The following is a 72,089-nucleotide window of genomic DNA, read 5'->3' on the forward strand; positions in this document are numbered from 1 at the left end:
AAATTTTTATACTTCCGATGAAATAAGCCGTGTCATGCCAGGGCAAAAGGATTGCCTTTCAGTTCAACAAGAAGACGGGAAAAAAATGAAGTTAAAAAAACGTCTTATTTTATGGAATTTGAAAGAAGCATATGTAGCATTTAAATCTTTATATCCAGAAATAAAAGTCGGTTTTAGTAAATTTGCTTCCTTGCGACCAAAGCAATGTGTACTTGCTGATAGTAATGGAACACACACAGTTTGTGTGTGTAAAATACATCAGAATTTTAAATTAATGTTAAACGGTTTAAAAAGTATTTTTGAAGATATATCTGTAACTACTTATGAAGAAATAATAGAATGCATGATTTGTAGTAAGCCTAAAAATGAATGTTATATGAAATAATGTGATCTTTGCCCTGGCTTTCATGAAATTGCTACTGAAATAGAAGAAGCTCTCAAAAAGAGAAATATTATTAATATAACTTATCAACTGTGGACTAACACCGATCGTTCTTCTCTAGAAACAATTACGGAGGAGGCGAAAATATTCCTCAAAAAAAAATGAGCAAAGAAGCTGATATCCTTTTACGGCATAATTTTGTAGCTAAAGAACAAAGTAACTTTTTAAAAAATCTAAAAACAAATTTGAAAGAAGGGGAATTAATTGTAATTAGGGATTTTTCTGAAAATTTTACATTTTTAATACAAAATGCAATACAGAGTCATCATTGGAATAACAGCCAAATAACTATTCATCCTTTTGTGATTTATCGACCTGAGCGAGATCATAATAATAGTTTGAAATTTGAAAGTTTTGTTTTAATTTCAGAAAGTACTGAGCATAGTACGGAAGCCGTTTATCTTTTTCAATCAAGATTAATTTCTTTTATTAAAGAGAATTATGGATCAGTCAAAATAAAAAAAATTTATTATTTCTCCGATGGTGCAGCATCACAGTATAAAAACAGAAAAAATTTTATCAATTTAGTCTATCATTTTCAAGATTTTAATATAGAAGCAGAATGGCACTTTTTTACAACGTCTCATGGAAAAAATGCTTGTGATGGAATTGGTGGTACAATAAAAAGGTACGTTAGGCGAGAAAGTCTACGAAGACCTGATACTGTACCAATAGCAACTCCTGGAGCATTTTTTAACATAGTTAAAAACAAATTTGATTCAATTACATTTGACTTTTGTTCCAATGAAGCTCTTGAAGATATAAAAAAGTTCTTAAGTAAACGATTTTTAACATGCAAAACAATCAGTGGCACACGTGGTTTTCATTCTTTTATTCCAGTTGAAAATGAAAAAATTAAATGTATTGTAAAAAAATTTCTAACTTCAATGATAGTTTATCTTCCGTATTTAATATTTCATAATAATTCTTATCAATTCTAAAATTCTAAATAGAACACAAAAAATTTGTTTGATTATATTGAAAAAATGTTTACAACTTATGTTATGTATTATTCTATTTTATAATATAGGGAAAGGGAATGGTGGATTAGGCCTACTGGGGATACCACCTTTTTTTTACATTTTTTTTTAAAACGCACTTGACGTACTGTACCTCCAGGGTGGTGTGGAAAACGGTATTTATTTAATAAAAAATGTTAATTTAGTAAGTTGGAATAATATTAAAAAAAAATATGATGTAAAACTGTGTTCTTTATACTGTATTGGTAAAGAATAAAGCATGCTGCGGGAGCTGCCGCGCGCGGCTACTAGGCCGAGCCATGCAGTGTAAAATTCAAAAATTAATTTCTCGAGAACAAAAAAAATCCCATCTCTATAATTTGTAGTGTATTTTAAGAAGGGTTCAAACTTTGATAAAAATTTTTTTTTATAAAATTCCACAGTGTACTTCGAGTAAAAAACCAACAATAAAAAATTATTGTTTAAACAAATTAGTTAAAAATTATTTTTTTTATTTTTTAAAAAATATATTATGAAAATTCAACTTTTTCCCTATAATTTTTATAAACAACTTTTTTTTGTATCACTAATATATTTCAAGATAAAAATTATCGAAAAAAATTTAGCATAAAAATTCAATAAACAATAACTTGCAAAATAATTGAAATTTTGCAAAACCCTTTGGCATGCTTCCAAAGAGTCACAAACACAACAAAATTCCAAAGTATAAAGAAAATGACCAACTGGTACTACTTTCATGGAACGCCCCATATACTTAAAGAGGCTAATATAGACGAAACTAAAGTCGCAAATACATCCGACTATCTTATAGTAAGAGAACAAGACCTCACACCCAACTCCATAGGTTCGTATATGCAATCAGTTCACTCCGCAAAGCAGAACTATCCTGATAATTATACTCACAACATAGTACTAAAGAGTTTCAATCAGTTTTTAGAAATTAAAAACAAATTTGATACCTTGTAATACACAAAAACTACATTTAACGAAAATAAGAAATCAAATATACTTCGCCGTCTATAATTACTTCGCCACTAGGTTTAGACGTGGAAGATAGTTAAAGACTTACTTGTCTTTGCAAAATATACAATATAAAAATTTATTTTTATGAATTTAATTTTAGTGTAGTTCTTAACACTATGTTAATACTGGACTGACTGCCAATATATTTGGCAGTCGTATTTATATTTATATATACCTCATCTTACTGTTTTAGGTACACGACTTGTTTATTAGTTTCTTTGTTTGCTGTTTAAGAAAAACATGTTTATCTCTTGGGTAAGAGTGGGGTTAAGGTAGTAGCATACGCCGATGACTTGATCCCGATGATATAGGGACCGTTTCCCTCAGTCATGACTGAGATTTTGGAAAGGTCACTGGCTAAACTCAGTCGCTGGGCTACCACTTGTGGCCTCCGTGTCACCTCTGACAAAACGGAGCTGGTGCTATTTACCAGAAAATATAAACCTCCACCTTTTCGTCTTCCCAAATTAAACAACCACGTTCTCCTGGGAGGGTGCAAAGGACTGCACTCATTGGCATCACCATAGCATGTAAAACTTGCCCCAGTGCTGCCCTGAATGTCCTTTTGCACTTACTTCCCATCGACTTTTCCGTCATTTCGATCGCAGCTCAAAATGCAATCATGTTAAAGGAGGTTGCCCTCTGGAGACAAACTCTCAAAGGACATGGTAGCATTTTCGGGCAGTTAATGTCGTATTTCTCCGAACTTCTAACAGATCTCTCTATCCGCAAACTAGATTTGAGGGTCGTGCTAGAGCAATCTTTCCAAATAGGCAGGATTGGATAGAGGGGAAATCTGCACCGAAGCTTGCACCTCTGTCTTTATTGACGGTTCCAAGATGGAATCGGGAGTCGGAGCAGGGGTTTTCTGTAAATCAGCCAATTTATTTATCTCCTTTAAACTGCCGAGCAGAAGTCTTTGCGATCTTGCAGGCATGCAAAATGCTTAAGGAACGCGGGAGCGAGGGAGATATTAATATTTTCTCCGATAGTCAAGCCGCGATTGAGGCTCTGACGACGCCATGGTGCAGAACGAAATTAGTAAACTCCTGTAAAGAAGAGACCAAATCTCTTGGGTGTGCAGGTAGGATTTCTCTGATCTGGGTTCCAGGACATAGGAACATATAGGGAAATGAAATTGATGATGAGCTTGCCAGGAAGGGGACTGATTTGGCCCCAGAGACCTCCTACCCAGTCATCGGGATCCCCTTGATAGTTGTTAAAGGGGAACTGCACATTTTATTTTGCAGAAAAGATTGAGCTCCATTTCTTCATGTGCTATTTCGAAAATCCTTTGGCCCCAATATCTTGGAGGTCTCATAATGGTATCACCACGGTGCGCTAGTGCTACTTTAGGAGTGCCAAGTGCACTTCAACCATTTCACCTACCTATCAACCTTAATAATACGTTGAATAACACTTATTTTCCTCAAAAATGGGAAAAAGACAAAAACTTCGTTATACCCGAAAGAGACAAAGATCATACTGTATGATAACTTACGCCCCATAAGCCTTCTCCATAATGTCAACAAGGTATATGAAACTCTTATAAATAATAATATAAACAAATTTTGTGTAGAAAATAAACTTGTAAGCGAAAAACAGTTTGGTAATAAATACCAACATTCTACCACTCAAGCAATTCACTGTCTCGTCTCATACATAAACTGAACTGGCATAAAAACGCACAGGTGTATGTTTGATTGATTTAGAAGCTGCCTTTTACGGACTTTGGATAAAAAGTCTAATATTTAAACTATCATATTTAAATGCAAATTCCCTCTGTGTCTGTTGATGTTGACTTACAATATGATCTGCAATAAAGAATTTATAGTCTCTAATGGTAAAGCTGAAAGCTCTCGAAACTTCATAATGGAAAACGGTTTACAGTAAGGAACAGTCAACTCACCAATATTTTTTAATATATTATATTTATTCTGGACCTTATAGATAATTTCGAAAGTATCATCTCATATGCTGCCGATCTCGTCATCTATCACGCAGACCATAAACTCAAATCTCCAACAAATGTTCTATCAGGTCGAAAAATATACAAAAAATTGGCACATAAAATATATAATCGTGATATACGAAAAAGTTTGGGATAAAATCAAACATAAATGAGTCAAGTATTTCGGTGCGGAGCATAGTGAAATATTTAGGAATAAACCCGGACAAGTTTTTATACTTCAATCATCATGTAAATCAACAAAGTGATTACACAAAATACTATTCTAACAGTCACCTCTATAAAATATCTAAAGTTCACCGAATATATAATTAAATGATTAATCTCATAATGAAGCACATACAAAGATGCGTACAGATGAGCTCAACTTGGGACATTGTATGTATATTAAATTTTTGTTTAAATTTATTAATCTTGTTCGTTTGTTATCTATAATATCTATATTAGATATGTTTCTGTACGGAATTTTTACAAATAAACATAATTAAAACAACACAAAAACGTTTAAATGGTTGCCATCTGCAACAATGACGGGAAAGAAACTCAAACATCCGTATCTCAATCATTTTAAGATAACTGGTGCGTATGATTGGCTTACAAACCAGCCACATACATTCATATATAATTGATGATATTTTGATACAGTTTGAACCCGAATCGATTTCGAAAGGATGATGGAAAATGTTATAGAAAAATCTGACTTTACCAAATTGCATCTTAAAGCCAAACGGTGAGTAAAGCTCTTAATGCAACCAAATGCTGGACATATGTACTAATGAATGTCTATTTTCCCGGGCACTTAGAGGACTTGGAGTATCTCTAACAAGTCATAAAAAGTTTAATGGGGCAATTAAGTCTTCGTGACCGTACAAATCTCGAGAATTAGATAGTATCCTTCCCGCTGTATTACAAGCGGTCTTTGACCTTCTAAGCCGCCTTTATACGAATATCTACAAGGCTAGTCTGAACCTTTGCCATATAACGAGTGGTCTTCATGCCTAGCATGTGAAACCAAAGGATTTAAGCCAATACGCTTCAACATTTAATTACCTAGCATCATCTAGATTATTTTCCATTGACGCTGTTAGAGTGTGGAACTCATTACCCGACACTGTGAGGGCTGGACAGATTTAACTACAGGGCACAAATGTATGATTACTTTAAAAGTGTTTGATTGCATTGAATTAGGGCATTACATGCTTCTCTGTATTCTCTAATAACTACGTAAATCTAACGGGGACTGGACTGATAGTTGTGAAGAATCGCTACAAGATCTAGTCAGTACGCATTTTCCAGGATGCATAGACTACTTAGGTCAGGAGCCTGTAAGAAATAACGTAGTAAACATCCCGAAAGTCATTATTAAAACGCAAAACATAGAGTGGGCAATTAGCACTTTTGACCCATTTACATCACCGGGCTTAGACGGAATTTTTCTAGCCAGGTTCCAAAGGATGGGCAATCTGTTGGTACCATGGCTAAAAGCGATATGCACAGGATACCTGAGGTTTAACTATGTGCCAGTACTATGGAGAGCAGCAAGGGTGGTGTTTATACCGAAAGCAGGTAAAAGCAACCCCATACTCTCGAAGGAATGTAAGCCAATCAGTTTGACCTCATTCGTACTGAAAACACTTGAGAAAATCCTCGATACCCACATTAGAGAAAATAGGATGTCAGACTTTATGCTAAGGCGCAACACGCATATACTAAAGGCAGATCCACAGAGACTGCGTTACACTCACTAGTGTTACTTATAGAGAAAGCTCTAGAGCTACAAGGTGGCGTTCTATCGTCACTTCTCTGGTTACTAGCTGCGAGCTATCAACGAAATTTGAAGGCACGGCATCTAAATTAATAGCATATTCAGACGACATAGCCGTAGTATTAACAGGCAAATATCTAGATACCGTGAGCGACATAATGAATAATACACTCACAACAGTGCATCAATGACACGATACTTTTCACTAGAAGGTACAAGATCCTGAATTGGCACACCCCGGAGGTAAACGGCGTAGAACTGACTCTTAACGGCCTCGCAAAGTACCTTGGAGTAATTTGGGGTAGCAAACTATCACGAAAGCACAATATACATATACCTATAACGCACTATATGGATGTAAAAGAATGCTGGAGTTACATGGGATCTATCTCCTTCAATAATGTATTGGTGCTACTCAGCTGTAGTAAAGCCAATATTACTCTAGTGTGGTGAACTGCTTTGAGAATAACAATATAATAACAATAATATAAAACACCTATGGAAAGTATTCAACGTTTTGGTGCACTCTGCACGACAGGGCCAAATAAAACTACTCCTACGGCAGCACTTGAAAGAATACTAAACCTACCACCAATTGACATTGCGGCAGAAGGTCTAGCAGCTACGATATGTTTGCCGCAAGACCTAACGCAACGGGTGAATTTACCTGTAAAATAATCGGACATAGCTCAATAGGTATGAGTTATCGGACCAATACGGACTATATGACTTCGAAATAGAATTGGGTGAAGAGATTCCGAACAACAATAGAAGAAGAGGGGTGGAAAGAGATGTGAAACCTAGCCCCAATACGCTAAATATATTTACTGACGGCTCGAAAATGATGAACGGAGTAGGTGAAGGAATTAATTGCGCAGAGCGGCCAAATAAGCTCCCTGACCATTGCAGTAATTTTCAAGCACAAGTCTTTGGGGTAGGAAAGGCTGTAGAAAAAGCATTAGCAAGGACATAGAGCAATTCCAACATAAATATATACGTTGACAGTCAAGCGGCAACAAAGGCAATAAACTCATATGAAATTTCATTTAAAAACTTTCTTAGGACCAGGAAAGCCTCCAAGGAGGCATCAGCAAATGCCATGCTGGAGAATAACTACTCCCCTGATTCGAAGAGGATGGCAGGGGTCAAAGATTTCTGTGAAGAGTCCGAAAAGGTAGACTCCAATGAGGATAAGGGCAATATTACGATGGTGGATATGGAGACTGCACAGTCTGATGGGCATTATATGTTTGCAGATTAATCTCCATCATTCTAAATCGGGCTTTGATGGTTTATTGATCCGCGGAGATGATGTTATTCTCATCCAAAAGCCTTGTGTTCGTGCCAATAGGGTTCGCGGACTGAGTACGCCTCGGATATAAGCTGTTGGTGTCTATTTCTGACGGTATTCCTAGAGCCTGTGTTTTACCAAAAGCTACTCAAAAAGCTAAACTAATAATCTGAAAGTTGGGCTGATTGTGGGGTGCGATGCTAACGTTCACCACTCCCTGTAGGGAAGTACTGATATGAACAAAAGGGATGAATTACTTGCAGAATTTATCCTAGGCACTAGGTAGCTCATTTATATAGAGGTGAGGAATGACTTTTATCGCTAAAGAAAGGAACGAGATTTTAGATATCACATTGGCCTCAGATGTTATTTTCACCTTCATATGTATGTTGCTGGAGTGTTAGTATGGAGACCTGGTTCTCAGATGGTGGGTATATTGAGATTAATCTTTTAGACTCCCCACCTGTTCCGATATTTCGCAGGAATATGAGGAAGGCTAATTAGGTATTGTACAGAATTACCTTTGAAATCACTTGACTAGACGCCTATGCAAAGCCCTACCCTCAACCAGGCCTTTGAAAAACTCACAAGTAGCTACGACAAGGCGCTTGGTGCGGCCTGCCACTTAATCAAAAGCAGAGGTAAACCAGAATCACCTTGGTGGTCGCAAGAACTAAACACGTTTAGTAAAGACTGTACCAGATTGTTCCACCGGTCTAAAGCCACTCGCCTGGTAGACGATTGAGAACGGAATTAAGATAGCCTCAGAAGCTATAAAAGGGCTCTTAAAAGAGGTAAGCGTAATTCGTGGCGAAATTTTTGTAGCTCAGTTGATTGATGCATAGAAACTTCTACCCTCAAGTATTGGCCATGACATCCACGTCCCCTGGCTTTGTAAAATGGCCGGACGGTTCGTGGACTAATTTCTGACTTTCCTGGCAGTTCAAGCATGCATAATGGATTTGCCCCCCGTTAGTAGTTTCAGGCCTTATTAACGACCTGGTGCGGACGGTATCGAAAGAAAAAACAAGAGGCCAAAATAAGTATGTGCGGAACAACGCCCTCAAATTCTACCTGGAAGTTCGGCGGCTTACAGAATGTTTTAAGACCGGGGCGTTTTCCTGTAAGAACAAAGACGGCGAACTGGTGACTGACGTACAGAGCAATCTTAAATTATGGAGGGAACACTTCTCGAATCTGTTAAACAGTGACAGCTGCGCATGTCACAGAGAATGTGAAGATCCCGATACCCCAATCGCCGACGACGGAATTGACGTTCCGCTACCCGACCATGACGAGGTGAGAATAGCGACAACGCGGCTAAAGAACAACAAAGCCGCAGGCGCCGACGGACTGCCGGCTGAGCTATTCAAACATGGCGGCGAGGAGCTGGTAAGGTGCATGCATCAGCTTCTATGCAAAATATGGTCGGATGAAAGCATGCCTGCCGATTGGAATTTAAGTGTGCTCTGCCCAATCCATAAGAAGGGTGATCCTGCAATCTGTGCCAATTACCGCGGGATTAGTCATCTAAATATCGCCTATAAGGTTCTAGCGAGCGTATTGTGTGAAAGGCTGAAGCCCACCGTCAACCAACTGATTGGACCTTATCAGTGTGGCTTCAAACCTGGAAAGTCTACCATCGACGAAATATTTACAATACGCCAAATTAAGGAAAAGACCCATGAAAGGAGAATCGATACCCACTATCTTTTCGTCGACATCAAAGCTGCATTCGACAGTACGAAAACTAGTTTTCTATATAGCGCAATGTCTGAATTTGGTATCCCCACAAAACTAATACGGGTATGTAAGATGACGTTGCTCAACACCAGCGGCGCCGTCAGATTTGTGAAGGATCTTTCCAAGCCGTTTCATACCAAACGAGGTTTCAAACAGGTTGACTCGCTGTCGTGTGACTTCTTTAACCTGATGTTGGAGAGCATCGTATGAGCCGCAGAACTTAATCGATCAGACACAATATTTTATAAGAGCGTACAATTGTTGGTGTATGCCGATGAAATTGACATCGTCGGCCTTAACAACCGCACTGCTAGTTCTGCCTTTTCCAAACTGGATAAAGAGGCAAAACGAATGGGTCTGGTGGAGAACGAGGACAAAACGAAATACCTCGCGTATCAGCACTCACGTCACTGTTGACAGTTATGATTTCGAGGTTGTAAAAGACTTCGTTTATTTAGGAACCAGCATTAACACCGATAGCAATGTCAGCCTTGAAATCCAAAGTAGAGTGTCTCTTGCCAACAAGTGCTACTAAAGTCCTCCCTCAACGAATAAAATTAACACTCTGCAAGGCTCCCATCATGCCCGTCCTAACGTATTGCGCAGAAGCGTCTACTATGACAACATCTGGTGAAGCGACGCTTGAAGTATTTTAGAGAAAGAATGAAGATTTTTGGACCTTTGCACGTTGGCGGCTGCGAATATCACAGGCGATGGAACGATGAGCTGTATGAGCTTTACGACGACATGGACACAGTGCAGCGAATAAATATCCAGCGGCTACGTTGAGTCATGTCGTCCGAATGGATATAAACGCTACGGCTCTGAAAGTATTTGATGCGGTACCAGCTGGTGGTAGCAGAGGAAGAGGAAGGCCTCCTTTGCGTTGGAAAGATCAGATGGAGAAGTACTTGGCTTCACATGGTGTGTCCAATTGGCGCCTGTTAGCCCGAGAAAGAAACGACTGGCGCGCTTTGTTAAGCTCGGCCAAAATCGCGTAAGCGGTTATCGCGCCAATTAAGAAGAAGAAGAGAAGTTGGTCTTGTATGGGGTCACCATCTTGTCGCTACAGTAGTTCGTTTATGTACACCCCGTATAAAAAGGGAAGATGCGTAACTTTCTCCACATAAGCGGGACCGATGCGGGCCTCACAATTTCTGCGTTTTGCCCGCAATTTCAAAAATAGTAGCCAGATTCGTACTGAACCGGCTTAAAGATCACCTCGGAACAATTATTAGCTCTTGTTAATCAGGCTTTCGTAGCGTCTTTTCAAGCGCTGACCAAATTAACACGCTGCGCATCATCATTGAGCAATCAGTGGAATTTAAGCCTTTGCATCGGCGTGAATGCATATGGGCAGCTTAGCCAGAGCGCGAATCCTTGGTGCTCCACAAAGGTGCGTTTTCAGAGCCTTTTTGAGTTCAGAGGGATGAGTGCCTCAAGGGTGTATCCTATCTCCTATTCTTTTTCTTCTGGTTATCGGAGATATTATGACCTCTATGTTTTCTGCTGAAGGTCGGGGTAGCATTAAATGGAAGCGTGACAACACCATACTGAGATACCTGATCCATGCCCTTAGCAACCGCTGCCTCTGGCGCATACTACGGGTGGGCCATATAGCGTTTGCTTTTTGAACCACCTATTTTTTTTAAGAATGGTAACACAAATGACATGTCAAATGGGTTCATAATTTACTTAAAGGTTTGACATTTACGAAATGGGACACTATACGCTTGAACAAAGTTTGGAAATATTGAAAACCTATTTCCAAAGTGGTGAGTTTTCTTCTTTTGCCGTTAAGGACAAATACTATGTGAACCATCCAGAGACGATTGATGCTTTAAAACACGAAATCGAAGTTGGCATTCATGAAATTGGAGCCCAAACAATCGAAAATGTGCTTAAAAAATTGGGTTGATCGAATGGCCTACTGTAAAGCCAGTCGTGGCAGTCATTTGAACGATATTATTTTTCATTCATAAATGACAATGTTCAATCTTCAAAATAAAAAAAAAGTTTGAAAAAATATTGATTAGTTTTTTTTATAGCCGATTCAAAAAGCAAATTTTACATGGCCCGCCCTATACGAATATATGTGCCCGAAAAATAGTCAACTCAGAGTTACCTAGGGCTACAAATCAGGTCCAGATTGCCTATGAAGTGCGAAAAAGGAAATGGTAATGGATTGGTCGCACATTTAGAAGGGTTGACGACAATTTGACTAAATATACCTTGCGGTAGAACCCGTTCCATCAAGTAAGGAGTGCAGTTAGAAGACCTCGTGTAACCTGGTGAAGATCATCATTTCATCCCCATTTATTAAATAGTATCTATCATCCAATAACATTCAGTATTATATATGATATTACACTTAAAAAAAATCTCGCCGAAGATTATTGTAATACATTAAATTAAAATATATTGTATGTCAGTCCTCAACTGTCATTCAATCCGAGCGGTTATCTTTTGATCTTATTCTGTGTTCTCTCAACATTCTTACCCACGTGTTTTAACAACGTGATTTCATAAGTGGTTAACTAAGTTATTTCCAAGTGGAACAAGTTACAAACGTAATTCAATTGTGTGAATTACTGTGCAACAATGGACCCTGGTAATGGAACATGAATGGATTTTATAAGAACTATCATAAGCTTCAGTTCTTGGTGCAGTCCCTTTCCCCTTCAATAATCTTACTAAATGAAACCCATTTAGTGAGTAACACAACCGCATTCCACTTCAAAGCCTATGTCAGCATATTTCACAACCTTCCAAACATAATTTCAAGTAAGCAAGGTTTCGCTATTCTGATCAAGAAAAGCTTACCTTTTAAAACGATCTCCATACAATCCAATATATCAGCTATTGGTATTGAAGTCAATGTAATTTAAAGTTGAATATAATATGCGCCTACATACCACCCTTACAAAACTTCTCAAGTACTGATATTTTACATTTGCTCCAACAAATCCTTGGAGGTGATCTTAACGCTTGGAGCCAAATCTGGGACTCTCTTTATTCAAATAACAGAGGCATACATGTTGAAGACGCATTGCTATCTTCAGATCTAATATGTCGTAACAATCGTAGTGCAACACTTTTTTCTACCTACCGTTCATTTTCTCCTCTAGACCTCACTTTCTGTTCAGCAAAACTGCTTCCTCGTTGCACATGGAGTATATTAGAAGACTTACATGGAAGTAAGCACTACCCAATAATGTGCAATTATTATTGTAATTACACATATGCCGAAAGAAAAGTCCGTGCGATATACCTATAAATATTGGTAATTACAATATTCAAAAAAAGGAAACCCTAAAACTGCTAGGATTAATAATAGATTCTAAGTATTCCTTTAAGTCATACTGTAACTATATTAGAAGTAACTTAGCAACTAGGTTAAACATAATTAAATACCTATCTAGCAAACATAGTTATATACACCCAACTACACTAGTTAATGTTGTCAGAGCACTTCTGTTATCAAAAATTGACTACGCCTTACCAATCTACGGACACTGTGGAACATCTTCAATACGCAAAATCGCAGTTCCTTATCATGCCGCATTTTGTCGGAGCATTAGAGTTTTCCCTACCTCTCGAATAAAGTGCTTATTAGCAGAAACCGGCTTACCGAGCATCTCTGACGGAGTTATTGATTCAACATCACGTATTTTGGCAAAATATTTCGATACCTCCAACACAACCCTGGTTAAAGCCTTCTACAATGTAATCTCACGAAAACACAGCCAAGGATACCCTCAGCTTTAACAAGAGCTATCGCTTTCGCCAAGGAAAATTTAATAACGCTTTTCCGAGAGAAAAGCGTTATTGAAACTTTTACCCCTTGGCACATCATTCGAAGACGCCTTACTCAGTCGGTCTAAGCAAACTACGCCAATCTTGATTTTACAATCAGAATTCCTAGAGACTTTTGCTCATTACAATGCTTCAGGATGGAATTTTAATTACACTTATCGATCTAAAACCTCCGAATACACATCCTTGCCTGTCTCCAACAAAAAATGAAATTGCGGATGAGACTGCTAAACGAGTTATTAAAACCCCTGCATGCTTAAATATCTTAGCATCCTTGAAGAACTAGATGATGGGAAAACGCAAAGTCATTATTACCACAATTTAAACCCAAAAAACTGTCACCATGCTGTCCTACAAGTTTGTCTTCAAACGTCCTAAGGCCTTGCGTTACGATATTTTCCCACTCTCACCTGCTCACTAGGAAAAGCCCATCCTGCTGTCCCTTGTGCGGCGGACTAAACACAGTACAACACCTGATCACTCAGAGCCCGAAAACAATCGAATATCAGTGCTCTAACAAACTTAAACACAGCATTATCAACACCTAGCCCTAATAATATTCTTCAAGTGTACAATTTTCTAAAGGACAATAATATATTTTATTCTTATCTAATTTAATTGGCGCAACATTTTTAATTCGTTTTTATATTAACTCTGTTTATTTTCCTTTTTATTTAAATATTTAATGTAATAAAAAGACGACTGAAAGCCTCGTGGCTAGTGTCGCTTATAGTTACAAGTATAATTTGTACTGTAATTTATTATTGTATAAATTGTTATAAATAAATAGTGTATGTTTTTTTAACTACGTAGAATATTGCTGTGGAGTAAGTAAGTTGTACCCGTGTGGAGTTGCATGATCTCCCATCGAGCGCGTCCCAGGTGGTGGATAGGGAAGCCATGGCATCACACGAGTGGCATTCCCTGATGGGGTGGGTTCAACCATCCTTCGTAATGGATATTACTCCAGGTGGAATCCGCACAAGTGGCAATCCACCCGCTTCGGCGGCAGGGGCATGGATTCTGGAAGCCTCAACCATTACCCAAGTCTCTCAGCTCTACGAGCGAGAGCGCATCCTGGAGGAGACGGGGGTTGCTATCGCAGTCTCCTCTCCTTCAGAGTCTGAGAAACGTTTCCCTGTTTTGGAGGGCCTGAGTTGTGAGGTCTCTTCGGGGGCTGCACGACCTCCCAAAGAAGCCGGGAAATCGAAGAACGTGGCACGGAAGGAGAGAAGAAAGCGGCGGGCAAGGCTCATGCGGGAGAAATCCTCATTTGGCTCTGCCGGCCCTTCTGCGTCTGTGACTTCCAAAAGACCTCGGTCAGCGGAAGTGACACCCACGGAAACTACCGAATCCTCGGTGGGCACGGGCGCTCCCAAGTTGTCTCGCTCTCGAGGTAAGCGCAGAAGGACGGTGGCTGAAAGCAGCACACCTCCCTGGCCTGCAGTTGCCGCCAATGGCCGAGCCACGACTCCTCAAGGTACGAGTGCGGTATTGGCGCCAGTCAATGTAGCGGGAAAAGGTTCTGCTGAGCCACGTCCCTATCGGCGTCTCGACAAAATGTCCAGCACAGCTGTCTGCCCAGCGAAATCTTCGTCAGTGGAGGATCGGGAGCTGGACCTTCGCCCAAGTACATCCAAGGGTGCGGCCAAACCATCCTATAGCAAGAAGGCTGCTGGCCCACGACCTGTGGCTGTGATTGGAAAACTGGGGCCTGACCATCAGCTGACGGATGCAGAAATCAAATACTGCAAAAGTCAACTGATGCGTCAGGTTATTGCCTTCGGTCCTGACCACAGGTACCTTGAGTTTCAGTATGGCGAGGTGGCACAAATCCCATTGCTCTCTAGAAACCCCAGAAAAACAGACTGGCAGAAGTTTAGGGAGGCGTTGCGGGACCTTGACGTTACGCCACCAAGACTTCGAAAACAACAGGCCATTGAGGCGGCTGTTGAGAAACTCAACGCTGCCCTCACCGAATGTTTTGAGTCAGCCTGTCCAATTTGACCTCTCCTTAACCGGACTCCCGTTCCTTGCTGGAATCGAGAGCACTAGATTTTGAGGCGTGAGTCGAGAAAACTTCTAAGCCGGGCCCTCAAGAATAACCTTGCAGAGGACTGGGAGCGATACCGTGATGCTCAGAAGAACTACAAGAGGCTTATTCGGGAATCGAAAAGAGCCTCATATAGGGAATTCTGCAGCGGTATTGAGTCTCTGAGTGACACGGCGAAATTGGTTAGTATCCTGAAAAGGGACCCAACTGCAAAGCTGGGGTCACTTAGGAAATCTGATGACTCCTTCACGGAGCGGTAAAGTGAGACACTCAGCTTGCTGATGGAATCTCACTTTCCTGGTAATCTGATAAGCGTCAGCCGGTAACAGCCCTTATTGATAAAGGCAGTTGTCAGAGCTGTTACACCTTCTCGGCATGACTGGTTCGTTGCCAGGTCTGTGGGGAATGAGGCAGCCATTCGATTTGCCATCACATCTTTTGGCGGCTACAAATCGCCCGGACCAGAAGGCATATATCCTACCATGCTGAAGGAAGGTGCAGAGTCCGGGACAGCAGCCCTGAAGAAAATCTTCTCGGCATGCCTTGCACTGGCTTACATACCACGCTCTTGGAGGATGGTGAGGGTCGCTTTCATCCCAAAGGTTGGAAAAGACGACTACATCAGCCCCAAAAGCTTTAGACCCATCAGCATGACCTCTTTCATGCTGAAAAGTCTCGAACGACTGATGGAATTGCGCATACGTCAGAAGTCGCTGAAGGCTCACCCTCTGTCTCCATTTCAGCATGCCTATCAGAGTGGAAAATCCTGCGAGTCGGCACTGCAAAACCTTGCTGCTAGGGTGCAGCTGGCCATCGACAGGAGGGTCTACGCTATGGACATCTTTTTAGACATAGAGGGTGCGTTTGATAATGCCACTTTTGACAGTATGTGTAACTCTGCTAGTAGGCACGGCGTAGAGCGGGTGCTAGTAAATTGGATTCGTTCGATGCTGGCCCAAAGAATCGTTTCGGTGCGAGCAGAGGAAGATCTGCTGGAGTCATCTGGGGTTAACAGAGGCTGCCCCCAAGGCGGTGTGCTATCTCCATAGCTCCGGTGCATGGTAATCGATCCTCTACTCACCACCTTAAACGATTCGGGAGTCTACGCACAAGCATATACGGACGATGTTGCTTATTTGGTAACAGGCCCTTCGCTTATGAACATCTGCAGGAAAGTGCAGAAAACTCTGGATCGGATTGACACTTGGTGCTGTGCGAATGGGCTATCGGCAAATCATGCCAAAGCTTGGAAGAGGAAGCTTGATGGACTCGTTCTGCCAAAACTAAAAGCAGTCACAATCCAGCTTTCCAAGGAAATTAAATATCTTGGAGTAATCCTCGATAGTAAGCTCCTATGGAATTCACACGTTGAAACAAAGGTATTCAAAGCACTGTCAGCTTTCTGGCAGTGCAAAGGTGTCTTTGGTAAAACGTTGGGTCTCTCTCCTCGCAAGGTCCTATGGATCTACTCGGCTATGATAAGACCAATTATCACCTATGCATCAGTGGTCTGGATGAGTGCACTCTCTCTAGCGGGAGTCAGGAGGACCTTATCGAGACTACAACGCACTGTGGCCATCTGTTGCACCGGAGCTTTTCCGACTACTTCAGGCCCGGCATTAGATGCTCTGATTGGTTTACCACCACTTGATGTTTTCATCCAAGGAGAGACCTTGAAGGCCATCTGCAGACTGAAACACAATGGGAACTGGAACGGCCCCTGTCCGGCATTGGAACACAGAGAAGTCATGGAAGTCGGTCCAACGATTCTCTCCATGCCCCTTGACTCCATGCCATCAAGAGTCGTACTTGAAAAGAGATACAGTGTAGTGCTACCAGAGGCTCAGCTGTGGGAAGACTAATAAAATGAGCCCGGCAAACACTGTTTTCGCATTTTTACGGATGGTTCCAGGTCCGAGCATGGCTCCGGCTCTGGGGTCTACGTGGAATGCAGCGGGACAAAACTGCACTTTGCTCTTGGAATGCATGCATCTGTGTTTCAAGCGGAGGTGTATGCAGTTCAAGAAGCGATGAGCTTTATTGTGGAAAAACGATGGAGAGGCAGATCTATTTGTGTCTCCAGCGGCAGCCAAGCTGCGCTAATGGCCTTAGACAGCCCTCCAACCACATCAGGGGTAGTTAGTCCTGTAAATCGGGGCTGAACTATGCCGGTAGACATAATAGCCTGATGCTAACATGGGTCCCGGGACACGTGGGTATCGCGGGTAACGAGATCTCTAACTTCTTAGCTAAGATGGGCTCTGAGGCCAACTTCTTTGGCCCGGAGCCCGTTTTGCCACTCCCTTCTGCGGCCATTAGAGCTACGGTTAGCAAATGGGTAACTACCACCCACAAGCGAGCTTGGCTGGCTGAGATAGGCTGCTTAAGGCCTAAATTGATGTTACCTGTCATGTCCGATCGACTGTCGCAAACCCTTCTGTCATTAAGCAGAGGGGAGTGCAGACGGCTGGTTGGACTGATGACGGGCCACTTTCTGTGGTCAAAGCACATGGAAAGGTTGGGCATCTCAGACAGTGTACTCTGCCCAGCTTGTGAAGAGGAGGATGAGACGGCGGACCACTTCCTGTGTGTCTGCTCCGCCTTCGCTCGAATCAGGTTTGAGGTCTTTGTTACTGATGTGTTAAGAAGCGACCATCTTGGCTCCTTGGCACCACAAGATCTACTCAGATTTCTTCGGAGATCAGGTAGATTTAAAGAAAATTAAAAGGGAATCCAAGTGTAGTACAATGGACTTAATTAATGTCTGAGTGCTGCACTTGCTAGTTGTCCCGACAAAAAAAAAAAACAGAAAAAAAAGTAAGTATCTGGAACTAATATTACTGTTTTCTTCACATATAGTTGGAACCCGTAGGACGCGGTGTATAATCTGATCTCACCAAGGTCCACATGCATAGAACTTTCTTCTGAAACCTTTGCAAACTTTCAAGTTTAAAATTCAAGCTGATCCCCATATTTGGATTCCATAGGTCCATAGTGATACTATTGAATTTTCAGCTTGTACTCAGTATAGTGAATGAAGTTTTAACTTAAGTTGCTTACGTTTTAGGAATATGTGGAAGCGTCACGTAAGTTGACAATCAAACAGAACACTTAAGTATTTGGCTTGATCAGTTTGAGGTATTCGGCTATGATTTAGTGTTACTGGAGGCCAAGAGTCTGTGCAAAGTGTTAACGAGATTTGCATTGATTGTGTGTTGTTAGATTTTATTCGGCATCTATTTATTCAAGCGCAAATCTTATCGAGATTATTTTGCAATTGCTTAGAAATAATGGAAGCATGTATTTGCTGTACCTATATGCATCATAAGTTGTTGGTAGAAAAAATAGTTATTATTTGCCTACATGAAGAAACCATGTCCATGATTATAATTTGTGCTGCTTTCCACTGGATGGAAAAATATTCTTTGTAGATCATCTCGTTGAATATATAGTATAGTAATAAACTTTTACCTGCAAGTAGGTACCTCTTTTAGAACTTCACCAAGTTATGTGCTTTGTTCGGCTTAGTGGTTTTCTTGGTCGTGGCTTCAACTTATTTCCACGTAAAGGGAGACACCGGAAAGTCCATTTGAAACGAGAATTTCAATATCACCTTCCACATCATTACTAGGAAAGGAGACTTGTGCAAGATGTTTAGCGATTTCAGACGCTTTTGATTCGTCGGTTTTTCGTATAGGTAAACACGTTAGATAATTGTTCATTGGAAATATTTTTAGATGGTGTAGCAAGCCAGTAGCTGTCAAGTGTTAATTGCCTTGTTTTGCAATTTAAAATAATATCTGGACTATTTCTTTCTCGTTTTGATGATATTGCGCCTTTGTTTGGGTTTTTTGTGTTCCCTGCATTGTACAATACTAGGTCGGTCAATAATTTTTTTAGGCCTGGAAACAGATGGATGTCGCTAGGGGCCAAATCTGGTGAATAAGGTGGATGCTCCAAAAATTCGAACTTTATTTCGTCAAAGTTAGCCATTGTACAAATGCTCTTGTGACACGCTACATTCTCCTAATGAGAAATACTTTTTTTCTTTTGCAAACTGGGAATTTTTTCTAGACTTTTTCCTTCAGCTGATCTAAAAGGTTACAATAATATTCAGAATTTATTGTTTTACCAATTTGCAAGTAATCCAAAAACAAAATTCCTTTCGCATCACAAAAAACTGATGCTAACACCATCTTAACCGATTTCTGAGCACGAACTTGTTACGGAGCCGAATAACCATGCTCACACCACTCTTTAGCCTCCTTTCTTGATTTAGAATCATGATGATAGTCTCACCCATAGCGATGAATAGACGCACAAAATCTATTTTATTCTTTCTGAGAAAGTTGCATTCGAATGTGGTTTTGTTCCATTGTTAGCGAAGACGGCACCCATTGTGCACACTGCTTTTTGAAACTCAAATACTGCAGTCAAAATACTACGAGTATAATGCCTACAATACTAAATCTCTTTCAGTCACTCGACGATTTTTGAATACGATATCTTATATTTTTTTCTGATTTTTAGCGTTGTTACTGTTTTTGAACGCCTCGATGTGGATCGCCTTCAGACTTGTACGACCACGTTTCAATTGACGTCGAAATTCCTTATACTCTTTCTTTATACACATTCGTTCATAAATTTCCTTTTCTTTTTAACCTTCCGAAAATACAAATTATCGATATCAAATCTTCGGTACGATACTTGATTTTTGTAGAAAATAGTGTGACACATCGATACTAAATGGCTTGTAAACAAAGAATGAATTTGACAGATTGAAATGATACTTCATATATGTTTATATGAAGAGTGCACCAACATAAAAAGTACGCCCTCTATTATCGAACCAAAATAATTAAGGAATTAAATTGATTTATTATAATTAATTATAATTTAAAAATAATAATTAATAAAAGCACAAGCTGCTAGAGCTATCGGCTTTATTATAAAATAACTTAAAGTTATAACTGGTGTTGGTAAGGTTTCTGATGCCTTTAACCCTAGAACACACACCCGGGTATAAATGTATCCACTTCAACTTTGAAGTGTTGTAACTTTTGAACCGCTATACCTCTATACCGCTAACTTCGGATCTAGGAAGATTATTTAGTTTTGAGTTCAAATTCAAAATTTGAACCAGATCGGACCATTGGTTCAGGAGCTACAGCCTTCCAAACACATTATATACGTAAACACACACCCGGGATACGTTTGTACCCCAATAGTAAAAATCCTCATAATAATAAAAAAAAAAAACATTGTTTATATTATTTTTTTATTTGAAAAATTAAAAATATTCATTTCACACATTATATTATTGACTTTTATTATAAAAATTATAAAAATGCATCTTATATCTAAGGAAAATCATGGCAAATAGAGCAATTTGTTGATGTGACCGAATGTTCAAGACACATTGGCTTCTTACATTTAGCGCACAGCTTTCTGGTTTTTCTACGGCGTTTTTCCTCTTGTGCGTAACATAAATAGCAAGATCCGGACACAGGTTTTGGCGTGCGCGCTGCGGCAGATGTTGATGCTGCTGTTGGCACCATTGATTCCAGCGGTCGGTTGAAATATGCTTCAATAGCAATTTTAGTCGAAAAATTTCGCGTCACTTGACGATTTATGGCTCTGGCTTCAATAATGGGCATACACAATGCTTCAGCCAAGCTGCGCAGGATCTGCTTACGCTTGTTGTTTGTTCTCCAAGGCAACATAGGGTTATTCAAATCGTAGACAATGTAGGCTGCAAGAGCTGTAATGTCCCACATGTTGAAGAACATCGCTAGTGGCCATCGTTTTGTTTGTCTTTGTGTTGGATATTCCGCAAACATTTGGTCCATTCGATCAACACCACCTTTGGTACGATTATAATATTCAATTATTTCAGGTTTCCCACTGTCAGCTATTTCAGCATCATTATGCATGGTCGAAAGCAAAATTACTGCTTTATTTTTTTTGGGAACATAAGAGCACATTGTCACGTTATTTTTGAAGCCAAATGTCGTTGAACCAATTGTCCTGTTTTTGTTCTACTTCATTTCTTGAGGAATATATGATTTGTTTTTGCGCAAAGTTCCAACGATCGTGAGTTTCCAGGTGAGAAGCAGTTCTGCAACTGGCAAGGTCGTAAAAAAATTGTCCATTGTAATGTTTCGGCCACTTCCTTGGTATTTGGCAGACAAATCCTTCACCACTCGTTCGCCTTTGTTCGTTTCCCTACCAGTTTCTGCTTGGCCAGTATATATTTGTCCATGCAGTGGATATGCATTTGTGGCATCGCAAATCCACCAAACCTTGACACCATATTTAGCAGGTTTTGACGGTATGTACTGCGTAAACCGTGTGCGTCCACGGTAAGGAAATAATTGTTCATCAATCGTCAAGCATGAGCTGGGCTTGTAATGTGCAGCAAGATTATTGTTCATCATCGTCCACAACTCACTGATCGGTGCTGCTTTATCAGTTAGTAAGCGTGTTGCACGAGTGTTTTTATCGTCAAATCTTAGGAACCGCAATATCGAACAGAAACGGTTGACTCCCATTGTGGCGCGATATAAAGGATAGTTTTTGACGCTCCATAAATCTCGAACATGTTCTCCATTGCTATGGTTCGCACCAGTCATAATAAGTATGCCAAAAAATGCATACAGCTCTGTTATTGACACAGGCGTCCATGACTTAGGAGTTGTGTTTGGATGCGCATTGTTGTAAGCATTATAAGTTTCTTTTGCTAACTTATTTGTGTGGCGCATAATTATATCAGCCATTTCAACGTTCATGAAACATTTGAATGTTTGCTCTATTGACAACATTTCAGTGCATCTAGCTGGCCCAGAACGTTCTCTTATAATATTTTGTCTGAGTACCTGACGACTTACATTTGGTTCTTTCATCCACTCAGTACCATCACGTGCAACAAATTTTTCGCCACTAGCAGGTAATTCATTATTTTCTTCTACTTCTTCTTCTTCATCGTCTTCTTCATCATCCTCATAGTCCGCATAATCAGGTAATACTTCTGCGGCACTTTGCGAAACTTCAGCATCGTCATCAGCAATTTCAATGTCATTGAATTGAATTTCTTCTTCATCTTCTGAGTCAAAGTCATAGGGAGCGTCATCGTCACAAATTTCATCAAATAAAGATTGTATATATGATTCTCGCTGTTCCTCAGTTAGCCTGCATAATAAAAAAAATTAGTATATGTTTATGTATGTCGGTATTACTGTGGCTATGAAAACATGCCCAATTGATGCATTGGGCGTGCTCCTGAACATACCACCGATTCCAATCGTGTTTGAAAGGGAAGCTCGGTCGAGTGCCTTATGATTGAGAAGTAGATTTGAACTTAAAAGCGGAGATATGAACGGACATTTAAAGATCCTAGAAGACTTCCTACATAATCTCATTCTTCATAGGAATGGCACACTATCCAATACACTTCAGGAACTTTCCAGTTATTATTACCGAACAGGCAGTCCTGCAGAACTAATTCTATAAATTTCAAGCCTGGATCTCAGATATGATTCACTGATGGGTCCAAATTGGAAAATGGTAGAGCAGGGCAAGAATCAATGGGCTTAGATTCAAAAAATTTATTCTGATGGGACTTTTTTTTGCCGGGACAGACTAGCAAGTGCAGCAATCAGATACAATTAAATCCATTGTACTGCCCTCTGGTTCTCTTTTTAATTTTCTTAAACCTCCGAAGAAATCTGAGTAGATCTTGTGGTGCGAAGGAGCCAAGGTGGTCGCTTCTTAACACATCAGTGCCAAAGACCTCAAGCCTGATTCGATTGAAGGTGAGGCAGACGCATAAGAAGTGGTCCACCGTCTCATCCTTCTCTCCACATGCTGGGCAAAGTGCACTGTCAAAGATGACCACCATTCCCACGTGTCTTGCCCATAGAAAGCGGCTTTCATCAGTCCAACCAGCCTCCTACAGTCCCCCTACTTAGTGACAGGAGGAAATGCAACAGTCGGTTGGACATGACAGGTAACATCAGTTTTGTTCATCTACAGCCTCTCTCAGCCTGCCAAGCTCGCTTGCGGATTAAAGTAACCCGTTTAGCTACCGGGGCTTTGATGGCTGCAGAAGGGAGTGGCAGAACGGGCTCCGGGCCAAAAAAGTTGGCCTAAGAGCCCAGCCTGGCTAAAGAGTCAGAGATCTCGTTGCCCGCGATACCCACGAGCCCCGATACCCATGTGTGCATAGTTCAGCCTGGATTTACAAGATTCGACTACCCTTGAAGTGGTTGGAGGGCTGTCTAAGGCCATGAGTGCAGATTGGCTGTCGCTGCAGACACATATAGATCTACCTCTCCATCTGTTTTCCACAACGAAGTTCATCGCATCTTGAACAGCATACACCTCCGCTTGAAACATGGATGCATGCATTCCAAGATCAAAGTGCAGTTTTGTCAGGCTGGATTCCCCTGAAAATGCGAAAACAGTGCTTACCGGGCTCATTTTCAGAGTTTGACCACAATTTAGCCTCTGGCAGCTCTACACTGTATCTCTTTTCAAGTACGACTCTGGGTGGCATGCAGTCAAGATGCATGGTGAGGATCGTTGCCTACTCTTTTGTCCAGTGCCGGACAGAGGCCGTACGAATTCCCATTGTGTTTCAGCCTGCAGCTGGCCTTCAAGGCCTCAATTTGGAAAACATCAAGTGGCGGTAGGCCAACCAAAACATCTAATGGCAGGTCTGAAGTAGTCGGAAAGGGTTCTGTGCAACAGATGGCCACAATTCGTTGTAGTCTCGATAAGGTGCTCTTCACTCCCACGAGAGAGAGTCTACTCCTCCAGACCACTGAAGCATAGGTGATGATAATAAGTCTTATCAAAGCCATGTAGATCCATAGAATCTTGCTACGGGAAAACCCCTACGTTTACCCAAAGACTTTGGATGTCTTTGTTTTAACGTGTGACTTTCAAAGGTGCTTACTATCGAAGATTTCACCAAAATATTTGATTTATTTGGATATATGGATTGAGACTCCTTTTAGCTAAGGCAGAACGAGTCCATAAAGCCTCCTTCTTCTGGTAAAGAGGACCATACCAGTCTGGATAGAGTTTGCCGATAGCCCATTCGCACAGCACCAAGTGTCAGCCATATCCAGAGTGTTCTGGACTTTTCTTGGGTTTATAGAGGGCAATGGCATTTGTGCCTCCTCCCCACACTGAAACTCAGTATACTTGTCTGTTGCTGCTTCCCCAGATAATATGCTGGGCATTAGCATCACAACATAGGATAAGGCCCAGATTATGCCGCTCACAGAACCACACGGGACTAGTGGCCTTCCCTTCCTCTATAACACACCTCAGCCGCTATCAAGTCTTGGCAACAGAATTGCTCTAGACCCGTCACAGTGAGATGGGATGATAATATAAGACTGGCCCTAGGTCTATTCGAACTCCTGTCATATAATAACGTGGCCCTTTCCAACGTGCTTAAGCCACAAAGGCGGCCCCTAAAGACCCGATGGGACTCTATCCAACAATATTCCTGGCAAAAATACATGACATTGAAATATGTGTGAGGAACGCCTCCCATTTACAATCTTCCAGACAAGCAAGCGGCTCTTAAGCCCTTATATCAACAATTTTCACCCCTAAACAGGTGAATGATAGCCTAACAAAGCATGAGAGAAATGAAATGGTTAATAACCTTGCAAAACGAGGAGCAAATATGCAATTACTGCTCCTGAGCCTTTCTCTGGACTCACAAAAAGCCACATTAAGGAACTTCTTAGAAAATGGGAAGAAAGAAATTTGCTGCACACTGGCTAAACTGTCCTGGTCAGCGTCAAATCAAACAATTTCTAAATCCCAAAGGAATATCTGACAAGCTACTCTCACTAAGCAGAGTAAATCAGTGTCTTTTAAGAGGATCTCTTACTGGTCACTGCAGCCCGCGGTATCATTTAAATAATATTGGTCCATCTGAGAACCACCGGCATCGGTAGTCTAGCGTATGTGTACTAGCCTGCCATCCCAGAGGCTGTGGGTTTGAATCCCACGTAAAGCACAATCCTCGCACTTTTCCAAACTTACCTACTTTCCTTCTTCCTCTTCTTAATCGGCGCGATAACCATTTACGCGATTTTGGCCGAGTTTAACAAAGCGCGGCAGTCGTTTCTTTCTTGTACTATCCGGCGCCAATTGAACATGCCAAGTGAAGCCAAGAAGAGGAGAACTTCCTCTTCCACTGCTACCACCAGCTGGTACCGCATCGAATAGTTTGAAAGCCGGAGCGTGTGTATCCATTCGGACGACAAGACTCAGCCAACGTAGCCGCTGGATCTTTATTCGCTGCGCTACGTCTATGTCGTCGTAAAGCTCATACAGCTCATCATTCCATTGCCTGCGATATTCGCCGTTGCCAATGTGCAAAGTTCCAAAAATTTTACGCAGAATCTTTCTCTCAAACACTCCAAGCGTCGCTTCATCGGATTTGTCTTCGTCCAAGCTTCTGCGCCATACGTTAGGACGGGCATGATGAGAGTCTTGTAGAGTGTTAGTTTTGTTCGTCGAGAGAGGTCTTTACTACTCAATTGCTTACTTAGTCCAAAGTAGCACTTGTTGGCAAGAGAGATTCTACGTTGGATTTCAAGACTGACATTGTTATCGGTGTTAATGCTGGTTCCTAAATAAACGAAGTCTTTGACAACCTCGAAATCATAACTGTCAACAGTGACGTGAGTGCCGATACGCGAGTGCGCCGACTATTTGTTTGATGACAGGAGATACTTCGTTTTGCCCTCGTTCACCACCAGACCCATTCGCTTTTCCTCCTTATCCAGTTTGGAGAAGGCAGAACTAACAGCGCGGTTGTTAAGGCCGATCATGTCGATATCATCGCCATACGCCAACAATTGTACGCTCTTATAAAAAATTGTGCCTCAGCGATTAAATTCTGTGGTTCATAAGATCCTCTCCAATATCAGGTTAAAGAAGTCACACGACAGCGAGTCACCCTGTCTGAAACCTCGTTTGGTATGAAACGGCTCGGAGAGGTCCTTCCCAATTCTGACGGCGCTGCTGGTGTTGAGCAACGTCATCTTAGATAGCCGTATTAGTTTTGCGGGGATACCAAATTCAGACATAGCGGCATACAGGTAACTCCTTTCCGTACTGTCGAATGCAGCTTTGAAGTCGACGAAAAGATGGTGTGTGTCGATTCTCCTTTCTTTTCCAAGATTTGGCGTATTGTGAATATTTGGTCGATGGTAGACTTTCCAGGTCTGAAGCCACACTGATAAGGGCCAATCAGTTGGTTGACGGTGGGCTTCAGCCTTTCACACAATACGCTCGCTAGAACCTTATAGGCGATATTTAGAAGACTAATCCCGCGGTAATTGGCACAAATTGCAGGATCGCCCTTCTTATGGATTGGGCAGAGCACACTTAAATTCCAATCGGCAGGCATGCTTTCATCCGACCATATTTTGCACAGGAGCTGATGCATGCACCTTACCAGCTCCTCGCCGCCATGTTTGAATAGCTCAGCCGGCAGTCCGTCGGCGCCCGCGGCTTTGTTGTCCTTTAGACGTGATATTGCTATTCTCACCTCGTCATGGTCGGGTAACGGAACTACAATTCCGTCGTCATCGATTGGGGTACCGGGATCTTCACATTCTCTATGACATGCGCAGCTGTCACTGTTTAACAGGTTCGAGAAGTGTTCCCTCCATAATTTAAGATTGCTCTGTACGTCAGTCACCAGATCGCCGTCTTTGTTCTTACAGGAAAACGCCCAGAGGCGGGTGCGCAGTTTGGCTGCAACAAAGTAATGATCCGAGTCGATGTTGGGTCCTCGGATCGTACGTACATCTAATACACTAGAAGCGTGTCTTCCATCTATCACAACATGATCGATCTGGTTTCGCGTTTTTCGATCAGGAGACAGCCAGGTAGCTTGGTATATCTTTTTAGGCTGGAATCTGGTGCTGCAGACTACCATGTTTCGGGCCCCGGCGAAGTCGATCAGCCTCTGTCCGTTACCGGATGTTTCGTTGTGCAGGCTGAATTTTCCGACTGTGGGACCAAAAATTCCGTCCTTGCCCACCCTGGCGTTGAAGTCTCCAAGCACGATTTTTATGTCGTGGCGGGGGCAGCGCTCATAGGAACGTTCCAAGCGCTCATAGAAGGAATCTTTGGTAGCATCGTCCTTCTCTTCCGTCGGGGCGTGGGCGCAAATTAGCGAGATGTTAAAAAATCGCGCTTTGATGCGGATTGTTGCGAGACGCTCGTCCACCGGAGTGAACGACAGTACTTGGCGACGAAGTCTCTCTCCCACAACAAATCCGACACCGAATTTGCGCTCCTTTACATGGCAGCTGTAGTAGACGTCGCAAGGTCCTATGTTTTTCTTACCTTGCCCCGTCCATCGCATCTCTTGGATGGCAGTGATGTCAGCCTTTACTCTCACGAGGACATCAACCAGCCGGGCAGAGGCACTTTCCCCATTAAGGGACCGGACATTCCAGGTGCATGCCCTCAAATCATATTCCTTATTTCGTTTGCAGGGGTCGTCATCAGTAAAGGCAGTTCTCATCCGAGGCTTTTTTAATCTTTTCATTGGGGGGAATTTTTAAGTGGCGGGTTCCAAACCCAGCGCACAACCAGCTATCCTGGAATGCTTCGCCTTCTCACGTTAGCTCACTCCCGAACGGGTGTTCGGAAGCTAACCAGAGGATACGTGGGCTAATCCCGGACGTTGTGAGCTGCTTGAACCATATGTAGAAGAATCGTCCTGGCCACTCCCAAGTGAATGGCGATCAGTAACTTTCCCCACTTGCGTGGATTTCTACACATGGAACCATCCTCCACTACTTTCCTAGTTTCTACAAAAAAAAAGATCGTTCCTCAACCCAAAAAACTTTATCCTTCCATTCCTTACTCCCGGACAAAGAGTCAGGGCATTACTTGCATTGTGTTGCTAAAAAACAAAGAAAAGGACACAGTTACACATTACATCAGTGGCGCCGGCAAGAAGAAGCGGGCAATCGCGGTAATAGGGCAGACCCAACAAAATTTAGCGAAAGTCCTCAACCATCTGTGTGATCCTTCTGACAGAAAATTGTGAAACACAGATGGCGCTCTAAACAGTTAGAAGGCGTTGTTCCTAAGCAACTACAGGTGGGTATTTAGGACTGGTAGCGGCAGGTTAATCACCTACCCTGCCAGAAAGCAAAATGGATTAAAGAAACCAACGCAAGACTGTCTCTGGTCGAGGGCCTATGCCCCCGAGTGGAGTGAACAAGGAAAAAAAATCTGAGACCAATGTCTGCCGCTTTTGCGAAATGGACATAGGAAGCTCAGAACATGTGCTTTGTGAATGTCTTGCATTAAGAAGACAAAGACTTCACCACCTTGGTGGTATCGTAGTATCTCCAGGTAATCTTTGGCACAAAAAAACGAAACATGTGCTAAAATTTTTAAAAAACCTAAACTTCTAGGGTTACAAAAATTGGCCTTGCGCAATAAATCAACTCTGGTCGCAGTGCGTAATGGCCTTCTATGATAATAATAATAATAAGTGCTTATATTTATCTACAGATATTTTCACACCAGCTATCAATTGATGCTAGTGCATAATCAAACCAGATTAGAATGTCGTTGGAGTTCTTTTTATTGCAAAGCAGGTATAGATCGTCGACATAAAGACAATGCTTAATATTGTTTTGTTTTAGTAGAAGACGAGTTAAGTCATCGAAAGCTATTAAAAATAAAGTAACTGACAAGGGGGATCCTTGTGGTATTCCGTTGTAAAGTGGATAGTGTTACGCCAAATGGCTTAGAATTTTAATTTTTAATTTAATTTTATATATTTAATTTAATTTTAATCATTATTATAATAATTTGTTAAATTCCATAATTTCTCATAACGTTTCAATATTAAGCTTACTGTTTTCTAAAATACTGTTCAATTTTCGTATATGAATTTAAAAATATCACTATATATGTATAAACACCTATATTACATAAACGTAACAGAGCAATACATATTTACTGTAATTACATAAATTTGAACTCAATCCGTTAGGCTAAGACACTATAAAAACTCGAATTTAGAAATAAATAAATGACTTGTGAAGTTACCACCGAACGCGCTCGCATTTTATTTAACAGGCAATTGTTGTGTTCGCGCATCCTTCCCACGTAAAATAATTTCTCTTAAAAACGCTTAAGAATTTCCATGGCGCCCGAGCAGGGACCTGATGCGTGAGGCAGAATATACTTTGAACATAAGCAAACTATTAAGGGAAGTAATTCCAAATACAAAAAAAAAATAATAATAAATTGGTGAACATAATCGGAAATTATTTCGAAATACACAAAACAATAAACATATAAAAACGATAAGTGCTTTAATTAGTAACAACAATTGCCTGCGCGGTCCGTTCACAAGCAAAACTAATATATGTACATACATATGTATATGCATATACAAAAAGTGCACAGTGACAAGTGAGCCCCCAAAAACCAAAAAAAAAAAAAAACGTTAAAATTATTTAAAAAAAAAAAACAAAAAAATTATTTAACAACAATAAAATATTTATAGCCAAAAAAGTTAAAAAAAAAAATATATATAATAAATAATATAAAAAAGAATAAACTACAATACACAGTGCAAAGCTGAAACAGTGCGGTACTTATATAAACGGTCACAGTGATATTTCGTCGCCCTCGTGTATATATCACTGTCCGCTGTCACAGTTCTCGCAGTTATTGCCATACTCGCCGCTGCTCTCATCACTGTAACCGTCGCTGCTACTCTGGTCACTGCTGCTGCCGTCATCGCCCGCTGTCGCTGCAATCCCTACCGCTGGTTCTGTCGCCGACAGGAATGACCTGCACCTGCATCCTTTGCAAAAGGAAAGTCAAGGCTTGCAATAAGCCTATACAGGTAACAAGTGCAATAAATTGAAAGTTGTGGTTGTTGTTGATAAACACTCTCAATTTTTTGCATCCCCTTTTCACTTTCTTGCATATATATACATACATATATGTACACACTCCCATATGTGTACATGTACCATATATACAATTATCTATACAAATATACGTATATAAAACTCCGCGAAAGTGAAACAAGGGTACGTTGGGATTTGATAATAAAGGGTGTGACCTTAAATGCGAAATCGTCAATAAATTTAAAAAAACAAAATTAAAGAGATTGAAGACCTTTTTTTCGAACAATAAGTTCAATTAAATTAAAATTATTATAAAGTTAAATAAATTTTTCGTAAATACGGATTATCTACAAGGAAATAATTTAAACAAAAATCGTTTTTTCGCAAATCTGTTGAACAATTTTCGTAGTGTTGTGCTACTGTGCTTGCTCATCCTTTCGTGGCCTGACCACAGCCTTGTCCAACAGCTATTTTTCGTTTTTCTGATTGAGATTTGTGCAGGCTATTCAGCCATCTTTTCGTTTTCGTTTTTTCAGCCACAAACTCTCACAGATATTTTTTCGTTTCTGTGGACATTGAGCAAATTTTTCGGGAGTTTAAATAATTTAACTCAAAATGAGCAAGCCAAAGACAGCAGTTCCAAGTCTCTCTCCAAGTAAGGAGATTATGGAATTGAAATCACTAAAGCGCCAGCGAACTGTTGCGAAAAATAGTATAGTGCGCATAAAAACGGGTCTCCTCGATAAAACAATGTCGTTAGATCCAATTGAATTGGAGTGTCGACTGGACATTTTGAACTCTCATAGCGATAAGCTTATGAAGTGCCAGTCGAAAATTGAAGAAATCGACGAGGAAGACATAGCCCGTGGGGAGTTAGAGGACCTAATAGTGGAAACTAAGTCCGTTATAAAATCTATTCTGGCGAGAAATAAATCGTCAATAGCCGAATCATCCTTTGTTGCACCTCACAGCTCGCGACTACCGAAAATGTCGCTACCGAAATTTAAAGGGGAATATTCAGAATTTAAAAATTTTATGAGTCTGTTCGAGAGTTTGGTGCACAACGATCCTACAATCCCAGACATTGAGAAATTTAATCACTTGGTTAACTGTCTGTCTGGTGAAGCTTTGGGAACGGTAAAGGCCTTCCAAATGTCGGACGAAAATTATTCGAAGGCGTTGGCTAGTCTCAAAAAGGTTTATGACAATAAATGCTTAATATTTTTCGATACAATTTCCAAACTTTTTGAACTGCCAACTATCCCAAAGCCATCTGCGCTTTCATTGCGCACAATGATTGATACAGTGTCGGCTGTTTACGACTCGTTGCTGTCGTTAGGTGATGAGAAAAACATCACAAACGCTATCATAATTCATCTGGTAATGTCAAAAGTCGACACCGTTACTCGGTCAAAGTGGGAGGAACAGTTGGATTATGATAAGCTGCCATTATGGCGTGAGTGTGAGGCAGCATTAAATAAACGCTACCAACATTTATCTGCCGATGAAGCCTCAACGTCGAGGCTCAAGCCGTCAAGCAGTCACAGCATTCAGAAACCCCACCTTCATGCGGGAAGGACGAAAGCTGCCTTAGTGACTTCAAATATAAAACAGCCGGTGTGTCCGTACTGTAAATCAAATGATCATAGTATACCCGCGTGTCCTACTTTTAAAACTCTCTCTGCTCAGCAGCGATTTGAGTTTGCTAAATCAGTCCCCTTATGCATAAATTGTTTGCGAAAGGGGCACTCAGTTTCAAAGTGCAAAGCGGATCGGTGTCGTGTTTGCAACCGTTCGCATCACACGTTGCTGCACCAGTACCCTGTATCCTTTGCAACTGCACCACAACTTTCGACCTCGCATGCCATGCACACGACGAGTACGCCAGATCGGGTTATGTTGGCTACAGCCGTAGTCAACGTAAAAGGTAGCTCCGGAGAGTACCTTGCTGCACGAGCCTTGCTGGATTCTGGATCTCAGGTGAATTTCATGACAGAGGATTTGGCGCAGAAATTACGAATTCGTCGCGAAAGTACGACCTTAAATATTATCGGCATCGGAAATGCAACCAAAAAAGTAAGGACGAAATTAAATACATTTGTAAAATCGCGGGTCAATAATTATGAGTTTTCGGCACAGTTTTGGATAATGCGATCCATTTCAGCCAGCCATCCAGATCGTAACGTAAATATTAATGGCTGGAAAATTCCTAAAAACATTAGCTTAGCGGACCCAGAATTTTATAAGGCTCAAAAGGTAGATCTTTTGTTAGGTGCTGAAACATTTTTCGAGCTTTTAGCTGTAGGCCAGATCAAGGCCAGCTCCAATCACCCAACATTGCAAAAGACACTTTTAGGCTGGGTTGTGTCAGGCAAATACGCCTCCAACCAACGTCCTCCTCCCACAGTCAGTAGCACATTATGCCATACTGAACAAGATCTAGCAAATATAGACTCCATTGTCCAAAGGTTCTGGGCGATGGAAGAAATACCTTCAGGGACTAGTTCGACAAAATTCACACCTGAACAAATAGAGTGTGAAAAATTTTTCGTAAAAACTACTAAAGTTTTGCCTTCAGGAAGGCTTCAAGTAAGACTGCCTTTCAAAGATGACCGTAAGTTACTCGGTAATTCCTATGAAACCGCGTCTCGGCGGTTTCAGGCCCTGGAGAGAAAGACCTTGAAAGATCCAGAACTTCGTCAAATGTATCTGGACTTCATGAATGAATACATCGAATTGGGTCACATGAGCCCAACAAATAATAAGATCCCGAGTGAGCCACACTACTTCATTCCGCATCAATGCGTTCTTCGGCCTGAAAGTACGACGACTAAATTACGTGTTGTTTTCGACGCATCAAGTCGTACCTCTTCTCAAATTGCGTTGAATGAAATCTTGATGGTTGGGCCGACCATTCAAGAAGAGCTGTATTCAACACTTCTTCGTTTTCGTTTGCATAAATATGCATTTACGGCGGACATTACTAAAATGTACCGCCAAATTCTCATGCACGAAGAAGACAAAAACTTTCAGCTTGTAGTGTGGAGACGGCATCCATCTGAGCCACTTCAAATCTTTCGACTTAACACCGTAACATACGGCACTGCGCCTGCTCCATTTATCGCTACACGGTGTTTACAAATGCTCAGCGATGCCAATACACATATGTATCCACTCGGCTCAAAGGCAATAAAAGGAGATTTTTATGTAGACGACCTGCTTACAGGATCCGATAATTTCGAATCTCTAGATCTTATTAGAAGTGAGGTAGTTAAAATATTAAACTCGGCAGGATTCAATTTATCTAAGTGGTTTTCAAATCACCCATCATTTTTCGATTGTGAGAGTTCTGAGAAGGCCTTGAACTTCAATCACACAGACTCCACAAAAACACTTGGAATCCATTGGTTGCCGAAGGAAGATTTGTTTCGGTTTGTCTTAAATGACAACTTTACCAGTTTACGAGCCACTAAGCGAAACATATTATCAGTTTCGGCTCGTCTTTTCGATCCTCTTGGTTTACTTGCCCCACTAGTTACCAAAGCAAAAATCTTATTGCAAGAGCTTTGGCTGCAAAAACTAGATTGGGATGAGTCGATTCCATTGCACCTCGACACCAGCTGGGAAAATTTCAAAGCCAATCTACTGCAGCTACCATCAATAAGCATTCCTCGGTTTGTACACACCGAGTCGAGTGCAAGCTGCCAAATTCATGGCTTTGCCGACGCCTCAATACGAGCGTATGGCTGCTGTATATACATACGTAGCCATTCGGCTGGTGGAACGAAATGTACGCTGCTTACTGCAAAGTCTAGAGTGGCTCCGCTGAAGACTAAATCTCTTCCGCGTCTAGAGCTCTCGGCAGCCCACTTGCTGGCCAAATTATGGTCACGAATAGCGCCAATGTTGAGTCGGCCAATTGAAAATATAAACTTCTGGACAGACTCCGAAATTGTTTTGCATTGGATCAAAACGCATCCATCTGTACTACAGACCTTTGTTGCAAACAGAGTGTCCGAAATCCAAGAGTTGACGGATAAAGCTACTTGGCGACATGTGCCAACTAAGCAAAATCCCGCGGATCAAGTGTCTCGGGGTTGTAACGTGGACGAATTGAATAATTCTATCTGGTTTAGCGGTCCACAGTTCCTCCTAGAAGACCCTGCGTTATGGCCAACAAACACCCACTTCCAGCTCTCTCCAGGAGACGAAGCATTAGAGAAGAAACGGAACGCAACAGTTTTAGTTGTTCAAGTAAATGAATCGCATCCAATTATGGAACTCACCAAAAGAGTATCTTCTCATCAAAAACTGCTTCGTATTGTCGCTTACATATTAAGATGGATAAAACGCATTAGAAACCCATCTGCGACATTCACACAAATGCTGACGGCTGAGGATATTAAATTAAGTTTCCTCAAAGTCATTCAGGTGGTTCAACATGTTGAATATGGTGAAGAAATTATGAAACTCACCAAAGGTACCTCCCTACCCTCAAGTTTGCAAAAACTTAATCCATTTTTGCACAACTACTCGGAATTGTCGCTGTCGTTTAATTTACTCCGAGTAGGAGGCCGCCTATTAAATGCGCCTCTCCCATATGATGCCAAGTTCCCACTGCTCTTAAGCAAGAACTCGCACTTCGTTACCACATACTTACGGTACCTACATTTTCGAAATCACCATGCTGGAGCAAAGGCATTGGTAGCGCTTCTCCGAGACCGCATTTGGCTGGTCAATGCTCGAGAAGCTTGTAGTCGTACCGTTCGAAACTGCACACACTGCTTTCATTATAAGCCGAAGCTGCAATCCCAAATAATGGGAAATTTGCCTGCCGATAGGCTTCGTGCACTACGACCCTTTCTAATATGTGGAGTAGATTTTTGTGGTCCCGTATATACTACATTGAAAATACGTGGTAGACCCCCAGTAAAAACATATATCGCAGTGTTCGTTTGTTTCACTTCAAAGGCAGTACATTTAGAACTAGTAACAGACTTGTCTTCTAATTGTTTTATTTTCGCCCTAAAAAGGTTCATTGGACGCCGAGGAATGCCGCGGAAAATATACAGCGACAACGCCACCAACTTCGTCGGCGCCGATCGCAAGCTTCGCGAGCTGAGGGATGCTTTCGAGGCCCAACAACCGGAAGTACAGAAATACGCAACGGACGAAGGATTCACCTTCGCCTTTATACCACCCAGGGCACCGCACTTCGGCGGGTTATGGGAGGCGGCAGTGAAGTCCGCCAAACACCTTCTCGTGCGCGCAATCGGCAACGCGCTGCTCACCGCCGAAGAACTACAGACGCTGCTCGTCGAGGTCGAGGCCGTACTCAACTCGCGACCCCTGGTACCACTGAGTCAGGACCCGAACGATGGAGAGGCCCTAACACCAGCGCACCTATTAGTTGGGTGCCCCCTTCGAGCGCTGCCACCAGCCCAAGTATCGATGGACCCAATGCGTTGCTGCGACAGATGGCAACTTGTCTGTTGTCTCAAGCAACAGTTTTGGCGACTGTGGTCCAGGAACTACCTGTTGGGTCTTCAACAGAGGAACAAGTGGTTGCATCCGAAGCGCAACCTCGAGCTGAACGACCTCGTCCTGGTTCAGGAAGACAACACACCACCGCAGCAATGGGTGCTCGGCCGCGTCGCCGCAATCGTAACAGGGCAAGACGGCAAAGTCCGCGTAGCAGACGTGGCAACCAAAACGGGCGTAATTAAACGCCCCGTTCACAAGCTCGCCGTACTGCCATCAGACGTTGAAGGACCATGAGCCTTTCAAGGTGGCCGGTGTTACGCCAAATGGCTTAGAATTTTAATTTTTAATTTAATTTTATATATTTAATTTAATTTTAATCATTATTATAATAATTTGTTAAATTCCATAATTTCTCATAACGTTTCAATATTAAGCTTACTGTTTTCTAAAATACTGTTCAATTTTCGTATATGAATTTAAAAATATCACTATATATGTATAAACACCTATATTACATAAACGTAACAGAGCAATACATATTTACTGTAATTACATAAATTTGAACTCAATCCGTTAGGCTAAGACACTATAAAAACTCGAATTTAGAAATAAATAAATGACTTGTGAAGTTACCACCGAACGCGCTCGCATTTTATTTAACAGGCAATTGTTGTGTTCGCGCATCCTTCCCACGTAAAATAATTTCTCTTAAAAACGCTTAAGAATTTTCAGATAGATTGCAACGTATTTTGTGGTTTGATAAAAATTATTTGATGTAGTTCAATACTCTAGGCCCGACTTCTAATTCATAAATTTTTTGAGGACCGTACCAATTCTGTCGAATACTTTCTCAAAATCAATCGATAGAACTGATATATGGTTTTCAGTGGATACTTTTTTTTGAAATTACATATAAAACATTTATAGTACTTTTAAAGCCGAATTGATTTATAGAAACCGTGTTCGTAGAAATAAGAAACCACACCACCATTAGAAATAACTTTTTTTGTTGATGCAGGGGAGCAGGGAAATTGTTTCTTTTTCATTGAAGTAAATACGACTTTCCATGAGTTTAGTTCTGACTAAAAAAGGGGAGTTTAATGGCTGGTTGAGGACAGCGTACTTGACGGAACAAAAAGTAGTGTGAAAGCTTGAGTCATTCGCGGAAGTGGGCCAGTCTTCTGCAAAAGCAATCGTTATTTCAGCGGGAGTGCTTATTACATTGGATTGAGTAGTTATTGATCGTATAACTGTTGTAGGTTCCTATTAGTCTACGAATGTGTTGCGAATTTGAGTTACTGGAGAGGAGGGTTGATATTCGATGTAAAATCTGCGAAACTTTTGCGCTTCGAAGTCTTCCTGGCTTTGCTGAAAAGGGCATTGGCTTTTTTGGAAGCAGTAAGATTGAAAATGGATAAACATCTTTAGAAAGCATGCCACGCATTTTGTTTAGAATCTCTTAGAACCTTCAATTCTGAGGGCCACCGAGGGATTGATCTACAGTTTCTTTTGTAAGTTGTGAGCGTGAGGATTAACGTTTTCTCAGCGTTGTTGTTATCCGCTGAAAGGAAAGTGGAGGAAAAAGTTTGAATATTATTTTGAAATATTCCCCAGTTAGCCTTTTTGGTATTAAATCGTGGTATTTTTTAGTGAGGGGCAAAGTGGTTGATGAACATTGAGGTTATTGTTGAGAAATTATCACTATTGTGAAGGTCATTGACGGTATCCCATGTACTTAGGGGATAAAGCTGTCCAGAGCACATAGCTAAGTCGATGTGCGTTAAGGTATTGTGTGCGCACAAAGAGACTAAGATATTGTTTGGGCACCCTGGGACTTCAGTTTGGTTTGCAATGGGTCCCTTGGACACAAATGATTTTCGGGGATCGTTCCTTCATAAACAGTTCAAGACTTGTGTAGTTATTATAATAGCCTCGGATATTCCACTGAGTGATATCGAGCATCAAAATACTAACTAATTTAATTTATTTAAACTACTATATTTCGTCTATTTCGTTTATTATAAGTCTAAAACATAATTATTGCTCTTACAGACCACTTAAACCTAATATGAGCTTAAATTACTACTATATTACTATAATTATTAAATAAATTAGAAAAAAGTCAAGCGGAATAGAACTCAAGATCTCATTGAATTCTCTTAAAGCGCGGGCAATAGGAGCATTTCGCGCATAATTCGTGTTAAGAAATATAAGATGAAATGGATAAGTACTGCGTAACGATCTAGTAGGAATATGAAAATAAATGCAACGTAATAGGGATGAACAGTCCACTTCTCCTTTAATTACACTAAAAACAAAAGACAGTGAGAGTATAGACCTTCTACTCTCTAGAGACTTTATGCTAATTTAAATCAAACGGGAATTATAGGAAGGGATAGGATTTGAGAATTTTAACGACCTAAGAGCAAATTTTATTGAGCACCTTCTGTACACGTTCAATTCTCTCAATAGCAAATTGGTGGCAAGGCCTCCAGATAAAAGTTGCATATTCTAATCTAGAGCGAACAAAGGAAGTAAAAAGTAATTTGTGAGTGTAAGGGTCTGAGAACATCGAGCTATTACGCTGTATAAAACCTAAGATTGAGTAAGAAGTAGACACAATAAAGTTAATGTGACTGTTGAAAGAAAAATGTGAGTCAAAAATCACCCCTAGATCTTTAAGTTCATAAAAAGATTGAATTGAAGTATTATCAATGCAGTAAGATGACTTGAGAACATTTTGAGTTTAAGCGAAGGTGACATGAAAACATTTGCCAATATTTAGAGAGATGCCAGAGTTATTGCACCCGCGATGGAACGTATTAATTTCCGTTTGCAACATAGGTATATCCTCATATTTTGTAATGGCCGCAAATATTTGCAAATCATCGGCATACAAAAGAAAGTTGGCAAATGAAAAACAGGTACAAATATCATTAATAAATAGAATGAAGAGAAAAGGCTATAAAATTCTGCTTTTTGGCACCCCTGAAGATGCAAAGAAGAGTTCCGAACATTCACCCTCAATCGTTAACCCACATCGTATATCGGATAAATGAGATTTCAACCATCGAAAGAAAACAGAATGGAAACCAAGGGAGGCTAATTTACATAATAGAATTGTATGAGAAACTCTATCAAATGCTTCAGAAAACTCCGTGTAAACACAATCGACTTGAAAACCTTCAGCAAAAGTTCCAAAGCAGTATTCACCAAAAGCAGCCAGGTTGGAAACTGTAGACCTACCCGAGATAAATTCATGCTGATTGGGCGAGATTAAGCTCTTAGTTGCAAAGTACATTTTTTCTTTTACAATTCTTTCGAAAAGTTTAAAAATAATAGAAAGCTTCGAGATCGGCCTATAGTTGCACACATCATTATTTTTGCCACTCTTGGAAGTAGGGGTGAAAGTTGTGATTTTCCAATCGTTGACAAAAACTCCCGTAAATAAAGATTTATTAAAAACTAATTTGAGAGGTTTTAGACCCAAAATCCCATTCTCAATGCCCAGAGAAACAAGGTTTAAATAGCCAAAGTTCAAAGATGAAAGGGGTTATTATGACAAGGAGAAAACGAGTACGTATCATCACTAGAGAAATAAGATTTGAAAAAATTGGCAAACAAATTCGATACATCCACAGGAGTAGACGCTGATTTTTCATTAAAACGAATCGCAGAAGGGACTCCAGCGCTTGACTTATTAGATTTCACAAATCGCCAAAAGGCCTAAGGATTAGACTTAATATTCTCTTCAATCCGAAGAATATAGTTCTTGTATAAAAATTGATTGAAACAGTTGACTTTTCAGCAATGCTTGTAATTTTTAAAGATAGATTCATTCTTAGATTCTAAAAATTGCTTGTCAAGCTTGTTCCGCTTATTTTTGAGTTTTTCAAGTTGATACGGGGTTTTTTTTTTGAATTGTGGTACATATTTCATAAAAATTTTGAGCAACTGCGCTTTAAAGGTAGAATAGCACTCAACAATATCTAGAAAGCAAATATTCCCAATTGATGTCGTGTAAAACGCTGTTTAACCTAGAAAAGTCACAAGATGAGAAATTGAAAGCTATTGTCTCGTCTTGTTTACTACTCGCAAACTCATAAAACTCAACGGTAAGCATTAAAGTGACATGATGTTTATCAGCAGTCGAGAAGGATGAGAAGCATTCAGAGATAGAACTATTAATATTAGCGCTGACGAATATGAGATCAAGAATTCCATTAAGCTTATTTTCGAAATAATTAATTTGTACTAAATCAAGGCTCAAAAGAATATCAATTACATATGATTCTAGTGATGATGTGACATTAGTTGGGATTAGACTGTGCTTACAGAAATTAGTAGACTAAGAAACATTCGGAGAATCAAAATCCCCATAAACACGAATATGGTAATCATAAACCTTATTTAGAACTAGGGAAACAATGTTGTCCGTATGCGACTTGTAAAGATCAAAATTACTATTAGGCGGTATGTAAGATACAAGTACGTACATGTAAGATCAAGAATGGGATCCTCATTTAAAAACGAGACATGAAATGCTTGCAGCTTACGTTGCACTCAGGCCCGACGAGAGGGGGGGAATCGGGTACTTTTTCCCCCGGGCGCGGAGTTTTCAGAGCGGCCCTGACTCGAGGGTAATTCCAAGAAATTTCCTGCTTGAAAAAATATAGTAAATGATACGTCTACCAGAGTTCCGTCACAGACTTTTTTTGGTGTCACCATATCGAATGTTATGATCACGATTACGAAGAATAAATATAATATGGTGATACAAAAGTGTATATTATTTAGCTCTTATTAAAATGGAACATTTTATGCTACTGACTTATAAGGTAATTAATAATTATAGTGATGATTAGATTAAATTTAGATAGTTGTATTTTAAATGAAGACCAGTTTTGAAGCGTAGTTATTCTTTAAAGCAATTTGTCCTTACGTTGATAAAGAATTAAATGTAGAGATAGCAATAATACTTTTTATAGACTAGAAATTTTTGATTTTTCACTGGGTATGTTATTATATAAATAATTTTTTAAATTCGTTTCCCCAGTCAATTTCACACTTTTATTTTATTTTTTTATGTTTCGGCAACTAATGCGTGGCCCCTTTCAAGAAAAGTTTTTTTTTATTTCAGATCTGCTGAAGAGTTTTCTAAAATTCTTTTCGAAAAACATTATATAAGTTTGAGTCGAAGTATTCATCGTCAAAAAAGTTAGCATTGACCAAGGTTTCAACAAAAATGATGGCGTCAAAATCTAAATGAGAACTACGGGTGTGAATTCTCTCCGACTTAGTACGAATGCCACCCATATTCTGAAAATAAATGTTTAAATGATTTAGTGATGCACAAGTACTATCTTTCTTTTTGAAAAAAATTCAAAGGACGGACCTTGACGTCAGCAGGCCAAACGGGCGGTTTTAGAAATTGGTCAAACAATGATGGCGGAACTTTGGATATCAGTATCCTTTTCTATCAGCTTAAAACATAGAATCTGGTTTTTATCAATATTTGCATTTTTAGCAACATAAGAAATTATATTATCCTCAGTTACAGAAGGTTTAAAGGACGCAAGATGTAACCACTTATTCGTAGCTACTACATCAAGCTCAGTACTTGAATTAAGACCAGTCACTACATCCCGAGATCTTTTATTATTTTTACGCCTTCGCCCTTGAATAGTTGTCCACGAAGTTTTAGTATGCATTTGTTCGCCAGGTACGGGAACAGTGCTTTGTTTGGCTCCCGCAGTCGACATGTTGATGTGAGCAGCCACAGCATCAGCATTAGTTGAAGAAGCAGAGAGAGTAGGCGGCGTTGAAATGTTGATATTAGCAGCGGCAGCAGCAGCATAACTGAGTGAAGCAGTGGGTGCAGAAGTCGGCGTCAATACACTAACAGTGGCTGATGATCCTCTTCATGGCTCTGCCGTTATCTTGGCCTCTCTTAACACAGCAGCTGCAGCATAAGTATTAGCAGAGAATGTTAATGCAATGAGAAGGAGCAAATGTTAAATGAGCTTTTTTCGAGTTCTAATTTGTAGATTCATAATAAGGTAATTTCAAATTCAACTTTCCTCACGAGTGGGGAATTGCAGATATTTACCACGCGAGTGACGCGAGTGGAGGGTTTCTATATTTACTTACCACGCTAGGACAGGAATTCAGATTTTTTCTGCGTTTACCAAACTACTGAGGAAGTTCATAAGATTTTTCGGCACACTACTAAGAAAATCGACTTATTTCATGCCCACAGCGAAGCGAATAAATTTGCGTTTAAGGGGGTATTCTAGTCTAGAGGCCCGAATTTCGAGCATTTTTTGACGATGAATAAAAAAAAAGCTATTGATATTTTTACGATACATTTTTTTATCATTTATTTATTCATATATTAGGAGCACACAAAATAAATTTGAAAAAATTTGCCACGTCACTAAAATAGTTGTAGCTTCGAAAATAATTCGAATTTTGAAAAATCCTTCTAGGGAGATATTTTTGAATAATTAAACCATCAAGTTTTGAAAAAAAAAATTTTCGATTTTTTCAAATTTCTAGACTAGAATACCCCCTTAACCCCCCAGTTAGTTTGTGGTGCAGAAGCTAAAGTCGGCGGAATTATTCGTTTTGTTTTTTGGCACGTATTTAATTCAGGTTCAAGTCCTGAAGTCATTTTTTTTTTTCTTGCACATTTTTTTTTTTACAATTCAAACCAGTAAAGTTTGGTAAAATTTTTGAGTTTATTTTAATTAAAATTTCTTTAAAATACTGTTTTTTTTGTATTTCATAAATGGAAATTTCTTTTCGGTATAAAATAGTTTATACTGGATATGACCTGATTTTTATATAAATCAATCAAAACAGAAAATATGTACATATGTCTTTAATCTCTTTCATCAAATCCAAATTATATTGATGAGGAAATATCATTCTAATATCCGTCCAGAAAGCCAAACGCGCATACACACATACATATGCATATAATTACACATACAAACTTTCAACTAACGCAGAATATGTGCATATAAAACTGCGAATCGAATAGATGAGTGATTTAGAAAATTTAATCGGTATTTGTAGATTAGCGCAATCGTGAAAGACGTGTTGTGTATGCGGTACGTAGTCTCATGTTTGACTCAGGTTCAAATCCTGTACCCACTTTTCTTTGTTCGATATTTTTATTTCATTTTTTATATTTGGTTTAATTAGAATTGATTTAAAATAGTGTATTCAGCTTTTCTAATACCTGTTTTTTATAAATTTATTTTCTACAATATATAACATTATTAATACTTCATTTGAATTAATTTATATGTAAAACAGCCATAAAGGCAATCATATGAATATGCATTCCTATATTTAATCTCTTCAGTCAAATCTGAACTACTTACATACACATATTGATGAGAAAATATTCTAATATCCATGGATGCATCCAGAAAGCCAAACGCGCATACACGCATATGTATACAAATATATACAAACCTTCAACGAACGCAAAATGTATGCATATAAAAAACAGCAACTGCGACCGTCTTCTTGTCCGTCAGTGAAAAGATGGGATATGTATACCCTATGAGCAAAAAGAACCGGGAAGGTGATGTTGACTGTTTCCTTCGATTGCCAAGGCATAGTCCACCATGAGTACCTTCCATCGGGCCAAACAGTCAATAGAGAATATTATTTATCCGTTTTGAAACCTTAGAGAGATGCTGTGTGTTGGAAACCGCCGGAAATGTGAGCAAACAATTCTCAGATTTTGCATGATGATAACGCGCCATCGCACTGATCAAAGAGAATACAAATCGGCCACTCGACATGACAAAAATTTAAGATTTATCAAATATTGGCAAATAATTCCACGCGAAATATTCCAATATTGACTATTTTCGAATGGTCGCGAAAATTGGCATATGGCGTGTCGTTTTATGAATGAAATTGAAATATGAGCTCGAACTTATGAATGAACATTTTGTTTTTGTTCTAAATTGTTCAGCGCCGTCGCTGATAGAATCATGGCCGCTGCGACTGCGTCTACGAATGTATTTTGTTTTTGTAGTCGCTAGGCTTAGATTTTAGCTTTGGGCGACATGCGCATGTGAGGTATGTGTTTTTGTTGTGTTCTAGAACATTTTAGAATGTGTGGTGGCAAAGCGGCCATCGCGTTGCGCTTGCTATTGCTTTTGCGTCTATCAAAGTATTGTGTTTTTGTAAGTACAATATTAGGAATATCGACTGGTGAAAGACAAAAGTACACGGAAGCAAGAAGGGAGCGCTGTGCTCGCGCATATGTATATGTATGATTGAATGAATATATGAATACAATTATTTTGTAGGAAGTTTAGAAGGCAAGTAGGTATATATGTATGTATGTATATACGCTAGGACATAAAGTCGGTATATATGCATACATAGAGCAGAATTGTTTTTGCACTTGTTAGGAAGAAACTCGTTCACTAGTGCGTATGTGTATTTGATTTCTTGTAAGAATGTGATGTGGTATGACATGTGTACATACATAAGTCAAGGTTATTTGGGCATACTTGCATATGTGATATGATGTTCTTGCGCTTGTGCATTATTGTTTTTCATATACAAATGTACATACATACATATGTATGTAAATGCTGTCGAATACATAAACTATAAATTGGCACACAATATAAAATAAGTGTTGATTTATCTTAAACCGTTCTTTTTTTCTGAATGCAAATACCTCCTATTGACATGTACATACATATTATGTACTTATGTATATTTCATATACCATCATTTATTTACATATAAAGTATACGTTCATTTATGTACATATGTGTGTAATGAAAAACTTCATGAATTACTTTCAGAACTTTATTAAAATTTATTCGCGTCGCGCGCATGCACAAAACCTTTTGTTCACAGGCGCAGAAATAGACGCTCTGCGTATTTATCCTCCCCACGTGACTCGCCATCAATTCTCGGCACACATTTTTTTTTCGTTTTTAAATTTTTTTTTTTTAATGTAATCGTAAAAAAATTTGTAATACATTTTATGTATCCGCTTATCATTTCAAAAGTAACAAAATGGTCAAAAAATAAGCAGTCGAAGAAGTAAACGCACCGCCCATTTTTCCTCGCCACATGTTAGACTCGAGTTCAATTCCCGGCGCAAACTTTTTTTTATAAATTTTTTTTTTTTAAATCGTTTTTTTTTTTTAATGTAATCGTAAAAAAATTTGTAATACATTTTATGAATCCGCTTATCATTTCAAAAGTAACAAAATGGTCAAAAAATAAGCAGTCGAAGAAATAAACGCACCGCCTATTTTTCCTCGCCACATGTTAGACTCGAGTTCAATTCCCGGCGCAAACTTTTTTTATAAATTTTTTTTTTTTAAATCGTTTTTTTTTTTTAATGTAATCGTAAAAAAATTTGTAATAAATTTTATGAATCCGCTTATCATTTCAAAAGTAACAAAATGGTCAAAAAATAAGCAGTCGAAGAAATAAACGCACCGCCTATTTTTCCTCGCCACATGTTAGACTCGAGTTCAATTCCCGGCGCAAACTTTTTTTTATAAATTTATTTTTTAAATCGTTTTTTTTTTAATGTAATTGAAAAAAAAATTATGTAATAAATTTTACGTATTCGCTTATTAGTTCAAAAATACGAAAATAGTAAAATTTAATTGGTTTAATGTCGAGGTGAGAAATGTGTTGTGTGTTGAGGTGAAAGATGTGTGGTGTTTCTAATTTTTGTGTGGGCAAAAGTCAGTGAGGTGTCTATAAACTCGGTGTGCTAAATGACCTTATTACAAATCTTTCAAATCTCAATTGTACTAAAAAAAGCTCACAGTAAAATTTGCACCTTCTCATTGCATTAACATTCTCTGGTAGGAGAGTTAGTTTGATGGTTTGTTTTAATTTTGGCCTGTTTAGCTTATTATAAAGGGATTTCCAGTAAGAGGTGTTATTCTCATATTCAGAGAATGGTTTCGTTGCTTGGGTGGCACGAAGCGCCGTCTTGTTGAAAATGAACGTTGTCCAGATCAATACCATCCAATTCCGGCCATAAAAAATCGTTAATCATCTCTAAGTAGCGCAATCCATTCACCGAACTGTTGATCCAGCTTCATTTTCGAAAAAGTATGAGTTCTTAATTCCAATATTGAATTTTCTTTTTTAAAAAAGGGTCGGAGCTAATGCTCCGCTTTATTTGGATTCCAGATTAAGACCAAAAATGTATTTTTACAATTCTATTAATTATAGTAAGTTTACAATCTTAAGTGGATAAGTGTACCATGGAAGTTTAAAACGTTGTTTTTTAAATTGTGGTACATCTATAATATAAAAATGAATTGAAAAATGTGTTGGTAAGCTCATAACTCAACAATGATTGGACCAATCTTAACAATTCTTTTTTCAAAATGTTCCTTGAAGTCCAAGAATGGTTTGTACGCCGAGAAAAATTTGAATAATTTCCGGGATAACCCTAAAACAGCCCTTTTCCTTTTGCCCATACATATATTGCGCGTTCGTGTGTGTGTGTTCGCGTTAAAGGATCTAATATTAATTAATGCAAGAATATTATGCATTTGTTTTAGTTTCAGAACGATTTAAGGAATGAAATAGTTAAGTAAATTCTAAGAATAATCATGCAGGGCTGAACAAATCCAAACATATTTTAAGAATACCAAAAGATAAACATATGTATATATTTGAAGAATAACAAAAAACAAACATTATTAATTAATCTAGAAAGCCCTTGTTTCTCACATGGTCAATTGTATGTTGCCTGTTCCAGTGTTGGGATAGCATCAGATTTGTATATTCAACAGGTAATCAAACAAAAAACATTGTATATAATAAAGCATTACAATAAAAATTAAACAGATTTTTGTTAATAATTATGATTCACTTGATTTACAATAAAGCGATTAGTGTAAATACTTATATACGTTTTATTTCATTATTCTTTCGGTTATTAACCCAATGTTAATAATAATAAATAAATAATTATCTCTATGTTTTGTCATTGAAGCACCCACTTTATAAGTATTTGTCACCTTTAGGTTCCCACTATCTCTTTAGATTAATTTTCAATCAGATTTGACTCTTAAGTTCCCCTCTTAGTTTGAAGCCCCCTGGCAAACATCCCAGTCGGGGTTTTTAGTGGGTCACAAATGGGTGGCCAAAGTTCGTGGAAGCGAAGATACTTAGGTCACCCGAGCTGACCCTTTTCTTCAATTCTCCTGAGCAGAACCGTCACCATGATGATAGAGCGGTGTGTGAGGGTCAGCAGAGTAAAAACGTCTTAACGTCGAAATATAAACTGCCACATTCAAAATCTATTTGACAGAACGAAGTCTATCGGTCCGCTAGTATTTTATAAAAATTTTGAGCAACTGCGCTTTAAAGATAGAATAGCACTCAACAATATCTAGAAAGCAAATATTCGTCTTGTTTACTACTCGCAAACTCGTAAAACTCAACGTTAAGCATTAAAGTGACATGATGTTTATCAGCAGTCGAGAAGGATGAGAAGCATTCAGAGATAGAACTATTAATATTAGCACTGACGAATATGAGATCAAGAATTCCGTTACGCTTGTTTTCAAAAGAACTAATTTGTACTAAATCAAGGCTCAAAAGATTATCAATTACATATGATTCTAGTGATGATGTGACATTAGATGGGATTAGACTATGCTCACAGAAATTAATAGACCAAGAAACATTCGGAAAATTAAAATCCCCATAAACACTAATATGGTTATCATCTGCCTTATTTAGAACTAGGGAAACAATGTTGTCCGTATGCGACTTGTAAAGATCAAAATTACTATTAGGCGGTATGTAAGATACAAATAAGTATAAGTAAGGTCAAGAATGGGATCCTCATTTAAAAGCGAGACATGAAATGCTTGCAGCTTGCGCTGCACTGCAATGAGAACTCCACCCCCTAAAAGCAACCCGTACTTTCTACATTTCCGTCTTTTCGAAAAACATTATATAAGTTTGAGTCGAAGCATTCATCGTCAAAAAAGTTAACATTGTGCCAGATTTCAACAAAAATGATGACGTCAAAATCTAAATGAGAACCACGGGTGCGAATTGTCTTATTTGTATACATATGCGTGTATGCGCGTTTGGCTTTCTGGATGCATCCATGGATATTAGAATATTTTCTCATCAATATGTGTATGTAAGTAGTTCAGATTTGACTGAAGAGATTAAATATAGGAATGCATATTCATATGACGGCCGCCGTAGCCGAATGGGTTGGTGCGTGATTACCATTCGGAATTCACAGAGAGAACGTTGGTTCGAATCTCGGTGAAAGCAAAATTAATAAAAACATTTTTCTAATAGCGGTCGCCCCTCGGCAGGCAATGGCAAACCTCCGAGTGTATTTCTGCCATGAGAAAGCTCCTCATAAAAATATCTGCCGTTCGGAGTCGGCTTGAAACTGTAGGCCACTCCATTTGTGGAACAACATCAAGACGCACACCACAAATAGGAGGAGGAGCTCGGCCAAACACCTAACAGAAGTGTACGCGCCAATTATTTATTTTTTTTTTATATTCATATGATTGCCTTTATGGCTGTTTTACATATAAATTAATTCAAAAGAAGTATGAATAACACAGTGTGACAAAAAAAAAATTAAATATACTTTTATGGAGACCTAGCACAACTTGTGGCTATAGAAAAATTAAAAGAAATGGTATAGGAGAAATTTCCAATACACCCCCAAAATCTCATTTTATGGCCATAAAACCGTTTTTCAAGAGGTTGATGTGAAGAATAACTCCTAACTTCGCCAATTTCCATCCGATTTCGAATTTGCTTTTATAGTTCGAAAGAACAAAAACAAGCCTTTTCGACAGGTGTTGACAATTTTTCTGAAATGACAACTGACGAGACCGTAGGCGGAAGTATTTGGCATTTTTTTATTTTTTCTCTATATTTTCAACTTTGACATAATTTTTACGATATTACCCGCTATTGAGGATTTTTTTTAGTACACTACTGTTATAGTAAATTTAATTTTGCGTCGAATGAGCTATATTTGACTGTAATTGAATTAAAATTAATAGAGTTGTGTGGGTTTTAAGACTTTTTCTTTTTTTTTACTACGAGATTTGGTATGCGTTTCGAAGCATGAAAATGATAAGAAGTGTCATTATAAACACATAATATTTATTGGAGTATTGTGCAGTGCAGCACTGTACGGTATGGTACGGTGCGGTACGGTGCAGTACACAACGGAACTGGTTCCAAACTTAAAAATGCAGTGGAAACGGCCCTTTGGAATTTAGTATGGTACGGTACACTTGTCATTCTCTTCATCAGTTTTGAATACTTCTCTGTAAGAAATTCGATCATCATCATTCATCTTAAGTCGTCATCAACTAAATTCCATTGTTTAAATCGAGAAGCGAGCGTTTCAGATTGTCTTCCCGATAGAAGTAAATCACGAGAAAGATCCTGAAAATCTGAATTTGATACAATATGTCGTTCTGAAGACTTAGAACCAGACGGAAAGTACTCTTCATCATCAGGTTCATTGTTATCAGTTTGATCATCATCAGCAATGAGTTGAACTTCCTTCAGTTCATGACCTGCAGTTGAGTTAATCATATCGTCCAAGACTACGGGGTTCTTAACAGTTGCAACATCAGCATACTTTATGTGCTTTCGAGTTTTGTAATGATGACCGTTTACGTCCGTTTTACAAAAATAACAATCATCTGGTTTATGATAAGGCTGATGATGCCACATCATCGGAGAATATTGAGACATTCGACTTTTCTGGCAACGTTTTGATTTAGATCTCTTAAATTTCAATGAAACAAACAATAAAATTTTGACGTTTTAATAAGGTTAAATTATAATAACAAACTTCTTTTGTTAATCAATGTACAGTGTGAACTTTGGTACACTTGGGAGCTTTTTCATATTTCTATTGAAAAAAAGTGCTATAATATGTCAGGTATTTTCGTAAGTTCTAACCAGTTCTGTTGTATGCAGTACAGTGTACTCTTATGTATACATATACACTCCAATAAATATTACGTATCTATAATAACGCATCAAAACACGTCCTTATTCCCACTTAGCGTAAGCTATACCTACACACCAAATTAGTAAAAAAAAAATAAAATCTTAAAACTCACACAACTCTTTTAATTTTAATTCAATTACAGTCAAATATAGCTCATTTGACGCAAAATTAAATTTACTATAACAATAGGGTACTGAAAAAAATCCTCAATATCGGATAATATGTGTGTTGCTTCAGACGGGTCATATTTTGAAGGAGATAATATAAATTTGCCTTAAATTTAACTCTGTTTTGTTTAATTTAAACATTCCCGGTGCTTTCTGATCATAAGGTACATATATGCGGCTTTGCGGACAGCAATGTGTGATTCGCTGGAAGTCGCATTAACTCGCGACTGTCGCACAGTTAGAAGACATATTTACATACATATAAGAGTGCATACATATATACGGAGCCACGGCCACTCGACATGACAAAAATTTAAGATTTATCAAATATTGGCAAATAATTCCACGCGAAATATTCCAATATTGACTATTTTCGAATGGTCGCGAAAATTGGCATATGGGCGGCTCGTTCTATGAATGAAATTGAAATATGAGCTCGAACTTATGAATGAACTTTTTGTTTTTGTTCTAAATTGTTCAGCGCCGTCGCTGATAGAATCATGGCCGCTGTGACTGCGTCTACGAATGTATTTTGTTTTTGTAGTCGCTAGGCTTAGATTTTAGATTTGGGCGACATGCGCATGTGAGGTATGTGTTTTTGTTGTGTTCTAGAACATTTTAGAATGTGTGGTGGCAAAGCGGCCATCGCGTTGCGCTTGCTGTTGCTTTTGCGTCTATCAAAGTATTGCGTGTTTGTAAGTACAATATTAGGAATATCGACTGGTGAAAGACAAAAGTACACGGGAGCAAGAGGGGAGCGCTGTGCTCGCGCATATATGCATGAATGTATGAACGTGCATGGATGTAGTAACATATGAATACAATTATTTTGTAGGAAGTTTAGAAGGCAAGTAGGTATACTCGTATATGTATGTATATATGCTAGGACATAAAGTGGGTATATATACATACATAGAGCAGAATTGTTTTTGCACTTGTTAGGAAGAAACTCGTTCACTAGTGCGTATGTGTATTTGATTTCTTGTAAGAATGTGATGTGCTGTGACATGTGTACATACATAAGTCAAGGTTATTTGGGCATACTTGCATATGTGATATGATGTTCTTGCGCTTATGCATTATTGTTTTTCATATACAAATGTACATACATACATATGTATGTAAATGCTGTCGAATACATAAACTGTAAATTGACATACAATATAAAATAAGTGTTGATTTATCTTAAACCGTTCTTTTTTTCTGAATGCAAATACCTCCTATTGACATGTACATACATATTATGTACTTATGTACCATAAATTATCATATATGATCATTTATTTACATATAAAGTATACGTTCATTTATGTACATATGCGTGTAATGAAAAACTTCATGAATTACTTTCAGAACTTTATTAAAATTTATTCGCGTCGCGCGCATGCACAAAACCTTTTGTTCACAACGCAGGCGCAGAAATAAACGCTCTGCGTATTTATCCTCCCCACGTGACTCGCCATCAATTCTCGGTGGAAATTTTTTTTTTTTTCGTTTTTAAATTTTTTTTTTTAATGTAATCGTAAAAAAATTTGTAATAAATTTTATGTATCCGCTTATCATTTCAAAAGTAACAAAATGGTAAAAAAATAAGCAGTCGAAGAAATATGTAAACGCACCGCCTATTTTTCCTCGCCACATGTTAGACTCGAATTCAATTCCCGACGCAAACTTTTTTTTATTATTTTTTTTTTTTTTAATCTTTTTTTTTTAATGTAATTGAAAAAGAAATTATGTAATAAATTTTACGTATTCGCTTATTATTTCACAAATACGAAAATAGTAAAAATTTAATTGGTTTAATGTCGAGGTGAGAAATGTGTTGTGTGTTGAGGTGAAAGATGTGTGGTGTTTCTAATTTTTGTGTGGGCAAAAGTCAGTGAGGTGTCTATAAACTCGGTGTGCTAAGTTCCCTTAGTTCAAATCTTTCAAATCTCAATTGTACTAAAAAAAGCTCACAGTAACATTTGCACCTTCTCATTGCATTAACATTCTCTGGCCATGGTTCTATCAGCGACGGCGCTGAACAATTTAGAACAAAAACAAAAAGTTCATTCATAAGTTCGAGCTCGTATTTCAATTTCATTCATAGAACGAGCCGCCCATATGCCAATTTTCGCGACCATTCGAAAATAGGCAATATTGGAATATTTCGCGTGGAATTATTTGCCAATATTTGATAAATCTTAAATTTTTGTCATGTCGAGTGGCCGCGGCTCCGTATGTATGTATGCACCCTTATATGTATGTAAATATGTCTTCTAACTGTGCGACAGTCGCGAGTTAATGCGACTTCCAGCGAATCACACATTGCTGTCCGCAAAGCCGCATATATGTACCTTATGATCAGAAAGCACCGGGAATGTTTAAATTAAACAAAACAGAGTTAAATTTAAGGCAAATTTATATTATCTCCTTCAAAATATGACCCGTCTGAAACAACACACATGTGCCAACGTTTAACCCAGTCCTCCAAACTCCCCCGGCAGGCCGATTTGTATTCTCTTTGATCAGTGCGATGGCGCGTTATCATCATGCAGAATTTAGAATTGTTTGCTCACATTTCCGGCGGTTTGCAACACACAGCATCTCTCTAAGGTTTCAAAACGGATAAATAATATTCTCTATTGACTGTCTGGCCCGATGGAAGGTACTCATGGTGGACTCTGCCTTGGCAATCGAAGGAAACAGTCAACATCACCTTCCCGGTTCTTTTTGCTCATAGGGTATACATATCCCATCTTTTCACTGACGGACAAGGAGACGGTCGCAGTTGTTGTTTTTTATATGCATACATTTTGCGTTCGTTGAAGGTTTGTATATATTTGTATACATATGCGTGTATGCGCGTTTGGCTTTCTGGATGCATCCATGGATATTAGAATATTTTCTCATCAATATGTGTATGTAAGTAGTTCAGATTTGACTGAAGAGATTAAATATAGGAATGCATATTCATATGACGGCCGCCGTAGCCGAATGGGTTGGTGCGTGATTACCATTCGGAATTCACAGAGAGAACGTTGGTTCGAATCTCGGTGAAAGCAAAATTAATAAAAACATTTTTCTAATAGCGGTCGCCCCTCGGCAGGCAATGGCAAACCTCCGAGTGTATTTCTGCCATGAGAAAGCTCCTCATAAAAATATCTGCCGTTCGGAGTCGGCTTGAAACTGTAGGTCACTCCATTTGTGGAACAACATCAAGACGCACACCACAAATAGGAGGAGGAGCTCGGCCAAACACCTAACAGAAGTGTACGCGCCAATTATTTATTTTTTTTTTATATTCATATGATTGCCTTTATGGCTGTTTTACATATAAATTAATTCAAAAGAAGTATGAATAACACAGTGTGACAAAAAAAAAAATTAAATATACTTTTATGGAGACCTAGCACAACTTGTGGCTATAGAAAAATTAAAAGAAATGGTATAGGAGAAATTTCCAATACACCCCCAAAATCTCATTTTATGGCCATAAAACCGTTTTTCAAGAGGTTGATGTGAAGAATAACTCCTAACTTCGCCAATTTCCATCCGATTACGAATTTGCTTTTATAGTTCGAAAGAACAAAAACAAGCCTTTTCGACAGGTGTTGACAATTTTTCTGAAATGACAACTGACGAGACCGTAGGCGGAAGTATTTGGCATTTTTTTATTTTTTCTCTATATTTTCAACTTTGACATAATTTTTACGATATTACCCGCTATTGAGGATTTTTTTTAGTACACTACTGTTATAGTAAATTTAATTTTGCGTCGAATGAGCTATATTTGACTGTAATTGAATTAAAATTAATAGAGTTGTGTGGGTTTTAAGACTTTTTCTTTTTTTTTACTACGAGATTTGGTATGCGTTTCGAAGCATGAAAATGATAAGAAGTGTCATTATAAACACATAATATTTATTGGAGTATTGTGCAGTGCAGCACTGTACGGTATGGTACGGTGCGGTACGGTGCAGTACACAACGGAACTGGTTCCAAACTTAAAAATGCAGTGGAAACGGCCCTTTGGAATTTAGTATGGTACGGTACACTTGTCATTCTCTTCATCAGTTTTGAATACTTCTCTGTAAGAAATTCGATCATCATCATTCATCTTAAGTCGTCATCAACTAAATTCCATTGTTTAAATCGAGAAGCGAGCGTTTCAGATTGTCTTCCCGATAGAAGTAAATCACGAGAAAGATCCTGAAAATCTGAATTTGATACAATGTGTCGTTCTGAAGACTTAGAACCAGACGGAAAGTACTCTTCATCATCAGGTTCATTGTTATCAGTTTGATCATCATCAGCAATGAGTTGAACTTCCTTCAGTTCATGACCTGCAGTTGAGTTAATCATATCGTCCAAGACTACGGGGTTCTTAACAGTTGCAACATCAGCATACTTTATGTGCTTTCGAGTTTTGTAATGATGACCGTTTACGTCCGTTTTACAAAAATAACAATCATCTGGTTTATGATAAGGCTGATGATGCCACATCATCGGAGAATATTGAGACATTCGACTTTTCTGGCAACGTTTTGATTTAGATCTCTTAAATTTCAATGAAACAAACAATAAAATTTTGACGTTTTAATAAGGTTAAATTATAATAACAAACTTCTTTTGTTAATCAATGTACAGTGTGAACTTTGGTACACTTGGGAGCTTTTTCATATTTCTATTGAAAAAAAAGTGCTATAATATGTCAGGTATTTTCGTAAGTTCTAACCAGTTCTGTTGTATGCAGTACAGTGTACTCTTATGTATACATATACACTCCAATAAATATTACGTATCTATAATAACGCATCAAAACACGTCCTTATTCCCACTTAGCGTAAGCTATACCTACACACCAAATTAGTAAAAAAAAAATAAAATCTTAAAACTCACACAACTCTTTTAATTTTAATTCAATTACAGTCAAATATAGCTCATTTGACGCAAAATTAAATTTACTATAACAATAGGGTACTGAAAAAAATCCTCAATATCGGATAATATGTGTGTTGCTTCAGACGGGTCATATTTTGAAGGAGATAATATAAATTTGCCTTAAATTTAACTCTGTTTTGTTTAATTTAAACATTCCCGGTGCTTTCTGATCATAAGGTACATATATGCGGCTTTGCGGACAGCAATGTGTGATTCGCTGGAAGTCGCATTAACTCGCGACTGTCGCACAATTAGAAGACATATTTACATACATATAAGAGTGCATACATATATACGGAGCCACGGCCTCTCGACATGACAAAAATTTAAGATTTATCAAATATTGGCAAATAATTCCACGCGAAATATTCCAATATTGACTATTTTCGAATGGTCGCGAAAATTGGCATATGGGCGGCTCGTTCTATGAATGAAATTGAAATATGAGCTCGAACTTATGAATGAACTTTTTGTTTTTGTTCTAAATTGTTCAGCGCCGTCCCTGATAGAATCATGGCCGCTGCGACTGCGTCTACGAATGTATTTTGTTTTTGTAGTCGCTAGGCTTAGATTTTAGATTTGGGCGACATGCGCATGTGAGGTATGTGTTTTTGTTGTGTTCTAGAACATTTTAGAATGTGTGGTGGCAAAGCGGCCATCGCGTTGCGCTTGCTGTTGCTTTTGCGTCTATCAAAGTATTGCGTGTTTGTAAGTACAATATTAGGAATATCGACTGGTGAAAGACAAAAGTACACGGGAGCAAGAGGGGAGCGCTGTGCTCGCGCATATATGCATGAATGTATGAACGTGCATGGATGTAGTAACATATGAATACAATTATTTTGTAGGAAGTTTAGAAGGCAAGTAGGTATACTCGTATATGTATGTATATATGCTAGGACATAAAGTGGGTATATATACATACATAGAGCAGAATTGTTTTTGCACTTGTTAGGAAGAAACTCGTTCACTAGTGCGTATGTGTATTTGATTTCTTGTAAGAATGTGATGTGCTGTGACATGTGTACATACATAAGTCAAGGTTATTTGGGCATACTTGCATATGTGATATGATGTTCTTGCGCTTGTGCATTATTGTTTTTCATATACAAATGTACATACATACATATGTATGTAAATGCTGTCGAATACATAAACTATAAATTGACATACAATATAAAATAAGTGTTGATTTATCTTAAACCGTTCTTTTTTTCTGAATGCAAATACCTCCTATTGACATGTACATACATATTATGTACTTATGTACCATAAATTATCATATATGATCATTTATTTACATATAAAGTATACGTTCATTTATGTACATATGCGTGTAATGAAAAACTTCATGAATTACTTTCAGAACTTTATTAAAATTTATTCGCGTCGCGCGCATGCACAAAACCTTTTGTTCACAACGCAGGCGCAGAAATAAACGCTCTGCGTATTTATCCTCCCCACGTGACTCGCCATCAATTCTCGGTGGAAATTTTTTTTTTTTTCGTTTTTAAATTTTTTTTTTTAATGTAATCGTAAAAAAATTTGTAATAAATTTTATGTATCTGCTTATCATTTCAAAAGTAACAAAATGGTAAAAAAATAAGCAGTCGAAGAAATATGTAAACGCACCGCCTATTTTTCCTCGCCACATGTTAGACTCGAATTCAATTCCCGACGCAAACTTTTTTTTATTATTTTTTTTTTTTTAATCTTTTTTTTTTTAATGTAATTGAAAAAGAAATTATGTAATAAATTTTACGTATTCGCTTATTATTTCACAAATACGAAAATAGTAAAAATTTAATTGGTTTAATGTCGAGGTGAGAAATGTGTTGTGTGTTGAGGTGAAAGATGTGTGGTGTTTCTAATTTTTGTGTGGGCAAAAGTCAGTGAGGTGTCTATAAACTCGGTGTGCTAAGTTCCCTTAGTTCAAATCTTTCAAATCTCAATTGTACTAAAAAAAGCTCACAGTAACATTTGCACCTTCTCATTGCATTAACATTCTCTGGCCATGGTTCTATCAGCGACGGCGCTGAACAATTTAGAACAAAAACAAAAAGTTCATTCATAAGTTCGAGCTCGTATTTCAATTTCATTCATAGAACGAGCCGCCCATATGCCAATTTTCGCGACCATTCGAAAATAGTCAATATTGGAATATTTCGCGTGGAATTATTTGCCAATATTTGATAAATCTTAAATTTTTGTCATGTCGAGTGGCCGCGGCTCCGTATGTATGTATGCACCCTTATATGTATGTAAATATGTCTTCTAACTGTGCGACAGTCGCGAGTTAATGCGACTTCCAGCGAATCACACATTGCTGTCCGCAAAGCCGCATATATGTACCTTATGATCAGAAAGTACCGGGAATGTTTAAATTAAACAAAACAGAGTTAAATTTAAGGCAAATTTATATTATCTCCTTCAAAATATGACCCGTCTGAAGCAACACACATGTGCCAACGTTTAACCCAGTCCTCCAAACACCCCCGGCAGGCCGATTTGTATTCTCTTTGATCAGTGCGATGGCGCGTTATCATCATGCAAAATTTGAGAATTGTTTGCTCACATTTCCGGCGGTTTGCAACACACAGCATCTCTCTAAGGTTTCAAAACGGATAAATAATATTCTCTATTGACTGTCTGGCCCGATGGAAGGTACTCATGGTGGACTCTGCCTTGGCAATCGAAGGAAACAGTCAACATCACCTTCCCGGTTCTTTTTGCTCATAGGGTATACATATCCCATCTTTTCACTGACGGACAAGGAGACGGTCGCAGTTGTTGTTTTTTATATGCATACATTTTGCGTTCGTTGAAGGTTTGTATATATTTGTATACATATGCGTGTATGCGCGTTTGGCTTTCTGGATGCATCCATGGATATTAGAATATTTTCTCATCAATATGTGTATGTAAGTAGTTCAGATTTGACTGAAGAGATTAAATATAGGAATGCATATTCATATGACGGCCGCCGTAGCCGAATGGGTTGGTGCGTGATTACCATTCGGAATTCACAGAGAGAACGTTGGTTCGAATCTCGGTGAAAGCAAAATTAATAAAAACATTTTTCTAATAGCGGTCGCCCCTCGGCAGGCAATGGCAAACCTCCGAGTGTATTTCTGCCATGAGAAAGCTCCTCATAAAAATATCTGCCGTTCAGAGTCGGCTTGAAACTGTAGGTCACTCCATTTGTGGAACAACATCAAGACGCACACCACAAATAGGAGGAGGAGCTCGGCCAAACACCTAACAGAAGTGTACGCGCCAATTATTTATTTTTTTTTTATATTCATATGATTGCCTTTATGGCTGTTTTACATATAAATTAATTCAAAAGAAGTATGAATAACACAGTGTGACAAAAAAAAATTAAATATACTTTTATGGAGACCTAGCACAACTTGTGGCTATAGAAAAATTAAAAGAAATGGTATAGGAGAAATTTCCAATACACCCCCAAAATCTCATTTTATGGCCATAAAACCGTTTTTCAAGAGGTTGATGTGAAGAATAACTCCTAACTTCGCCAATTTCCATCCGATTACGAATTTGCTTTTATAGTTCGAAAGAACAAAAACAAGCCTTTTCGACAGGTGTTGACAATTTTTCTGAAATGACAACTGACGAGACCGTAGGCGGAAGTATTTGGCATTTTTTTATTTTTTCTCTATATTTTCAACTTTGACATAATTTTTACGATATTACCCGCTATTGAGGATTTTTTTTAGTACACTACTGTTATAGTAAATTTAATTTTGCGTCGAATGAGCTATATTTGACTGTAATTGAATTAAAATTAATAGAGTTGTGTGGGTTTTAAGACTTTTTCTTTTTTTTACTACGAGATTTGGTATGCGTTTCGAAGCATGAAAATGATAAGAAGTGTCATTATAAACACATAATATTTATTGGAGTATTGTGCAGTGCAGCACTGTACGGTATGGTACGGTGCGGTACGGTGCAGTACACAACGGAACTGGTTCCAAACTTAAAAATGCAGTGGAAACGGCCCTTTGGAATTTAGTATGGTACGGTACACTTGTCATTCTCTTCATCAGTTTTGAATACTTCTCTGTAAGAAATTCGATCATCATCATTCATCTTAAGTCGTCATCAACTAAATTCCATTGTTTAAATCGAGAAGCGAGCGTTTCAGATTGTCTTCCCGATAGAAGTAAATCACGAGAAAGATCCTGAAAATCTGAATTTGATACAATGTGTCGTTCTGAAGACTTAGAACCAGACGGAAAGTACTCTTCATCATCAAGTTCATTGTTATCAGTTTGATCATCATCAGCAATGAGTTGAACTTCCTTCAGTTCATGACCTGCAGTTGAGTTAATCATATCGTCCAAGACTACGGGGTTCTTAACAGTTGCAACATCAGCATACTTTATGTGCTTTCGAGTTTTGTAATGATGACCGTTTACGTCCGTTTTACAAAAATAACAATCATCTGGTTTATGATAAGGCTGATGATGCCACATCATCGGAGAATATTGAGACATTCGACTTTTCTGGCAACGTTTTGATTTAGATCTCTTAAATTTCAATGAAACAAACAATAAAATTTTGACGTTTTAATAAGGTTAAATTATAATAACAAACTTCTTTTGTTAATCAATGTACAGTGCGAACTTTGGTACACTTGGGAGCTTTTTCATATTTCTATTGAAAAAAAAGTGCTATAATATGTCAGGTATTTTCGTAAGTTCTAACCAGTTCTGTTGTATGCAGTACAGTGTACTCTTATGTATACATATACACTCCAATAAATATTACGTATCTATAATAACGCATCAAAACACGTCCTTATTCCCATTTAGCGTAAGCTATACCTACACACCAAATTAGTAAAAAAAAAAATAAAATCTTAAAACTCACACAACTCTTTTAATTTTAATTCAATTACAGTCAAATATAGCTCATTTGACGCAAAATTAAATTTACTATAACAATAGGGTACTGAAAAAAATCCTCAATATCGGATAATATGTGTGTTGCTTCAGACGGGTCATATTTTGAAGGAGATAATATAAATTTGCCTTAAATTTAACTCTGTTTTGTTTAATTTAAACATTCCCGGTGCTTTCTGATCATAAGGTACATATATGCGGCTTTGCGGACAGCAATGTGTGATTCGCTGGAAGTCGCATTAACTCGCGACTGTCGCACAGTTAGAAGACATATTTACATACATATAAGAGTGCATACATATATACGGAGCCACGGCCACTCGACATGACAAAAATTTAAGATTTATCAAATATTGGCAAATAATTCCACGCGAAATATTCCAATATTGACTATTTTCGAATGGTCGCGAAAATTGGCATATGGGCGGCTCGTTCTATGAATGAAATTGAAATATGAGCTCGAACTTATGAATGAACTTTTTGTTTTTGTTCTAAATTGTTCAGCGCCGTCCCTGATAGAATCATGGCCGCTGCGACTGCGTCTACGAATGTATTTTGTTTTTGTAGTCGCTAGGCTTAGATTTTAGATTTGGGCGACATGCGCATGTGAGGTATGTGTTTTTGTTGTGTTCTAGAACATTTTAGAATGTGTGGTGGCAAAGCGGCCATCGCGTTGCGCTTGCTGTTGCTTTTGCGTCTATCAAAGTATTGCGTGTTTGTAAGTACAATATTAGGAATATCGACTGGTGAAAGACAAAAGTACACGGGAGCAAGAGGGGAGCGCTGTGCTCGCGCATATATGCATGAATGTATGAACGTGCATGGATGTAGTAACATATGAATACAATTATTTTGTAGGAAGTTTAGAAGGCAAGTAGGTATACTCGTATATGTATGTATATATGCTAGGACATAAAGTGGGTATATATACATACATAGAGCAGAATTGTTTTTGCACTTGTTAGGAAGAAACTCGTTCACTAGTGCGTATGTGTATTTGATTTCTTGTAAGAATGTGATGTGCTGTGACATGTGTACATACATAAGTCAAGGTTATTTGGGCATACTTGCATATGTGATATGATGTTCTTGCGCTTGTGCATTATTGTTTTTCATATACAAATGTACATACATACATATGTATGTAAATGCTGTCGAATACATAAACTATAAATTGACATACAATATAAAATAAGTGTTGATTTATCTTAAACCGTTCTTTTTTTCTGAATGCAAATACCTCCTATTGACATGTACATACATATTATGTACTTATGTACCATAAATTATCATATATGATCATTTATTTACATATAAAGTATACGTTCATTTATGTACATATGCGTGTAATGAAAAACTTCATGAATTACTTTCAGAACTTTATTAAAATTTATTCGCGTCGCGCGCATGCACAAAACCTTTTGTTCACAACGCAGGCGCAGAAATAAACGCTCTGCGTATTTATCCTCCCCACGTGACTCGCCATCAATTCTCGGTGGAAATTTTTTTTTTTTTCGTTTTTAAATTTTTTTTTTTAATGTAATCGTAAAAAAATTTGTAATAAATTTTATGTATCTGCTTATCATTTCAAAAGTAACAAAATGGTAAAAAAATAAGCAGTCGAAGAAATATGTAAACGCACCGCCTATTTTTCCTCGCCACATGTTAGACTCGAATTCAATTCCCGACGCAAACTTTTTTTTATTATTTTTTTTTTTTTAATCTTTTTTTTTTTAATGTAATTGAAAAAGAAATTATGTAATAAATTTTACGTATTCGCTTATTATTTCACAAATACGAAAATAGTAAAAATTTAATTGGTTTAATGTCGAGGTGAGAAATGTGTTGTGTGTTGAGGTGAAAGATGTGTGGTGTTTCTAATTTTTGTGTGGGCAAAAGTCAGTGAGGTGTCTATAAACTCGGTGTGCTAAGTTCCCTTAGTTCAAATCTTTCAAATCTCAATTGTACTAAAAAAAGCTCACAGTAACATTTGCACCTTCTCATTGCATTAACATTCTCTGGCCATGGTTCTATCAGCGACGGCGCTGAACAATTTAGAACAAAAACAAAAAGTTCATTCATAAGTTCGAGCTCGTATTTCAATTTCATTCATAGAACGAGCCGCCCATATGCCAATTTTCGCGACCATTCGAAAATAGTCAATATTGGAATATTTCGCGTGGAATTATTTGCCAATATTTGATAAATCTTAAATTTTTGTCATGTCGAGTGGCCGCGGCTCCGTATGTATGTATGCACCCTTATATGTATGTAAATATGTCTTCTAACTGTGCGACAGTCGCGAGTTAATGCGACTTCCAGCGAATCACACATTGCTGTCCGCAAAGCCGCATATATGTACCTTATGATCAGAAAGTACCGGGAATGTTTAAATTAAACAAAACAGAGTTAAATTTAAGGCAAATTTATATTATCTCCTTCAAAATATGACCCGTCTGAAGCAACACACATGTGCCAACGTTTAACCCAGTCCTCCAAACACCCCCGGCAGGCCGATTTGTATTCTCTTTGATCAGTGCGATGGCGCGTTATCATCATGCAAAATTTGAGAATTGTTTGCTCACATTTCCGGCGGTTTGCAACACACAGCATCTCTCTAAGGTTTCAAAACGGATAAATAATATTCTCTATTGACTGTCTGGCCCGATGGAAGGTACTCATGGTGGACTCTGCCTTGGCAATCGAAGGAAACAGTCAACATCACCTTCCCGGTTCTTTTTGCTCATAGGGTATACATATCCCATCTTTTCACTGACGGACAAGGAGACGGTCGCAGTTGTTGTTTTTTATATGCATACATTTTGCGTTCGTTGAAGGTTTGTATATATTTGTATACATATGCGTGTATGCGCGTTTGGCTTTCTGGATGCATCCATGGATATTAGAATATTTTCTCATCAATATGTGTATGTAAGTAGTTCAGATTTGACTGAAGAGATTAAATATAGGAATGCATATTCATATGACGGCCGCCGTAGCCGAATGGGTTGGTGCGTGATTACCATTCGGAATTCACAGAGAGAACGTTGGTTCGAATCTCGGTGAAAGCAAAATTAATAAAAACATTTTTCTAATAGCGGTCGCCCCTCGGCAGGCAATGGCAAACCTCCGAGTGTATTTCTGCCATGAGAAAGCTCCTCATAAAAATATCTGCCGTTCAGAGTCGGCTTGAAACTGTAGGTCACTCCATTTGTGGAACAACATCAAGACGCACACCACAAATAGGAGGAGGAGCTCGGCCAAACACCTAACAGAAGTGTACGCGCCAATTATTTATTTTTTTTTTATATTCATATGATTGCCTTTATGGCTGTTTTACATATAAATTAATTCAAAAGAAGTATGAATAACACAGTGTGACAAAAAAAAATTAAATATACTTTTATGGAGACCTAGCACAACTTGTGGCTATAGAAAAATTAAAAGAAATGGTATAGGAGAAATTTCCAATACACCCCCAAAATCTCATTTTATGGCCATAAAACCGTTTTTCAAGAGGTTGATGTGAAGAATAACTCCTAACTTCGCCAATTTCCATCCGATTACGAATTTGCTTTTATAGTTCGAAAGAACAAAAACAAGCCTTTTCGACAGGTGTTGACAATTTTTCTGAAATGACAACTGACGAGACCGTAGGCGGAAGTATTTGGCATTTTTTTATTTTTTCTCTATATTTTCAACTTTGACATAATTTTTACGATATTACCCGCTATTGAGGATTTTTTTTAGTACACTACTGTTATAGTAAATTTAATTTTGCGTCGAATGAGCTATATTTGACTGTAATTGAATTAAAATTAATAGAGTTGTGTGGGTTTTAAGACTTTTTCTTTTTTTTACTACGAGATTTGGTATGCGTTTCGAAGCATGAAAATGATAAGAAGTGTCATTATAAACACATAATATTTATTGGAGTATTGTGCAGTGCAGCACTGTACGGTATGGTACGGTGCGGTACGGTGCAGTACACAACGGAACTGGTTCCAAACTTAAAAATGCAGTGGAAACGGCCCTTTGGAATTTAGTATGGTACGGTACACTTGTCATTCTCTTCATCAGTTTTGAATACTTCTCTGTAAGAAATTCGATCATCATCATTCATCTTAAGTCGTCATCAACTAAATTCCATTGTTTAAATCGAGAAGCGAGCGTTTCAGATTGTCTTCCCGATAGAAGTAAATCACGAGAAAGATCCTGAAAATCTGAATTTGATACAATGTGTCGTTCTGAAGACTTAGAACCAGACGGAAAGTACTCTTCATCATCAAGTTCATTGTTATCAGTTTGATCATCATCAGCAATGAGTTGAACTTCCTTCAGTTCATGACCTGCAGTTGAGTTAATCATATCGTCCAAGACTACGGGGTTCTTAACAGTTGCAACATCAGCATACTTTATGTGCTTTCGAGTTTTGTAATGATGACCGTTTACGTCCGTTTTACAAAAATAACAATCATCTGGTTTATGATAAGGCTGATGATGCCACATCATCGGAGAATATTGAGACATTCGACTTTTCTGGCAACGTTTTGATTTAGATCTCTTAAATTTCAATGAAACAAACAATAAAATTTTGACGTTTTAATAAGGTTAAATTATAATAACAAACTTCTTTTGTTAATCAATGTACAGTGTGAACTTTGGTACACTTGGGAGCTTTTTCATATTTCTATTGAAAAAAAAGTGCTATAATATGTCAGGTATTTTCGTAAGTTCTAACCAGTTCTGTTGTATGCAGTACAGTGTACTCTTATGTATACATATACACTCCAATAAATATTACGTATCTATAATAACGCATCAAAACACGTCCTTATTCCCATTTAGCGTAAGCTATACCTACACACCAAATTAGTAAAAAAAAAAATAAAATCTTAAAACTCACACAACTCTTTTAATTTTAATTCAATTACAGTCAAATATAGCTCATTTGACGCAAAATTAAATTTACTATAACAATAGGGTACTGAAAAAAATCCTCAATATCGGATAATATGTGTGTTGCTTCAGACGGGTCATATTTTGAAGGAGATAATATAAATTTGCCTTAAATTTAACTCTGTTTTGTTTAATTTAAACATTCCCGGTGCTTTCTGATCATAAGGTACATATATGCGGCTTTGCGGACAGCAATGTGTGATTCGCTGGAAGTCGCATTAACTCGCGACTGTCGCACAGTTAGAAGACATATTTACATACATATAAGAGTGCATACATATATACGGAGCCACGGCCACTCGACATGACAAAAATTTAAGATTTATCAAATATTGGCAAATAATTCCACGCGAAATATTCCAATATTGACTATTTTCGAATGGTCGCGAAAATTGGCATATGGGCGGCTCGTTCTATGAATGAAATTGAAATATGAGCTCGAACTTATGAATGAACTTTTTGTTTTTGTTCTAAATTGTTCAGCGCCGTCCCTGATAGAATCATGGCCGCTGCGACTGCGTCTACGAATGTATTTTGTTTTTGTAGTCGCTAGGCTTAGATTTTAGATTTGGGCGACATGCGCATGTGAGGTATGTGTTTTTGTTGTGTTCTAGAACATTTTAGAATGTGTGGTGGCAAAGCGGCCATCGCGTTGCGCTTGCTGTTGCTTTTGCGTCTATCAAAGTATTGCGTGTTTGTAAGTACAATATTAGGAATATCGACTGGTGAAAGACAAAAGTACACGGGAGCAAGAGGGGAGGGCTGTGCTCGCGCATATATGCATGAATGTATGAACGTGCATGGATGTAGTAACATATGAATACAATTATTTTGTAGGAAGTTTAGAAGGCAAGTAGGTATACTCGTATATGTATGTATATATGCTAGGACATAAAGTGGGTATATATACATACATAGAGCAGAATTGTTTTTGCACTTGTTAGGAAGAAACTCGTTCACTAGTGCGTATGTGTATTTGATTTCTTGTAAGAATGTGATGTGCTGTGACATGTGTACATACATAAGTCAAGGTTATTTGGGCATACTTGCATATGTGATATGATGTTCTTGCGCTTGTGCATTATTGTTTTTCATATACAAATGTACATACATACATATGTATGTAAATGCTGTCGAATACATAAACTATAAATTGACATACAATATAAAATAAGTGTTGATTTATCTTAAACCGTTCTTTTTTTCTGAATGCAAATACCTCCTATTGACATGTACATACATATTATGTACTTATGTACCATAAATTATCATATATGATCATTTATTTACACATAAAGTATACGTTCATTTATGTACATATGCGTGTAATGAAAAACTTCATGAATTACTTTCAGAACTTTATTAAAATTTATTCGCGTCGCGCGCATGCACAAAACCTTTTGTTCACAACGCAGGCGCAGAAATAAACGCTCTGCGTATTTATCCTCTCCACGTGACTCGCCATCAATTCTCGGTGGAAATTTTTTTTTTTTTCGTTTTTAAATTTTTTTTTTTAATGTAATCGTAAAAAAATTTGTAATAAATTTTATGTATCCGCTTATCATTTCAAAAGTAACAAAATGGTAAAAAAATAAGCAGTCGAAGAAATATGTAAACGCACCGCCTATTTTTCCTCGCCACATGTTAGACTCGAATTCAATTCCCGACGCAAACTTTTTTTTATTATTTTTTTTTTTTTTTAATCTTTTTTTTTTTAATGTAATTGAAAAAGAAATTATGTAATAAATTTTACGTATTCGCTTATTATTTCACAAATACGAAAATAGTAAAAATTTAATTGGTTTAATGTCGAGGTGAGAAATGTGTTGTGTGTTGAGGTGAAAGATGTGTGGTGTTTCTAATTTTTGTGTGGGCAAAAGTCAGTGAGGTGTCTATAAACTCGGTGTGCTAAGTTCCCTTAGTTCAAATCTTTCAAATCTCAATTGTACTAAAAAAAGCTCACAGTAACATTTGCACCTTCTCATTGCATTAACATTCTCTGGCCATGGTTCTATCAGCGACGGCGCTGAACAATTTAGAACAAAAACAAAAAGTTCGTTCATAAGTTCGAGCTCGTATTTCAATTTCATTCATAGAACGAGCCGCCCATATGCCAATTTTCGCGACCATTCGAAAATAGGCAATATTGGAATATTTCGCGTGGAATTATTTGCCAATATTTGATAAATCTTAAATTTTTGTCATGTCGAGTGGCCGCGGCTCCGTATGTATGTATGCACCCTTATATGTATGTAAATATGCCTTCTAACTGTGCGACAGTCGCGAGTTAATGCGACTTCCAGCGAATCACACATTGCTGTCCGCAAAGCCGCATATATGTAACTTATGATCAGAAAGTACCGGGAATGTTTAAATTAAACAAAACAGAGTTAAATTTAAGGCAAATTTATATTATCTCCTTCAAAATATGACCCGTCTGAAACAACACACATGTGCCAACGTTTAACCCAGTCCTCCAAACTCCCCCGGCAGGCCGATTTGTATTCTCTTTGATCAGTGCGATGGCGCGTTATCATCATGCAAAATTTGAGAATTGTTTGCTCACATTTCCGGCGGTTTGCAACACACAGCATCTCTCTAAGGTTTCAAAACGGATAAATAATATTCTCTATTGACTGTCTGGCCCGATGGAAGGTACTCATGGTGGACTCTGCCTTGGCAATCGAAGGAAACAGTCAACATCACCTTCCCGGTTCTTTTTGCTCATAGGGTATACATATCCCATCTTTTCACTGACGGACAAGGAGACGGTCGCAGTTGTTGTTTTTTATATGCATACATTTTGCGTTCGTTGAAGGTTTGTATATATTTGTATACATATGCGTGTATGCGCGTTTGGCTTTCTGGATGCATCCATGGATATTAGAATATTTTCTCATCAATATGTGTATGTAAGTAGTTCAGATTTGACTGAAGAGATTAAATATAGGAATGCATATTCATATGACGGCCGCCGTAGCCGAATGGGTTGGTGCGTGATTACCATTCGGAATTCACAGAGAGAACGTTGGTTCGAATCTCGGTGAAAGCAAAATTAATAAAAACATTTTTCTAATAGCGGTCGCCCCTCGGCAGGCAATGGCAAACTTCCGAGTGTATTTCTGCCATGAGAAAGCTCCTCATAAAAATATCTGCCGTTCGGAGTCGGCTTGAAACTGTAGGTCACTCCATTTGTGGAACAACATCAAGACGCACACCACAAATAGGAGGAGGAGCTCGGCCAAACACCTAACAGAAGTGTACGCGCCAATTATTTATTTTTTTTTTTATATTCATATGATTGCCTTTATGGCTGTTTTACATATAAATTAATTCAAAAGAAGTATGAATAACACAGTGTGACAAAAAAAAAATTAAATATACTTTTATGGAGACCTAGCACAACTTGTGGCTATAGAAAAATTAAAAGAAATGGTATAGGAGAAATTTCCAATACACCCCCAAAATCTCATTTTATGGCCATAAAACCGTTTTTCAAGAGGTTGATGTGAAGAATAACTCCTAACTTCGCCAATTTCCATCCGATTTCGAATTTGCTTTTATAGTTCGAAAGAACAAAAACAAGCCTTTTCGACAGGTGTTGACAATTTTTCTGAAATGACAACTGACGAGACCGTAGGCGGAAGTATTTGGCATTTTTTTATTTTTTCTCTATATTTTCAACTTTGACATAATTTTTACGATATTACCCGCTATTGAGGATTTTTTTTAGTACACTACTGTTATAGTAAATTTAATTTTGCGTCGAATGAGCTATATTTGACTGTAATTGAATTAAAATTAATAGAGTTGTGTGGGTTTTAAGACTTTTTCTTTTTTTTTACTACGAGATTTGGTATGCGTTTCGAAGCATGAAAATGATAAGAAGTGTCATTATAAACACATAATATTTATTGGAGTATTGTGCAGTGCAGCACTGTACGGTATGGTACGGTGCGGTACGGTGCAGTACACAACGGAACTGGTTCCAAACTTAAAAATGCAGTGGAAACGGCCCTTTGGAATTTAGTATGGTACGGTACACTTGTCATTCTCTTCATCAGTTTTGAATACTTCTCTGTAAGAAATTCGATCATCATCATTCATCTTAAGTCGTCATCAACTAAATTCCATTGTTTAAATCGAGAAGCGAGCGTTTCAGATTGTCTTCCCGATAGAAGTAAATCACGAGAAAGATCCTGAAAATCTGAATTTGATACAATATGTCGTTCTGAAGACTTAGAACCAGACGGAAAGTACTCTTCATCATCAGGTTCATTGTTATCAGTTTGATCATCATCAGCAATGAGTTGAACTTCCTTCAGTTCATGACCTGCAGTTGAGTTAATCATATCGTCCAAGACTACGGGGTTGTTAACAGTTGCAACATCAGCATACTTTATGTGCTTTCGAGTTTTGTAATGATGACCGTTTACGTCCGTTTTACAAAAATAACAATCATCTGGTTTATGATAAGGCTGATGATGCCACATCATCGGAGAATATTGAGACATTCGACTTTTCTGGCAACGTTTTGATTTAGATCTCTTAAATTTCAATGAAACAAACAATAAAATTTTGACGTTTTAATAAGGTTAAATTATAATAACAAACTTCTTTTGTTAATCAATGTACAGTGTGAACTTTGGTACACTTGGGAGCTTTTTCATATTTCTATTGAAAAAAAGTGCTATAATATGTCAGGTATTTTCGTAAGTTCTAACCAGTTCTGTTGTATGCAGTACAGTGTACTCTTATGTATACATATACACTCCAATAAATATTACGTATCTATAATAACGCATCAAAACACGTCCTTATTCCCACTTAGCGTAAGCTATACCTACACACCAAATTAATAGGACTATGAATAAGTTCGTGCGGTTTTACAACAGATGGCGTAACTTGATTATTATTCCATCGATCCACATTTCCAAACATTCATTGGAGAGCTACTGTCGTAAGGCACAAACGTCAGTATAAGTTTTTTATTTGAAGCGTAAACAACAATATTTTTACCACACTTGAAAATGTCGAATTTCGTGCCAAATAATGTGTTTTTGCGGGGAATTCTTCTTCATTATTTTAATATGAAGAAAAAAGCAGCCGAAAGTCATCGTATCTTGGTGGAAGTTTATGGTGAGCATGCTCTATCTGAGCGAACGTGCCAGAAGTGGTTTGCACGCTTTAAAAGTGGTGATTTTGGCTTGGAAGACGAAGAACGCGAGGGTGCGCCGCCAAAGTTCATGGATACCGAATTGGAGGAATTGCTCGATCAAGATCCGGCTCAAACGCAAGAAGAGGTTGCAAAAACTTTGGGAGTTGATCAATCAACCATTTCCAAACGTTTAAAAGCCATGGGAATGATCCGAAAGGTAGGCCATTGGGTGCCGTATGAATTGAAGCCAAGAGACGTTGAACGCCGTTTTATGGCATGCGAACAACTGCTTCAACGGCACAAAAGAAAGGGTTTTTTGCATCGAATTGTGACTGGCGATGAAAAGTGGGTCCATTACGACAATCCAAAACGTCGGGCAACGTATGGATACCCTGGCCATGCTTCAACATCGACGTCGGCGCAGAATATTCATGGCCTGAAGGTTATGCTGTGTATCTGGTGGGACCAGCTGGGTGTTGTGTATTATGAGCTACTGAAACCGAATGAAACGATTACGGGGGATGTCTACCGACGACAATTGATGCGTTTGAGCCGAGCACTGCGAGAAAAACGGCCGCAATACGCCGATAGACACGACAAAGTTATTTTGCAACATGACAATGCTCGGCCACATGTTGCACAAGTGGTCAAAACATACTTAGAAACGCTCAAATGGGATGTCCTACCCCACCCGCCGTATAGTCCAGACCTTGCGCCATCCGATTACTATCTCTTCCGATCGATGCAACATGGCCTGGCTGACCAGCACTTCCGTAATTACGATGAAGTCAAAAAATGGATCGATTCGTGGATTGCGGCAAAACCGACCGAATTTTTCACAAAGGGAATCCGTGAATTGCCAGAAAGATGGGAAAAAGTAGTAGTAAGCGATGGACAATATTTTGAATATTAAATTTGTAACCATTTTACGTCAATAAAATTTGAAATTTCGAAAAAAACCGCACGAACTTATTCATAGTAAAAAAAAAATAAAATCTTAAAACTCACACAACTCTTTTAATTTTAATTCAATTACAGTCAAATATAGCTCATTTGACGCAAAATTAAATTTACTATAACAATAGGGTACTGAAAAAAATCCTCAATATCGGATAATATGTGTGTTGCTTCAGACGGGTCATATTTTGAAGGAGATAATATAAATTTGCCTTAAATTTAACTCTGTTTTGTTTAATTTAAACATTCCCGGTGCTTTCTGATCATAAGGTACATATATGCGGCTTTGCGGACAGCAATGTGTGATTCGCTGGAAGTCGCATTAACTCGCGACTGTCGCACAGTTAGAAGACATATTTACATACATATAAGAGTGCATACATATATACGGAGCCACGGCCACTCGACATGACAAAAATTTAAGATTTATCAAATATTGGCAAATAATTCCACGCGAAATATTCCAATATTGACTATTTTCGAATGGTCGCGAAAATTGGCATATGGGCGGCTCGTTCTATGAATGAAATTGAAATATGAGCTCGAACTTATGAATGAACTTTTTGTTTTTGTTCTAAATTGTTCAGCGCCGTCCCTGATAGAATCATGGCCGCTGCGACTGCGTCTACGAATGTATTTTGTTTTTGTAGTCGCTAGGCTTAGATTTTAGATTTGGGCGACATGCGCATGTGAGGTATGTGTTTTTGTTGTGTTCTAGAACATTTTAGAATGTGTGGTGGCAAAGCGGCCATCGCGTTGCGCTTGCTGTTGCTTTTGCGTCTATCAAAGTATTGCGTGTTTGTAAGTACAATATTAGGAATATCGACTGGTGAAAGACAAAAGTACACGGGAGCAAGAGGGGAGCGCTGTGCTCGCGCATATATGCATGAATGTATGAACGTGCATGGATGTAGTAACATATGAATACAATTATTTTGTAGGAAGTTTAGAAGGCAAGTAGGTATACTCGTATATGTATGTATATATGCTAGGACATAAAGTGGGTATATATACATACATAGAGCAGAATTGTTTTTGCACTTGTTAGGAAGAAACTCGTTCACTAGTGCGTATGTGTATTTGATTTCTTGTAAGAATGTGATGTGCTGTGACATGTGTACATACATAAGTCAAGGTTATTTGGGCATACTTGCATATGTGATATGATGTTCTTGCGCTTGTGCATTATTGTTTTTCATATACAAATGTACATACATACATATGTATGTAAATGCTGTCGAATACATAAACTATAAATTGACATACAATATAAAATAAGTGTTGATTTATCTTAAACCGTTCTTTTTTTCTGAATGCAAATACCTCCTATTGACATGTACATACATATTATGTACTTATGTACCATAAATTATCATATATGATCATTTATTTACATATAAAGTATACGTTCATTTATGTACATATGCGTGTAATGAAAAACTTCATGAATT

General features: G+C 38.3%; 1 protein-coding gene across 1 annotated transcript; it reads left to right on the forward strand.

Moving 5' to 3' along the window:
* The first annotated feature begins 29,941 nt into the window (after positions 1-29,941).
* On the forward strand, positions 29,942-36,136 carry LOC128869489 (uncharacterized). The gene is made up of 2 exons (XM_054112061.1): positions 29,942-30,005; positions 35,046-36,136. Exon 2 carries the CDS (start codon positions 35,065-35,067, stop codon positions 35,788-35,790), a length of 726 nt encoding a protein of 241 aa, XP_053968036.1. The 5' UTR covers positions 29,942-30,005; positions 35,046-35,064; the 3' UTR covers positions 35,791-36,136.
* Positions 36,137-72,089: the final 35,953 nt, after the last annotated feature.

This window comes from Anastrepha ludens, chromosome X, assembly GCF_028408465.1.
Source record: "Anastrepha ludens isolate Willacy chromosome X, idAnaLude1.1, whole genome shotgun sequence".
NCBI lineage: Eukaryota > Metazoa > Arthropoda > Insecta > Diptera > Tephritidae > Anastrepha > Anastrepha ludens.

Excerpts from the sequence above, each read along its gene's own strand:
- LOC128869489 (XM_054112061.1), top strand. The coding sequence starts at position 35,065 with ATGCCGCGGAAAATATACAGCGACAACGCCACCAACTTCGTCGGCGCC.